General features: G+C 42.3%; 3 protein-coding genes across 3 annotated transcripts; 1 reads left to right on the forward strand and 2 right to left on the reverse strand.

Moving 5' to 3' along the window:
- The first annotated feature begins 9,797 nt into the window (after positions 1-9,797).
- On the forward strand, positions 9,798-23,821 carry CCDC43 (coiled-coil domain containing 43). The gene is made up of 5 exons (XM_008012398.3): positions 9,798-10,058; positions 15,994-16,081; positions 17,833-17,968; positions 19,590-19,648; positions 21,905-23,821. The coding sequence occupies exons 1-5, from the start codon at positions 9,849-9,851 to the stop codon at positions 22,090-22,092; spliced, it is 681 nt and encodes a 226-aa protein (XP_008010589.2). The 5' UTR covers positions 9,798-9,848; the 3' UTR covers positions 22,093-23,821.
- A 2,915-nt stretch (positions 23,822-26,736) lies between these two features.
- Positions 26,737-44,357, reverse strand: MEIOC (meiosis specific with coiled-coil domain). The gene is made up of 8 exons (XM_008012401.3): positions 44,289-44,357; positions 43,685-43,819; positions 38,314-38,468; positions 35,338-35,442; positions 32,576-34,442; positions 31,286-31,420; positions 27,600-27,780; positions 26,737-27,170 (listed from the first exon to the last, which is right to left on the reverse strand). The coding sequence occupies exons 1-8, from the start codon at positions 44,355-44,357 to the stop codon at positions 26,950-26,952; spliced, it is 2,868 nt and encodes a 955-aa protein (XP_008010592.1). The 3' UTR covers positions 26,737-26,949.
- Positions 44,358-53,699: 9,342 nt separating this feature from the next.
- Positions 53,700-53,981, reverse strand: SMCO4 (single-pass membrane protein with coiled-coil domains 4). Its single transcript, XM_008012402.3, has one exon. It carries the CDS (start codon positions 53,979-53,981, stop codon positions 53,700-53,702), a length of 282 nt encoding a protein of 93 aa, XP_008010593.1.
- Between the last annotated feature and the right edge of the window lie 17,553 nt (positions 53,982-71,534).

Here is a 71,534-nt window from a genome sequence, read left to right on the forward strand (position 1 = left end):
CAGGACATAGGCATGGGCAAAGACTTCATGTCTAAAACACCAAAAGCAACGGCAGCAAAAGCCAAAATTGACAAATGGGATCTCATTAAACTAAAGAGCTTCTGCACAGCAAAAGAAACTACCATCAGAGTGAACAGGCAACCTACAGAATGGGAGAAAATTTTTGCAATCTACTCATCTGACAAAGGGCTAATATCCAGAACCTACAAAGAACTCAAACAAATTTACAAGAAAAAAACAAACAACCCCATCAAAAAGTGGGCAAAGGATATGAACAGACATTTCTCAAAAGAAGACATGCATACAGCCAACAGACACATGAAAAAATGCTCATCATCACTGGCCATCAGAGAAATGCAAATCAAAACCACAATGAGATACCATCTCACACCAGTTAGAATGGCGATCATTAAAAAGTCAGGAAACAACAGGTGCTGGAGAGGATGTGGAGAAATAGGAACACTTTTACACTGTTGGTGGGATTGTAAACTAGTTCAACCATTATGGAAAACAGTATGGCGATTCCTCAAGGATCTAGAACTAGATGTACCATATGACCCAGCCATCCCATTACTAGGTATATACCCAAAGGATTATAAATTATGCTGCTATAAAGACACATGCACACGTATGTTTATTGCAGCACTATTCACAACAGCAAAGACTTGGAATCAACCCAAATGTCCATCAGTGACAGATTGGATTAAGAAAATGTGGCACATATACACCATGGAATACTATGCAGCCATAAAAAAGGATGAGTTTGTGTCCTTTGTAGGGACATGGATGCAGCTGGAAACCATCATTCTCAGCAAACTATACAAGAACAGAAAACCAAACACCGCATGTTCTCACTCATAGGCGGGAACTGAACAATGAGATCACTTGGACTCGGGAAGGGGAACATCACACACCGGGGCCTATCATGGGGAGGGGGGAGGGGGGAGGGATTGCATTGGGAGTTATACCTGATGTAAATGACGAGTTGATGGGTGCAGCACACCAACATGGCACAAGTATACATATGTAGCAAACCTGCACGTTGTGCACATGTACCCTACAACTTGAAGTTTAATAATAATAAATAAATTAAAAAAAAAAAAAAAAAAAAAAAAATCGCCGGGCGCGGTGGCTCAAGCCTGTAATCCCAGCACTTTGGGAGGCCGAGACGGGCGGATCACGAGGTCAGGAGATCGAGACCATCCTGGCTAACACGGTGAAACCCCGTCTCTACTAAAAATACAAAAAACTAGCCGGGCGAGGTGGCGGGCGCCTGTAGTCCCAGCTACTCCGGAGGCTGAGGCAGGAGAATGGCATAAACCCGGGAGGCGGAGCTTGCAGTGAGCTGAGATCCGGCCACTGCAGTCCAGCCCAGGCTACAGAGCAAGACTCCGTCTCAAAAAAAAAAAAAAAAATCAGCTGGGCGTGGTGGTGGGCACCTGTAATCTTAGCTACTTGAGAGGCTGAGGCAGGGAGAATCGCTTGAACCTGGGAGGCAGAAGGTGCAGTGAGGCGAGATCACACCACTGCACTCCAGCCTGGGTGACAGAGTGAGACTTTGTCTCAGGAAAAACAAACAAACAAACAAACAAAAAACCCCACAAAAACTAGCAGGGCATGGTGGCATGCAGATATAGTCCTGGCTACTAAGAAGGCTGAGGTAGGAGGATGGCTTGAGCCCAGGAGTTCAATGCTGCAGTGATCTATGATCATGCCACTGCACTCCAGCCTGGGTAACAGGGCAAGACTCTTTCTCAAAAGAAAAGAAAATAGGCTGGGCGTGGTGGCTCCCGCCTGTAATTCCAGCACTTTGGGAGGCCCAGGTGGGTGGATCATCTGAGGTCAGGAGTTTGAGACCAGCCTGACCAACATGGAGAAACCCCATCTTTATTAAAAATACAAAATTAGCCAGGCATGGTGGCATATGCCTGTAATCCCAGCTACTTGGGAGGCTGAAGCAGGAGAATCACTTGAACCCAGGAGGTGGAGGTTGCAGTGAGCCGAGATCGTGTCATTGCACTCTAGCCGGGCAACAAGCGCGAAATTCCAACTAAAAAAAAAAGAAAGGAAAAGAAAAAAATGCAATGCCTTCTGATTAGTTTAGAAAGAACAACTGATACACATCAGGGAAGTTTCCGTAGCAAAGCATCTCATATATCTCAGAAATATATACACCTACTAGGTACTCACGAAAATTAAAGAAAAAAAAAATCAGGGAAGATAGAAATGAGTCCAATTTCAATAAAAGCCTTGGTAGATGGGATTTTAAAATGACTAGTTTTATTAAGCAAAATGATGCAGATTTTAGACAAATGGAGCATAAAAAATATTCATGAAAGTAGACAGAGTACTAAAATAAACCCCTATGAGTCCATAATAGGGGTCAAGACTGCAGTCAAGACAGTCATGAGACCCAAGAATTGAAATGAAGAGAACTTAAATAGCTGTAATACACATTGTTAAACCAAAAATTTTAAAGTAATGAATACAGCCGGGCATGGTGGCTCACGCCTGTAATCCCAGCGCTTTGGGAAGCTGAGGCAGTTGAATCACCTGAGATCGGGAGTTCAAAAGCAGCCTGACAAACATGGAGAAACCCCGTCTCTACTAAAAATACAAAATTAGCCAGGCGTGGTGGTGCGTGCCTGTAATCCCAGACTCAGGAGGCTGAGGCAGGAGAATCGCTTGAACCCAGCAGGCAGAGGTTGCAGTGAGCCAAGATCATACTATTGCACTCCAGCCTGGGCAATAAGAGCAAAACTCCATCTCAATAAAAAAAAAAAAAAAAAAAAAAGAAAAGGAATGAATGCTTAACACTACTAAATGGTAAATTTAAAAATGGTTAAGATGGGGCTGGGTGCAGTCCCTTATGCCTGTAATCCCAGCACTTTTGGAGGCCGAGGTGGACAGATTGCTATATAGTTGGATGTTAAGATGGGGCCGGGTGCAGTCTCTTATGCCTGTAATTCCAGCACTTTGGGGGGCTGAGGTGGATGGATTGCTTAAGGCCAGGAGTTCGAGATCAGCCTGGTCAACATGGTGAAATCCTGTCTCTACCAAAAAAAAAAAAAAAAAGATTAAAATGCCAAATTATATATTTTACCACAATTAAAAATAACAATAAATAAAGAAGTGGGGGTAGTAATGAAACATCTTCAACTACATTATTTTTACTAAGGATTTTTGGTGTACCACAAACAATAAATATTTATATTATCTACTTTTTTTTTTTTTTTTTAGATAGAGTATTGCTCTGTGGCTCAGGCCCGGAGTGCAGTGGCTCGATCTTGGCTCACTGCAACCTCCGCCTCCCAGGTTCAAGCGATTTTTTTGCCTCAGACTCCCGAGTAGCTGGGATTACAGATGCTGACTACCGTGCCCGGCTAATTTTTGTATTTTTAGTAGAGACCCGGTTTCACCAGGTTGGCCAGGCTGGTCTTGAACCCCTGACCTCAAGTGATCCACCCACCTTGGCCTCCCAAAGTGTTGGGATTACAGGTGTGAGCCATCATGCCCGGCCTGCTTCGTTTTTTAACAGTTCTCTCCTTTTTGTAGTTCTCTTTTTGTATGTTTTATGATGGACATACTAATTTGATATAGCAGTTCACATAAATAATTCATAAATAACTACATATTAGTGCATTAGGGGTACATGCTGAAAATATTTTTACTGCTAAGAGTATGTGGCAAAAATGTCTGATGCTCACTGATCTAGAGGAACTTTCCCATGGTGGTCCCAAGGGGACCACCTAAGAAATGGGAACTGATGCACTGACTGGAAAACTAAGAACTAACCTCACCATCCATCAGCAGAGGAATGGATCAGCTGGGGCATATTAAAGCAACAGAATACTATACAGTGGTTTAAGTGGATGGATAAAAGCTACATGTATCAACATGGGTAAATATATATAATATATATTTTATATATATACACACACACATATTTTTATATATATATATATATATATATATATATATAAAATTATTATTATTTTTTTGAGACAGAGTTTAGCTCTTGTTGCCCAGGCTGGAGGGCAATGGCGTGATCTCAGTTCACTGCAACATCCACCTCCCGGGTTCAAGCGATTCTCCTCTCTCAGCCTCCCAAGTAGCTGGGATTACAGGCATGTGCCACCACACCTGGCTAATTTTGCATTTTTAGTAGAGATGGGGTTTCTCCATGTTGGTCAGGCTTGTCACCAACTCCTGACCTCAGGTGATCCACCTACTTGGCCTCCCAAAGTGCTAGGATTACAGGTGTGAGCCACCGTGCCCCGCCATATATATATATACACATTTTTTTTTTTTTTTTTTTTTTTTTTGAGACAGGGTCTTGCTCTGTCACTTAGGCTGGAGTGCAGTGGCGCAGTCTTAGCTCACTGCAACCTCTGCCTCTCAGGTTCAAGCTATTCTCCTGCCTCAGCCTCCTGAGTAGCTGGGATTACAGGTGTGCACAACAACGCCCAGTTAATTTTTGTAGTTTTAGTAGAGATGGGGTTTCACCATGTTGGTGAGGCTGGTCTCGAACTCTTGGCCTCAGTTGATCTGCCCGCCTCGGCCTCCCAAAGTGCTGGGATTACAGGCGTGAGTAACTGCGCCTGGCCCAACATGGGTAAATATTTTAAACAACCTTGAGTGAAAAAGCACATTGCAGAATGAAAAGTACAGCATGCACACCAATGTGATATATTATGGATACATCCATATGTTGTAATATGTATTATATATGTAGTAACGTGTACTATGTTTAAAAAATTCAAGAAGAAGATAAACACCAAATTCAGGAATAGTAGTTACATGTGGGGAGAGAGGGAAGAAAATGAGGTTGGAGAGAGGGCTTCAAATTTGCTTTCTTTTAAAAAAAGATACAAAGTAAATAAATATAACAGCTCAAAACCAATCTCCTTGAGTTCTCCTCCTCAGTGACAACCATCCTCATACATCCCTGGTATATCTTTCCAGAGATATTCTATGCACATACAAGGATACATATGTACATGTATTACTCTACCCTACTCTACCTTCTTTTTAAATAGTGATGGTGGCAAACATTACACATTGTTGATCTCTACTTTTTAAACAATGTATCTTGAACTTTGACACATGTCAGTGCATAAAGAGCTTTTTTTTTTTCTTTTTCATTTTTTTCTTTTTTTTTTTTTTGAGACAGAGTCTTGCTCTGTATCCCAGTCTGGAGAGCAATGGCATGATCTCGTCTCACTGCAACCTCTGCCTCCTGGATTCAAGTGATTCTCCTGCCTCAGCCTCCCAAGTAGCTGGGATTACAGGCGTTTGCCACCATGCCCAGCTAATTTTTATATTTTTAGTTGGTCAGGTTGGTCTCAAACTCTTGACCTCAGGTGATCCACCTGCTTCAGCCTCCTAAAGTGCTGGGACCACAGGCACGAGCCATTGCACCTGGCCTCTTTGTTCATTTTTTTTTTACAGCTGCCCAATACTTCTTTGTGTGGCTACCAGACTTTTTGAACCAGTCTCATATACATAAAATGTAGACTATTATTTTACTACAGAAAGCATCACTGCAACAAATATCCTTAGAAATATGTTATTCTACACAAATGTACAGTTTTATTTTTTAAAGACAGGGTTTTGTTTTGTTGTTCAGGCTAGAATGCAGTGGCATCATCATAGCTCACTGTAACTTTGAGCTCCTGGGCTCAAGTGATCCTCTTGCCTCAGCCTCCTGAGTAGGCTGGACAAAAGACACGCACCACCACATATTTTTTTTTTTTTTTTTTTTTTTTTTTTTTTTTGTAGAGCTGGGGTCTCATTATGTTGCCCATGTTAGTCTTGAACTCCTGGCCTCAAGCAATCCTCCCTTGTCAGCCTCCCAAAGTGCTGAGATTACAGGTGTAAGCCAGCGTGCCTGGCCATGATACAAAATATTAAATCAAAATTTTTTTCTTTTTTTGAGGCAGGGTCTCACTCTGTTGCCCAGGCTGGAATGCCGTGGCATTATCTCAACTCACTGCAACCTCTGTCTCCCGGATTCAAGCGATTCTCCTGCCTCAGCCTCTCAAGTAGCCGAGTAGTTGGGACTATAGGCATGCCTTACCACACCTGGCTAATGTTTATATTTTTAGTAGAGACTGGGTTTTGCCATATTGGCTAGACTGGTCTTGAACTCCTGACCTCAGGTGATCCACCTGTCTTGGCCTCCTTAAGTGCTGGGATTACAGGCATGAGTTACCACGCCCGGTTTAAACCAAAAAATTTAAAAATAATACTTAACACTGTTAAACTGTATACTTAAAAATGGTTAAGATGGCAAATTTTATATTTTACTACAAGTAAAGATAAAAATAAATAAATAACTTATGAACAAATTCCCAGAAGCAGAAATGCTGGGTCTTTTCAAACAAACAGTCCTCCAACAAGACCAGATCCATTTACTTTCTGCTCCAACATTTTCCAACGTCTTTACCCAAACACAGTTCAATACAGCATATTATCAGACTTTTTTGATCTGAAAAGCAGATGTGGTATTTCACTGCAATCTTAATTTGCGTATTTTATTTTTTGTAAGCTTTCCATTTGTCACTTGTCCATTTATATAATTTTTTCTTTTTTTTTTGAGACAGAGTTTTGCCCTTGTTGCCCAGGCTGGAGTACAATGGCGTGATCTCGGCTCACTGCAACCTCCCAGGTTCAAGCAATTCTCCTGCCTCAGCCTCCCAAGTAACTGGGATTACATGCACCCACCACAACATCAGGCTACTTTTTTTGTATTTTTTTAGTAGAGACAGGGTTTTACCAGTTGGCCAGGCTGGTCTCGAACTCCTGACCTCAGCTGATCTAAACCTCCTTGGCCTCCCAAAGTGCTGGTATTATGAGCCACCGCGCTCAGCCTTACATAATATTTTTAAAAGCATGAACTATTGTTACTTTTGTAGTAAAACAGCCATTGAGGATATTCTTAAAATTTAGGGTCTGGAGTACCTTCATTCAGTTTTTGAGAAGCTTGTTGATGCTTTCAAAAAACCTTATTGCATTATTGCTGGGCGTGGTGGCTCATGCCTGTAATCCTAGCACTTTGGGATGCCGAAGTGGGTGCATCACCTGAGGTCAGCAGTTCGAGACTAGCCTGGCCAACGTGGCAAAACCCCATCCTACTAAAAATAGAAAAAAAATTAGCCGGGTGTTGTCCAGCGTGCTTGTAATCCCAGCTACACGGGAGACTGAGGCAGGAGAATTGTTTGACCCAGGAGACAGAGGTTGTAGCGAGCCGAGATCATACCACTGCATTCCAGTCTGGGCGACAACAGTGAGACTCCGCCTCAAAACAAAAACCAAAAACACCTATTGTATTGTACCTGTATCAGTTTCCTGATTTACTATTATATCGTCTTTATGTTTGATGTTCCTATTGGGGGAAACTGGGTGAAGGTGTGCAGGACTCTATGTACCATTTTTGAAACTTCTTGTAAGGCTGTATTTCTAAAAAAAAAAATTTTGTGATGTTTTTCTGGTTTGGGGGCTCTGCACTGACCAACTATGATCCTTGAGCCACGACGGCACCCAGGTCTGTGAACTGACAAACCCCACATGCAAGACAGCTACTAGATTAGAAAGAATACCTGAGGACTTGAAAAAGAGGCAAGCCTTTGGAGGCTGACTCTGGCCTCTGACTCCATCAGTGTCACATTCTGTCTAACTCAGAGAGCACACAGAAACCACACGATTAAAATTCACACTCTGCTGTATTTCTACATTTGTATCTGTGCCATTCATTTAGTGTCCATTCATTTACATAATCCCAAAGCCACTAAGGGTAGACCTCTGCAATAAGAGGACCTCTGCAAAGTATACAAACTCCTTTCCTTCTCTTTTTGTTATCCTCTGAATATCTTCTATTTGAACCCTGTAGCTCAAGCCATACATGACTCTCTGGAGGCCCCTGAGCAAGCCTGTGTTCCCCTGCATCTGGATTTGCCCCCGTTTTCCCTCCACTCGCTTTGCATAAAGAACTCCTACCATTCTTCAAGAAAGTTCAAGCATCATCTCCATTGGGAAGCCTTCCTGGATTTCCTACCACCCTCTCCCTACCAGTTTCCAACTCCACTCCAACAGGTAAAGTTAACTCAATCTTCTAGGCATCCTACTGCAACCTCCGCTAGATAAAGCTCCATTAAAACATTTATATCACTATATTGTCATCATTTGTTTAAACATGTCTGTTCCTACTAGATTGAAGATTGACGTATGTCCCTTGAGGACATACATTTTGTGACATTCATTTTTGTGTTTTCAGTGCCAGCAACAATGCCATACTGAAGGTACCCAGTACATATTTGAGGAAGGAGTTAGCCAGGACCTTGCCAGCTTCCTCTGTACTTCAGGTAAAGCCAACCAAATTCTTGGGTAATTCATGCCAGCCCAGAGCCAGGTGTTTTGCCGTCAGCTGAGGCTCTCATACCTCTGCCAAAGAAGAGTTCTTGCTACTGATTAGGCGCCCTCTAGTTGTGTGACTCTCTCCATATCTGTCTCCTTATCTTTAGTGTTCTGTTTTGTTTTGTTGAGATAGAGTCTCACTGTCGCTCAGGCTGGAGTGCAGTGGCGCGATCTTGGCTCACTGCAACCTCCGCCTTCCAGGTTCAAGCGATTCTGAGTAGCTGGGATTACAGGCCCGCGCCACCACACCTGGCTTTCTTTCTTTCCTTTTTTTTTTTTGAGATGGAGTTTCCTCTTGTTGCCCAGGCTGGAGTCCAATGACACGATCTCGGCTCGCCACAACCTCCGACTCCTGGGTTCAAGCGATTCTCCTGCCTCAGCCTCCCAGGTTGGGATTACAGGCATGTGCCGCCACGCCTGGCTAATTTTGTATTTTTAGTAGAGAAGGGGGTTTCTCCATTTTGGTCAGGCTGGTCTGGAAGTCCCGACCTCAGGAGAGCCGCCCACCTTGGCCTTCCAAAGTGCCGGTATTACGGGAATGAGGCACCGCGCCCGGCCTTATTTTTGTATTTTTACTAGAGACGGGGTTTCACCATGTTGGCTAGGCTGGTCTCGAACTCCTGACCTCAGGTGATCCACCCGCCTCGGCCTCCCAAACTGCTGGGATTACAGGCTTGAGCCACGGCCCGGCCTGTCTCGTTATCTTTAAAATGTGGACAATAAAAGCATCTCCCCACAGGGCTGTAGGGAGGATTACAGGAGATAATGCATGAAAAGCTCTTGGCACAGTGCCTGGCAGAGGGTGGGGTAGGCTCCCAAAGAATAGTCCCTTGCATGCGTTGCATCAATGAGTGAATGGAAGAAATGACTTGAGGTTGACTGTTTATTTACTGAATGCCTACCATGGAATGAGGGAAGGTTTTCTGCAACCTTTACTTTGACGGGGAAGGGCTTGTAGGGGTGAAGGTGGTAGCCGTCGGTAGCGACGAGGGTATTCCGGGCGGTCAGGAGGTTCCTGCTAGACAACTGTGTGGGAGTGGGCGGCTAGCATCCCCTGAGTGCGCGGGGAAGGCAGCTCGGTCGGATGGAGGAAGCGCTGGAATCCACGCTGAGCTCCAGTCCTGGGTAGTTATTAGCCGCGTGACTTTGGCCAAATTACTGAACCTCTCTCAACTTCCCGAACTGTAGAATGAGTCTGTTAAGAATACTCACACGCCAAGGATCTTGTGAGATCACGCGACCGCAGGTATGCGAAGACTCGCTTCATCCAGAAAGCACAAAACTCTCAAGCCAGCCGGCACTGGCCGCCTGGGATGCGCTCTCTGCACAAACGGCCCTGGGCTCCCTCTTCAGGCATGCGCCGTGGACCTGCGGCGCGGCCCGTCAGGCAGTGCGGTAGGCGCCCCAGGGGCTGGCAGGACCCTGACCCCAAGATGGCGGCGCCCAGCGAAGTGGCCGCGGTATCCCCTGGCGAAGGCGATGGCGGAGGCGGAGGCGGCAGCTTTGGCTCCTGGCTGGACGGACGGTTGGAGGCACTGGGAGTGGACCGAGCCGTTTACGGAGCCTACATCTTGGGTGTCCTGCGGGAGGAGGAGGAAGAAGAGAAGCTGGACGCTCTTCAGGGGATCCTCTCTGCTTTCCTGGTGAGTAGCCTGGACACATTCCTACAGCCTCTGGCCAGCATCTGAGGACCTGTCAGTACTTTGCACCCACCGTCCCCTACCGGGTATCCCAGAGGCTCAGTGGTCTCACCTGGGAGAGGTATACTCCTCTGCTATCTGGGCGGCGGGGGAAGGAGGTTGCTCCCCAACCAGGTGTGGGAAGCCTGAAAGCTGCAGGTACTACAGAGAGGAAGGGCTTTCACATATTCTTGGGGACAAGGCCCTCTCCGATGCTTGTGAGTGAGCCCAGGAGGGTTCTTCCGAAGGCATTGAGATGTCATAATGGGAATGTTATCATAAATATCTGACGACCAATTATATTTCCATCCGTTTACAGTGTTCACTGGGGGTATTAAAATGCTCTTGGCAGGTCTGTGCCTATTACAAGGCAGTTCCCAGGGCCGTCCCATGACAAAAGCCTGCAGGAAGTGCCCTTTTGATTCTTATTTGGATGTAGGAGTCCGTAAAAGGTAAGCTGGTGGTAGAAGTCTTTTCATGCCCACGCAGAACTGAAGCAAACGTCGTGCTTGATCCATTACGGTATTTACAGTAATCATTGGTGGTGGGAAGGAGGGTATGAGAGAGATCAGAGCTTTAACGAAGAGAGATAAACTCAGTCGTTAGCCTATTAGAAGCAAGGTATTCAGAAATGTGTACTTTAAGCTATATTTACATAGTAAGTCACCCAGATGTCCACTTTTTCAACCTATCATTTCTGCTGCCTTCATCTTCACTTCCCACACCTCCAGCGTACACACTTATTAGACTGGTTATTACAGATTAAATTGGTTGCAGGTGCTACCTGTGGCTGTCTAACAAATTGTTTCCTTTTAAATACAAGCTTAAAAATAAAATTTACTTGAATCATCACTAAATGCTGTAGAAGCTAGAGTTGTCTCTGCATTCATGGATTAGAGGAGATCCTGGATACCTGACTGCTACTGTGAGAGCCACCTGTCTGTCCATCAAAGGCTTTATCCTCTGGCATTTATTACAATGAACAGGTTAGGAAAATGGGTTCTTTGTTATTCTCAAAATGAATTTTGAGAGGCTAGTAATAAAGAGAATCAAAATGTACTATGAGATGGGCACAGTGGCTCATGCTTGTAATCTCACCACTTTGGGAGGCTGAGGCAGGTGGATTGCTTGAGGCCAAGATTTCCAGGCCAGACTGGGCAACACAGCAAGACCCTGTCTCTACAAAAAAATTTAAAAAATTAGCCGGGTATGGTGGTGCATACCTGTAGTCCCAGCTACTCAGGAGTCTGAAGTGGGAGGATCACTTGAACCTAGGAGGTTGTGGCTGCAGTGAGCTGTGATTGTGCCACTGCACTCCAGCTTGGGTGACAGAGTAAGACCTTGTCAATTTTTTTTTCTCAAAGAAAAGAATTACTATAAATATATATAGATATAAATATACATATACATACCTCATTTTTTTTTAAAGGGTAGAAGGCAGAAAACATTTTCAAATCCAAAAGTGTTTCGTGAAAGCGGAAACAAGTGCTAGGAAAAAATCACTCACATTTGGTGGAAGCAGTTCATAGATTGGGTACATGGTTGAAACATAACACTAGTGCAGCTGTCCCAGATTCTTCTGGCAGTAACCCATTTGAGTTCCAGAGCCTCTTCTGGCAAGATTGGCTTATAAATGGGAAAACTTTAACACAGCTTGTGAGGCAGCTCGGAAGTTCACTGGAAATACAAGACAGTGGAATCAATTCTTTTTTTGGACCACAACATTACAGATTACAGGGGGAAAGAGTAGGAGGCAAGCAATTTAAGTTAGTTTTTATTTACGGCTGGGAAGTTTCTAAACACTCCATGAAGCTGTTGAAATAACTTTGATACTTCTTGGTACCAGCTTACTCCTGACCTCAAGTGATCCACCCACCTCAGTCTTCCAAAGTTCTGGAACTATAGGCGTGAGCCACCATGCCCAGCCATGCCTGGCTAATTAAAAAAAAAATTTTTTTTTTGTAGAGACAGGGTTTTGCCATGTTACCCAGGGTGGTCTTATGCTCCTGGACCCAAGAGATCCTCCTGCCTTGGCCTCCCAAAGTGCTGGGATTACAGATGTGAGCCTCTGTGCTTGACTTGGGCTAGGATTTAATATGAGAAATTAAGAAGTTTGTTAGCAATAATCTGAGGTAAAATTCAAGAACAGATCAAGAAGCTGATCAGTCCATCATTGTTTGGAGCTGTTTCTGTTGATAAAGGTAAACATTAGTTTTCCTTTTTTTTTTAAGAGACAGAATCTCACTCTGTTATAGTAATGTGATTATAACTCACTGTACCCTTGAATGACTGGACTCAAGCAATCCTCCCCCCCATCAGCCTCCCAAGTTGCTAGGACTACAGGCACCTGCCATCACATATCATGCCTGGCTCACTTTTTTTTTATGTTTTATGTTTTATTTTTTGAGACACAGTCTCACTCTGTCACCCAGGCTGGAGTGCAGTGGCAAGATCTCGGCTCACTGTAACTTCTCCTCCTGGGTTCAAGTGATTCTCAGCCTCCCGAGTAGCTGCGATTACAGGCATACGCCACCATGCCTGGCTAATTTTTGTATTTTTAGTAGAAATGGGGTTTCACCATGTTGACCAGGCTGGTCTCAAACTCCTGACCTCAAGTGATCCACCCACCTCAGTCTTCCAAAGTTCTGGGACTATAGGCGTGAGCCACCATGCCCAGCCATGCCTGGCTAATTAAAAAAAAATTTTTTTTTTTTGTAGAGACAGGGTTTTGCCGTGTTACCCAGGGTGGTCTTATGCTCCTGGACTCAAGAGATCCTCCTGCCTTGGCCTCCCAAAGTGCTGGGATTACAGATGTGAGCCTCTGTGCTTGACTTGGGCTAGGATTTAATATGAGAAATTAAGAAGTTTGTTAGCAATAATCTGAGGTAAAATTCAAGAACAGTGGCATATAGTTAGGAACAAATAAACAGTAAACAAAAGCTTTCTATCGTCCTTCTCTTCAACAGTACTTGTATTGGTTGATTGATTGATTTATCAAATTTTTATTGATGGATTACTGTATGCCAGGCACTGCCCTAAGTGCTTGGGGCACTTCAAGGAATAAAACAGATAGAAATTCCTGCCCTCATGTGGTTACATTCTAGCACAGAAAAGCATTACTAGTAAACTATATAGTATGTTACAAAGTGATAAGTGCTAGGGAAAAAGGAGTATTGTAAGTAGGATAAACTTTCCTCTTAGTGCCTTGAACATAGCGGACACCTTCTGTGTAAATAAATGAAGGAATGGATGATTGAACTACTTTGATTTGGATGAGGAGACTGAGGAAATAAACCACTTTGTCCTCTGAGAGTTCTTGTTCTCTTTTGCCTCTCTGCTGCTCCTTTTCCTGACATTCTTTTTCTTTTGGTGGGGGATTTTAAAAGAACTGTACCACTTTCTCATCCTTTTTTCTTTTTCTCTTCCTTCGCTTTTTTTGCTGGTGGGGTTTGGGGAAAACCCATGAACTATTGAAACTCTGGACCAAGTAAGTTCTGTGTGTCTAGCATATATGCTAAAAGGATGCAGGGTAGAGGAAGAAATCCTTTGTTGGGTACAAAATAAGGATATACATAATAAGTCTGTGTTCTGACTCTCCACTTTTCTTTGGGAGATGGTATATATAATGGTTAAAAACATGGGTTCAGCCAGGCGCGGTGGCTCACACCTGTAATCCCAGCACTTTGGGAGGCCAAGGTGGGCGGATCATGAGGTCAGGAGATCAAGACCATCCTGGCTAACATGGTGAAACCCTGTCTATACTGAAAATACAAAAAATTACCCGGGCATGGTGGTGGGCACCTGTAGTCCCAACTGTTCAGAAGGCTGAGGCAGGATAATGGCGTGAACTTGGGAGGCAGAGCTTGCATTGAACCAAGATTGCGCCACTGCGCTCCAGCTTGGGCAGCAGAGTGAGACTCCGTCTCAAAAAAAAAAAAAAAAAAAGAACATGGGCTCTAAGCCAAACTGCTGGGGTTCAAATTGTGTTTAATCCATTATTACTTGTAAGACCTTGGGCAAGGTAATTAACCTCTGTGCTTTGGTTTCTTCTTCTGTAAATTGAAAGTAAAACTTAATGGCATTATTTTAAGAATTTAGAGTTCTCATGTAAAGCTTTTAGAACAGTGCCTGGCACATGGTAGGTGCTTAATAAATGTGAACGCTGACAGCTTGCCCTGAGAGGCAGAACGTGAAGGTGGGGAATGCAGCCGTAATGAAGATGGAGGGAAGTGCTCGTGTTTATTAGATGCCTGCTCTTTGACAAGTAGGGTAGGCATATATATACATTTTCATTTATCCTCAGTAAAATCCTGGGAGAATGTGAAGATCACAAAGTTAAGAAACTTCCTCACAGATCCAGGATCTGAACTTAAGTATCTCTAACACTAAAGACAAGATTTTTGTTATGCCATGCTGAGGAGGGAGATTGGTTGGTACACAGAATATGTATGCTTCTCTAAAATGGACAGCGGGAAGGCTGGACAAGAGACCATTTCCTCATGTAACTCCTCTTTATTATATGTCAGCAAGCTAATGGATATGATCTAGCATGAAAGTTGATAACCTTAGGGAAGGTTCTGGATTGTATACATCAGCCAAGGAATATTTCACAGAAGAGTTTTGACTTAGGGAACAGGTTTTTGCTCCAAAAGAATTGGAGGTGGATGGGAAAAGGGAAGATTGTTGATCAAAGGGTACAAAATTGCAGTTAGACAGAAGGAATATAGTGATCTGTTACATAGAATGGTGAGTATAATAAGTAATAATCAACTGGATATGGTGGCTCAGGCCTGTAATCCCAGCACTTTGGGGGGCCAAGATGGGAGGATTGCTTGAGGTCAGGAGTTGGAGACCAGTCTGGGTAAGATAGTGAGACCCCATCTCTTAAAAAAAACAACAAACAAACACTCAATTAGCCAGGTGTGGTAGCACATGCTTGCAGTCCTAGCTACTTGAGAGGCTGAGGCACGAGGATTGCTTGAGCCCAGGAGTTTGAGGTTACAGTGAGCTGTGATTGCACCACTGCACTCCAACCTGGGTAACAGAGTGAGACCCTGTCTCTAAAAAGTAATAATAATAAATAAAAAATAATGCATTGTATACTTCAAAATTACTAAAAGAGTACATTTCAAATGTTTTCTTTCTTTTTTTTTTTGAGACGGAGTTTCACTCTGTCTCCCAGGCTGGAGTGCAGTGGCACGATCTCGGCTCACTGCAAGCTCTGCCTCCTGAGTTCAAGTTATTCTTGTGCCTCAGCCTCCTGAGTATTGTGATTACAGGCATGTGCCACCACACCCGGCTAATTTTTGTATTTTTACTAGAGATGGGGTTTCACCACGTTGGCCAGGCTGGTCTCAAACTCCCAGCTTCAAGTGATCCACCCTCCTCAGTCTCCCAAAGTGCTGAGATTACAGGTGTGAGCCACTGCACCCAGCCTTAAATGTTTTCATCACCCCAAAAATGAGAAATATGTGAGGTAATAGATCTGTTAGTTAGCTTGATTTAATTATTCTACAATGTGAACATATATTGAGACATCACAGGGTACCCTACATATATATGTAATATATACAGTTATTATTTGTCAATTAAAAATAAAATAAATAAAATATTTTAGCAGAGAATAAGGAAGGCTGCCCTGAGTTGGTATGAATCTTCCCTTGGAGCTTATCAGGATGGAGTGGCTGTTCTTGATGTAGGAGGTGTGGGTTCTGGGACACACAAGCAGGATTAATTCTGTGTCCAGAGCCTCAGAAAAGAAACATACTCTATTGTGGCTCCCAGACTCTTTCATAATTTCACAGCAAGGAGAGCTGTGCTTTCTTCATAGGCTTTTTTGAGGTTGTTATTGTTTTTGAGGGCTCCTTCAGGAAATTAATTGGTCTGCTTTTCCAACTAGGAAGAAGATTCCCTCCTTACTATCTGCAAGGAGATTGTGGAACGATGGTCAGAAACTCAGAATGTTGTCACCAAAGTGAAAAAAGAAGGTAGAGTCAGAGTTTCTATGTTTAACCTCCAGAGCATTTTCCGGCAGCCTTGACTGTATAGCTGTTAGGGACAGATATTTTCATTTTCCCCTTGGATGCTCATTTTCCCAAAGATAGTGCACACTGGCAAACACCCAGCAGCCTGTGTTGACTCTTTACTGAACACTGGCTTCCTTTTCTTTTTTTGTATTTTTCCATTTCAACTGACCACAGTTATCTTCATTGTATCTTTTCACTTTTTGTTTTTCATCTTCTTTCCACTGCTTCTTGTAGATTTGCATTGCAGGTATAGAGTCAACTATATTTTTACCACTTCCTACTTTTTTCATGTTGTCTCTTTTTTTGAGACAGAGTCTTGCTGTGTCACCCAGGCTGGAGTGCAATGGTGTAATCTCAGTTCACTGTAACTGCTGCCTCCCAGGTTCAAGCGATTCTCATGCCTCAGCCTCGTGAGTACCTGGGACTACAGGCGCATGCCACCATGCCTGGCTAAATTTTGTGTTTTTAGTAGAGATGGGGGTTTCACCATGTTGACCAGGGTGGTCTTGAACTCCTGACCTCGTGTGATCCACCCACCTCAGCCTCCCAAAGTGCTGAGATTACAGGCGTGAGCTACTGCGCCCTGCCTCATGTTGTCATTTCATAACACAAATTATGGTTGGTATTTGGCTTTATTCAGCTAAACACTTTATCCTTTAAAATGGAAAAGAAATGGGCGAATATACTCACCGCTAGGATGGTAGGTTAGCTACAGAAAACTCAAAACATAAAAGCCAAATCTGGAAAGATTCTGAACTCTGTACACTGTTGGTTCTCAGTTTGGGCTGTATATTAGAATCACTTAATGTACCTGGGTTAGGTCCCAGGCATTTGTATTTTTTAAAAGCTCCTATAGGTGATTCTAATGTGCAGCCAAGTGTGAGAACTACTATTTTACACCATTGCTTCCTTTTCTTGAGAATGGAGAACTTACTAGTTGATTTTATTTTATGGTATGGCAAAATATTCTTTTTTTTTTTTTAATTTTTTTTTTTTTTGAGACGGAGTATCGCTCTGTCGCCCAGGCTGGAGTGCAGTGGCGCAATCTCGGCTCACTGCAAGCTCCGCCTCCCGGGTTCACGCCATTCTCCTACCTCAGCCTCCCGAGTAGCTGGGACTACAGGCGCCCGCCACTGCGCCCGGCTAATTTTTTTCTATTTTTTAGTAGAGACGGGGTTTCACCATGGTCTCGATCTCCTGACCTTGTGATCCGCCCGCCTCGGCCTCCCAAAGTGCTGGGATTACAGGCGTGAGCCACCGCGCCCGGCCAAAATATTCTTAATCTAAGAATTCTACCTGGCATAATCAGAAACATAAATGGGACCAGCTTAAGTTGATTTTAGATTCCTGCTTAGGTTTTTGAGATGCCAGGGGGAGGAAGTTGAGTGTTTAGAGGCTTAGTTTTCTGTGGTTCTAATGCAGTGCTTTTCAACCTTTTTTTTTTTTTTTTTTTTTTAAGGCAGCAGAACTTCAGTATATAAAACAAGTAAAATCAGGGCTGCTCTGATTGAAGATGGATACAAAGCTTGGCCTGCATGGCCTTTCCTTTCCTTTCTCAATGGCCCTGAGCCATGTCTTTTGAACTGCGGGGCTCTAAGGAGGCAGCAGATACCAATGTCTTTAGTACAAGTGCTGCCTGTGTGGACTAGTGGTTCAGTGAGCTTGTTCTCTCTCATACATCCTTGTTCTTCCTTCCTTCCACCACCTCCCAGATGAAGTACAGGCCATTGCCACCCTAATTGAGAAGCAGGCACAAATTGTGGTAAAGCCAAGGATGGTGTCAGAAGAGGAGAAGCAGAGAAAAGCTGCCCTCCTGGCCCAGTATGCTGATGTGACAGATGAAGAGGAATATCCTTTCTGGAGTCTCGGTACCATTCCCTAAAGCTCAAGCCAGACATATTTGTGAGTTTACAGTGACCTTTAGCAAGTTGCTAATCCTCCTCTGTAGCTTAATTTTCCCCTCTAAAATGGCAGTAATCTATAGCCCTTTGTGGGTATGTGGAGTGATACTGGATTAGTTGATACTGGACTTATATTTTTCAACACACAATCAGTATATTCCTGAAAACTATGGTGTAAAACAAATAATGTCTTAATAGTTCATTTATATTGTGCTTTCAGAAAATACAATATAGCTGTAATTCTTTATATTCGTATAATACTTTTCTATACAGTGTAGTATAATCCATCTTTATGTTCTTTCCCAGTCATTAAGGGAACTGAGACACCAACAGATGAATGGGTGATCAGAGGCATTCAGAAGATTAGTGGCAAAACCAGGACTAGAACCTGGGTATTTTTGGGTGAAAGATTCTCTAAATTTAGAGCAGTTTGACTCTTTTCTTTCTTATGTGACCAGGTAGTTAAAAGTAAGGCTGAACCCCTAAAGCAATACCAGAATAAATCTGGAATTTGGGAACTGTGCAAAAAGAAAGTGTTGCCAGTAGGGGCAGGTTTAGTTCCCTGTGAATTTCATACTTATTTAGGAAATGCTTTGCTTACTGAGCCTACTTGAAGTATGTGGCATATTATGCAGCGGACATCATACCAGAAATGTCAGCTGTGTAATCACTAGTTTTAGGAAAGAATTCTTGGGCTCTTTGGAGCCAGTTTCTCTCCTTTTATTTATTTATTTATTTTTATTATTATTATTTTTTTAATCTTTTTTGAGATGGAGTCTCACTCTGTCACCTAGGCTGGAGTGCAGTGGCACAATCTTGGCTCATTGCAACCTCTACCTCCCGGGTTCAAGCTATTCTCCTACCTCAGCCTCCAGAGTAGCTGGGACTATAGGCGCGTGCCACCACACACAGCTAATTTTTCGTATTTTTAGTAGAGACAGGGTTTCACCATGTTAGCCAGGCTGGTCTCAATCTCCTGACCTCATGATCTGCCTGCCTCGCCCTCCCAAAGTGCTGGGATTACAAGCGTGAGCCACCATGCCCAGCCTCTCTTCTGAGTTTTTCTTATGAGTTTTCTTGCCAGGGTTGGCAGATCTATGGTTCTGGTGACATAATTTCTCATCTTGGGCTAGAAAAGAAATTTTAAAGCAGTAGTTCTCCTGGAGGACTTGTTAAAAAACAGATTGCTGGGTTTCACTCACAATTTAGTAGGTTTGGCATAGGTCCCAAGAATGTGTATTTCTAATACATTCCTGGGGGTTTTGTGAACCACACTTTGAGAACCACTGTTTAGAGGTCATCTGGCTTCCAGGTAATGTGGCAATCCACCCAGACCACTTAAGTTTCTTTTCAGCCTCCAAGAAAAGGACCTTATGGAAGATACATCAATCTTTCCTAAGTTGAGGTTTCCAAAAATGAATCTCCTGGGTTTATCGCCATATCCCTGAGAATGTGCTCCCTCCATTCAGTGTGCTTTTCCTACTTACCAGTCTATTGAATGTTTTCTAATGTTAGGTTGGGATGTGCCAACTGTTGTTTTCCATCTGACTTTCCTTAACATCACTTACTGAAGCAGATGAGAAGGATGATTCAGGTGCTACCACAATGAACATTGGTTCTGACAAACGTATCCTTCTGGGTCCCTCCCCATGTGTTTCTCCATAGAGTCCTCTTGAGATCAGTTTTTATTTTGCAGTCATTGCTGGCAGCTCCCTTTTACCTTCAGGAACATATGTCATGCTAGCATTGGAAGCCCCATTCCTAGGACAGTCCTAGATAGTCAGTTTAGCAAGAACTTTCCCCAGAGAAAACACGTTAACAAGTACTGTAAAGGGATTAGTTTGGAGGAAGGATTTCTAAGGGAAAATAAAAATCTGTACTTCCTGTATATAGGAATATAGCTCTGAGTTGCCCAGCATTATGGAGAAAATTAAAATAATATTGAGGTCAGGCATGATGGCTTACACCTGTAGTCCTGGCACTTTAGGAAGCCGAGATGGGTAGATCGTTTGAGCCCAGGAGTTCGAGACCAGCCTGGGCAACATGGTGAAACCCTGTCTCTACTTAAAAAAAAATACAAAACATTAGCAAGGTGTGGTGGCACGTGCCTGAGGCTGAGTTGGGAGAATCACCTGAGCCCAGGAAGTCAAGGCTGCAGTGAGCCAAGATCTTGCCACTGCACTCTGGCCTGGGATATGGGAGTGAGACTGTGTCTCAAAAAATAATAAAATAATGTTGAAATTTTCTCTTTTTCCTCAAAAACCTTATGATTTGTCAGATAATACAAACACTAAACACTTTTTTTTTCTTTTTTTTGAGACAGAGTCTTGCTCTGTTGCCCAGGCTGGAGTGCAGTGGTGCGATCTCGGCTCACTGCAGCCTCCACTTCCTGGGTTAAAGTGATTCTTCTGCCTCAGCCTCCTGAGTAGCTGGGACTACAGGTGCGCGCCACCGTGACTGGCTAATTTTTGTATTTTTAGTAGAGACGAGGTTTCGCCATGTTAGCCAGGATGTTCTTCATCTCCTTGACCTTGTGATCTGCCCGCCTCAGCCTCCCAAAGTACCGGGATTACAGGCGTGAGCCACCGTACCCGGCCCACAAACACCAAACACTTTAAGCTAAAAATATGGACATATTGAAACATTTGTGCTGATGGCTGGGCACAAGGGCTCACACTTATAATCCCAGCACTTTGGGAGGCCAAGGTGGGAGGATCACTTGAGTCCAGGAGTTCAAGACCAGCCTGGCAGCATAGTGAGACCCTGTCTCTACAAGGAAAAAGATATATATATTAAAAATTAGCCAGGCTTTGTGGTACACATCTGTACTCCTAGCTACTCAGGAGAAAACCTTATCTAGTATTAACAGGTTTTGTTTTTAAAATTTTAAGAAATAAAGGGTAAAGTTTTTAGCATTTCCCCTATTACTTACATGGTCAAAAGGAAAATCCCAATCACTTCTAGTTACAAAATGTGCCATGTTTTGGTGGTGTGGGCAATCAGATTATTATAGTTGATGACTGTTGTTAAACTCATTTTCTTTTTTTTTTGAGATGGAGTCTCACTGTGTCACCAGGTTGGAGTGCAGTGGCGTGATCTCGGCTCACTGCAACCTCCGCCTCTCAGGTTCAAGCGATTCTGCCTTAGCCTCCCGAGTAGCTGGGACTACAGATGTGTGCCACCATACCTGGCTAATTGTTTGTGTTTTTAGTAGAGACCTGTTAGCCAGGATGGTCTCGATCTCCTGACCTCATGATCTACCAGCCTCAGCCTCCCAACGTGCTGGGATTACAGGTGTGAGCCACTGCGCCCAGCCTAAACTCATTTTCTATATCTCATAAATCCAGTGTTTATGGTTATTAGAATGTGGTTTTCACTTCAACTTTAGTAGTCTAGGAACAAAAGCAAACTGATAAAGTTTAATAAGGTTAAACATCTTATTTAACTCTTTTCAGGCATTTTAACAGTGCCAAGTACATAAACATTTAGCCAGTTACATTACTACTCTGTTCACCAAAACTAGCCTTGATTCTCTAATATTCTGCCATTGAATGATAAAAGTACTTATTCTATAATGAAATTTCATTTCAATGAAATATTTTGTTTTCTTAATTTTTTGTTTCTTTGATAAAATATTTTAAAATTCATATTTAGATAAATCTGAATAACAGTTTTATTCCAAAGGACATTTCAAAACTTTTGTAATACAACTTTAGGATTTCTCTGTTAGACCAAGGATAAACATAAGGGTTTTTTTTTAAAAGACTAGGAATAGGTAAAGACCATTCAGGACTCAGCAGGTGGAGAGAGGATAAGTATAATGAAGAAAGACAGCAGATGTGATCTGTGTGATCTGTACCCTAATCCCTTAACTCACCTGTAGTTCTGTTCCGAAACACCAATGTGGAAGATGTCCTTAATGCCCGAAAACTGGAGCGAGACTCACTTCGGGATGAGTCCCAAAGGAAGAAGGAACAGGACAAGCTGCAGAGGGAGAGAGACAAACTAGCCAAGCAGGAGCGCAAGGAAAAGGAAAAGAAAAGAACACAGAGAGGGGAGCGAAAGCGATAACCTTGGCCTACTCTATTCTTCCCCTCCATGAACTTATTATCAAAGGGAGAACTGGTTGTGTATTTAAGAGAAATGAGAGTGCATTGCAAAGTAGTTTTCCAAGGCATTTCCCCTATTGTTTACATGGTCAAAAGGAAAATCACAATCACTTCTAATTACAAAATGTGCTATGTTTTGGTGGGGTGGGCAATCAGATTATTATAGTTGATAACTGTACCAAAGATCTGGAATGGGGGCCACCTTTATATTTTAATACTGAAGTCCTGTGCTCCTTTTGGCCACTTTAAAAAGTCTTCCCTCACCTTGGATAAATAGCAGGAGGATTCATAAAGCTAACAGTTTTCATCCTGAAGGAGAAGAAACATAATCAGTCCCTCCCTGAGATAAAATGTGGGCATGCACATTGCTTTGGAGGCAGTATTCAGCTGTTAAGTATTGTTTTATGGCTGAAATAGAAAGCTAATGAAGAGCCCTACCTGGATCCATATTTTATGTTAACATGGCAGCAGAACTAGGAAAATGGGAAGAAATTATTTGGCGGGTGTTCTAGATCTGATTTTTTTTTTTTTTAAGTTTCAGCCTATGGGAGGAAAAGAGGTATCTTTTAAAATAGAGATAGTTACATGTTTTCCCTCATCTAGGCTGTGTCCCTATTGGGTGCAAGGATATCATTGTTGGCTAGATTCATTTTGTATAATCATGTATCCTCTTGAGTGCTGGTAGATATTTTAATCCTGATTTTTCTCCTAAAACATGAGTATTAAGAAATTGTAATTCCTGGTTTAGAGAAACTGGAGAAATCACCCTTTTAAGGAAGAAACACTGGAAATCTCTGCTAACACCAAGATATTTAAGAGTGTACATAGTAGGTGCTCAACAAATTTATTGAATGAATGAGTGAATGGAAAAACTGGGAGAATCAAAAGTGAGCAGAAGCTCTCCATTTCTACTTCTGTCACAAACCACATTAAATTGTAAACAAGGCCCTTCTCCACTTGACTTCAGGCAGCAGATTGTCTAGAAGCTAAGGATGGCAATTTCTCTGACAAGACAAAGTAGATAGTTTATACCAGGGGTTGGCAAACTACTGCCCACGGGCCGAATTTGGCCCAGTCTGTTTTTGTATGGTGCAAACTAAAAATGATTTTTACTTTTTTTTTTTTTTTGAGACAGAGTCTTGCTCTGTTGCCCAGGCTGGAGTGCAGTGGCGCAATATCAGCTCACTGCAGGCTCCGCCTCCTGGGTTCACACCATTCTCCTGCCTCAGCCTCCCAAATAGCTGGGACTACAGGCACCCACCACCACACCCGGCTAATTTTTTTGTATTTGTAGTAGAGACGGGGTTTCACTGTGTTAGCCAGGATGGTCTCGATCTCCTGACCTCGTGATCCACCCCCGCCTTGGCCTCCCAAAGTGCTGGGATTACAGGCATGAGCCACCGCGCCTGGCCGATTTTTACATTTTTAAAGAGTTATAAAAGAAAAAATAATGTGGTCTGTAAAACCTAAAATATTTACTACCTGGCCTGTTGGAGGAAAAGTTTGCCAATCTCTGTTTTATACCATTAACTATGAAATTAACAAAAACTTTTACCTTTGTGCAGAAGGTTAAGAAAAAAAGCATGGTTAAGGAAAAGGAGATGTGTTACCTGTTTATGCACTCCTATAACCGTGGCATTGCAAAAAATAAAAATAACCACCTTTAAAAAAATAAATCTTATTTAAATTGCTGTCTTCTGACTTATTTTGATTCCTTCTACTTACCCATGGAAATGAAATATGTGTGAGTAGTTACTTAGGAATGCGATTTTTATTTTATGCTTTGTTTAGATTAGCCCTATAACTTATATTCCACTAATGGAATCTCTTCCTGGAATCCATAAATTCTCTTTCTCAATTTTCCCTTTTGTGAAGTAGGAATTAGATCAGAAAGATTAGCATGTTTTTTGGAACATCAGGAAACTGGCTTTGAAGTCCTTTGAAGTACTATTACAGTCTTAGTCCTTTATGTGGTGGTAGCGATAGGGTATGATAGAGCCTATTTTAATTTAGTAATCCTTATTTTGGGATTTTGGGTTGTTCTCACCTTGATTTTTGTCACTGAAGTAGTCAGGTTATATCCACGGTCCCCTGAAGGGTACTTGTTTCAATTTGTTAGTAGTCAGTTCTTTCTTCTGGGACTCTACTATGTATGTCACAGTTAAGTATACTCTCAAACTAATGCTTAAACAGAAAAAAGAGGATCAACTCATTAGGCTTTGAGTTTAGTTATCCACTTGACTCAGGTGCTAATAAATCCATTACATTTAAAATGTTCAGTATTGCAAAGGGCAAATTTTGTTTGTTTGTTTTTTGAGACAGATCACTCTGTCACCCAGTCTGGAGTGCAGTGGCGCCATCTTGGCTCACTGCAACCTCCACTTTGCAGGTTCAAGCGATTCTCCTGCCTCAGCCTCCCGAGTAGCTGAGACTACAGGCAAGCACCACCACACCCAGCTAATTTTTTGTATTTTTAGTAGAGATGGGGTTTCACCGTGTTAGCCAGGATGGTCTCGATCTCCTGACCTCGTGATCCACCTGCCTCAGCCTCCCAAAGTGTTGGGATTACAGGCGTGAACCACTGCGCCCCGCTGCAAAGGGCAAATTTTAAACAACCATATCTTCTATGGTAAGACTGAGTTTTAGGCCAGATTTTGGATTTCAGGCATAAATTCTCAACCCTCTAAAACTTTATAGTAGCAGATTATTCAAGTGAGAAGGACACTGATAACAACTCAAGGTAATTTTGCTTTTTCCATTAAAAAGAATGAGTACACCAAGTTCTTTTGGATTAGAAATGGCGGGAGCATCAGTTTTATCAGTTTCACTGCAAATTTTGTAAAAGTTTTGTAATGTTTTCATAGGTTGTAATTCAGAAGTACAATGTTTTCATAGGTTGTAATTCAGAAATACAAGTACATAAGAACCATCTGTTAGAGGATATGCCATTGAAAGGGACACCAACTAATTTAAAAATTATCTATTGGGTGATATGATTAACAATATTTAAAAGACTTTTGTTAAGTGTTTGGTTCTTATTAATGGACTGGTATTTCATTTCTGACCGGTATCATGTAAAAGCTTCCCTAAAATTTTTATTCTGGTTTACCTGGATTAGCATAAAGATAGAGCAAAAATTTCATCTTTGAAAGAGATCAGGTTAGCTCCATGGATATCTGGATGGCATTGATTTATAAACCAACATTATTACTTGTGTGTTAATAGTGAAATCTAAAACAGTATAAGTTCTTAAATTCATTTAACTTTCTGATATGAGTGACTCTTAAGGTTAGAAACTAATATAAATTTAGAAAAATGAAACCAAATGTTTTCAACAAAGTAATTTATTTTTTTCCTGAGACCAAATTCAGTACAGTATTTGTTTTTATAACATCCAACATGTCTTATGTTAAACTTAACCACTTTCTATGCAGTGACTGTGGTGAGATGATCTATTTTATTTGACTACCCTCAATGTAATTCATTTGGGTAGTTCTAAGGCATACCAGTGTTCAAAATGTTTCTCCCTACAGTTACTCCTGCATTCTCAATCAGTTTCTTCTGCACATCATCTAAAGAAAATTTATGTGGTATGATTACACTCTTTTTTTTTTAATACCAGAATTTCTAAAACTAAGGAAAACACTAACATTTAAAAATCAGTGTTTCTAGTCAAGGATATTTCAATTAAATTTCATCAGTACATTATAGTTTAACTCATGCTAGAAATGTTAAAACCCAAGATCTTCTGAGTCACATAATACCAACATTTCATATTAATGAATAAATTACTCAAGTTCTATACAAAGATACTAAGTGATGAGAAACAGAAAAAGCTTTCAATAGTTTTAAAAAAATACAGAAGCAAACTAATGAACACAACTACACAAAATATACACTAACCAATTGCAAGCTAAACTAGTTAGAGATTAACCTTTTAAAAAATACATTTTAGAACTTCGTGATACCCTCATAAAAGGCAGCAAACTAAGGGTATTAAAACAGTAGTCATTATTTCAGTTACTGTGTATCAAGTCTAAAAGATCCAGACAAAGGGAATGTTTTGTGATTCAATTTAAATAACTTTAAAATTGGAAACATTTAATAATTGATAATATAATTAAAAGTTAAAGAATATATACAAATGATCTGAATAGGTTTTATATTCAGTAACTTGCATGGTTTTTACACTGGCACTTTTATCATTAATTTAGGAGAATCAGATGCATTTCCCTCCATATACTTAGGCATTAAGATTTCAAATTTATAAATATGGTAGTATTTTAAATATTAAATTTTTACATGAATATTGGGTTTATCCATACTTTCCTTTGTTTCCCAGGTATTATCCAGTTTTGCAAGGAAAACACTTTTATATCACAATCAAAACTTGTCTTGGTTACTAGGCTGTAGCCATAATTGGGTTACAGTCACTTAGATTCATTATTTGGAATTATACCTAACTAAGACAGACCTAAATGAAACTTATCTCCTAGAAGAATTTCACATTTGCATTTACCTGCATGGCAGAATGGGTTTAAGCATATTTTAGCTGTTAGGAAATATTTAATTTTTAAACTTGTTATCTGACTACTCAGAACTCTTGAGTAGTCAACTGTACCTTTGAGCTTACTTAAAACTATATCGGATTCACTTCAAATAGAAGATTTTTAAATAGAAGTTAGACTTCATTAAGGTATTGGTATTAACTTTAAATCTGAAAGAAAACATACTGAAAGTTTGACAAGTTCATTAAAAAATTTTTAGCATGTCTTGATATATTTGTCAGCTTTTTATTCTTCTTTCTGCTGTCATTTCCTTAATGTTTGTTTGTTTCACCTCTCTGGTTCATTGGATTGCTACTATTTATGCTTTCATGGACTTTATCTTCACAGTTTACTGTATCTTGTAAAGCCTTTACCACATCAGCTGTACTGGCTGTTTTTGGCAAGGTCATCTGCAGTGCACACCACAGAGTAGTGCGTGTTTTCCGAGTAGCCACACACATCTCTTTAATTGCTGAAGCAAGGGCAAAAACATCTGTAAAATAAACATTCAGGATAATTTCATATTAAATGCCATTTAAATATCTGTTAAATCTTACAAAACCCAGTGCTTTTGCTACTAAATGATCAAATGTTATTTTTGTAAAAAAAGGATGGTTATTGATTGAACCAAAGTCCTGTCCTTTATCATTAAAATATTTAAAATTATTGATACTTTATTTCTGACTTGTACGATAGTGACTATACTTTGAGTAGAACACAGACTATCTTAAAACAGTTATAATAGACAAAATTAATAAAATGGAAATACTTTTGGAGTGAATAATGTGGAGATTATTTACCAATTTATTCTGTAGGTAAGTGTTAATTTTAGAAATCTAATCTTTCAACCTCAGAATCTGCCTTTATCAATACCTAAATTATTGCACTGACTTATCACAAGAATATGCATCAATATTTGTACCTCTGTCATCTTGGCATCTAGGAACTCCTTGCCTTTGCCGATTGGAAGCATTAACAATTTCATCCTTTCTACGTGACTGTACAATGTGAATAGACTCCAAGTGTCTATCAAGAGCAGTAGAGATATTGGCATGAAGAAGAGAACTCCGAAGACGTTCCATTTTGCCTAGTAAAGTCACAACCTGAGGGAAGCATTTTAAATTTTGATAAGACATGTCCTGCCCTTAAGTAAAAACAAATCTTCAGTGAAGCAGAATAGAGATGACAGCAATAATATTCATTCAATAAATCAAAGAATGCTTAGTGTCCTGACACCATGCTAGGGAAACAAAAATGGAAAGTGTTTTCTATCTACTTGTCTATGTTAATTCTAAAAATATGTGGCAGTTGATTACTGAAAAGCATCAATGAAAATGTTAAATATTCAAACATTACCATGTCATTAACAGTGCAAATACAAGATCTGTTACTGTTTTTGGCAAATAAGAGACCAGCCTGCAAACAGCATTGTTAGGAAGTATTGTAATCTAATGGAAAAAGTTTTGAGCTAAAAAGAGAAGTACTTGGTTGATTAATCCTGACCTCAATAAGTCTTTAATTTTTCTGGGCCTCCAATGTTCCCTTTTTGGAAATCAGAAATATTCAGATAGTAATACTGACTAGTGATAGCTTTAAGGAATCCATAATACAGAAAATATTGATTTAAATTTACATTAAAATAATACAAAATGACTCCTGTAACTGTCAAAACTGCTAAAGAAAATTAGGATGCTTCTCAATCCTCTGGATAATGAAACTTAAAAAAAGGCACTGATATATTAGGTCAGTAGAGGGAGTATGTTTCATATGCCTAACTTGTTTCAAATTCTAAACTTGGAAAGTGTATGGAAAGATAACTTTTTGAATAATTGCAGTTTGAAGATCAAGTAAATATAACAATTGTCTTTGGGAGTTAAATGATTTAACAATTGATATTAGAACTTGGTATTCACTGATTGGAGAATATAAGGGGAAAAGGCTTTTCAAGAAACTAATGGCACTGGAATTAATGTTTCTCTAACCTCAAACTTGTATTAAGTTTCTTTGTAATAAGTCTGTTCCGGATGTTAAATATTTTCCTCTCAACTGTGTATCAGCCAGATCCTTCAGGGGAAAACAAAACACTCAAAAAAAACCTCCAGGGAACTACTAATTATTTTTAAATAAGACAATCATTTTGAGCAAATGATAAAGAGTAAAGAAATGTGCAGATTGGGGCTGGGCACTGTAGCTCACACCTGTAATCCCAGCACTTTGGGGAGGCTGAGGCGGGCGGCTCATTTGAGATCAGGAGTTCGAGATCAGCCTGACCAACACGGTGAAACCCTGTCTCTACTAAAAATACAAAAAATTAGTCAGGTGTGGTGGTGCATGCCTGTAATCTCAGCTATTCAGGAGGCTAAGGCAGGAGAATCGCTTGAACCCAGGAGGCAGAGGTTGCAGTGAGCCAGGATCTTGTCAGAGTGAGACTCTATCTCAAAAAAAGAAAAGTTTGCATAGGATGATTTTTAATAAAGTTTAAAAAGTATTTTTTTCAAAATTCTACAAAGCTAGCAAACTAGAAAATAGTAATTTTTTAACCCTCTGTTATTGAAATAATGCTGCTAAGTATAAATAAAAAAAAATACATATTTTTTGAGATAGGGTCCCACCCTGTCCCAGGCTGGCATGCAGTGGCATCATCTCATCTCACTGCAATCTCTGCCTCCCAGGCTCAAGTGATCCTCCCACCTAAGACTCCTGAGTAGCTGGGACTATAGGCACATGCCACCATGCCCAGCTAATTTTTGTAGAGAAAATAAAATTATTATAACAGGCATAAATACATCCTTCTAAATTAATGTGAAGCATAAGCAAAGCTGGGAAAAGTATATCACTATCCACAGTATGTCATCCTTTATTTCCTAGAAATGTATTACTGAGATAAAGAAATTTTAATTTGGAACAGTTTTTTTTTTTTAATAATAAAAGACTGAAGTTTTTATTAACATCTGACGGTACCTCATGTTAGGCTCTGAATGTACCATAGATAAATTCCATTGTACAGATTTACAAATTTGACTCATGTTCTAATTCCTAAAATGGTTTTATTCAATCATAGAGGTAATCCGTTTGGCTGCATTTTTTCCCCAGGAATCTTTATCAAATTTTATTTGGAAAACTAAGTTTTTAAGAGAGGAAGGTCAAAAAAGGAAAAGTTTACCTACCCTAAGTTGCTTAGAAAATTCTGCAATTACAAAGAATAGGAATAATCATTAAATTACAAAATGACTTAACATGAGGATTCTTACAACATTTGACTTGAAATCATATCCTGCTTTGCCAAAACAAAAGTATTTTGTTGGCTGAGCATGGTGGCTCACACCTGTAATCCCAGCACTTTGGGAGGCTGAGGCGGGTGGATTGCTTGAGCTCAGGAGTTTGAGACCAACCTGGGCAACATGGCGAATCCTGTCTCTATAAAAAATACAAAAATTAGTTGTGCGTGGTAGCGTGCATCTGTAGTCCCAGCTATTTGGGGGCTTAGGCAGGAGGATCTTGTGAACCCAGAAGGTCAAGGCTACAGTGAGCGTAGATCATGCCACTGTACTCTAGCCTGGGTGACAAAGAGACCCTGCCTCAAAAAGAAAAAAAAAAAAAAGGAAAGATGATAATTCCCTGTTACCATCTTATGTAAGCACAGCTTGCTCATCAAGCTAGAAAACAAATGTGACAAAGAAATGAGACTTTCTCCATAAATAATACTCAAAATGGTTTTTGCTTTAAAAAAAAATTATTTCAGTTGAAGATTAGCTCCACTGCCAATTTGAGCTTCAAGAAGAACCATTTAAATTATGAAAATTACTTTTTAAATGATTGAGTGAGACTATTTTCCCTTTCCTATTTTTTTTTTTTTTTTGAGACAAGGTCTTGCTCTGTTGCCCAGGTTGGAATGCAATGGTGTGGTTATGGCTCACTGTAGCCCTGACCTCCCAGGCTCAAGCTATCCTCCCATCTCAGCCTCCTGAGTAGCACAAGCATGCGCCACCATGTCCAGCTAATTTTTAATTTTTAGTAGAGACAGGGTCTCCCTATGTTGCCTAGGATGGTCTCAAACTCCTGGGCTCAAGTGATTCTCCCACCTCCACTTCCCAAAGTGCTGGTATTACAGGTGTGAGCCACTGCACCCAGCCCCTTTCCTAAATATTATAGTTCTGGGAACAAACATGGAAAAAATATATTTCAGAGAGTTAGATGTAAATGTGATTTAAAAACCCTTCAAAGTTCTAAAACTTGATGAGAGTTTTATTTATTTATTTATTTATTGAGATGAAGTCTCGCTCTGTCACTCAGGTTGGAGTGCAGTGGCGTGATCTTGGCTCACTGCAACCTCCACCTCCTGAGTTTAAGTGATTCTCCTGCCTCAGCCTCCCGAGTAGCTGGGACTACAGGCACATGCCACCACTCCCAGCTAATTTTTGTATTTTTAGTAGAGACGGGGTTTCACCATAATGGCCAGGCTGGTCTTGAACCCCTGACCTCAGGTGATCTGCCCGCCTTGGCCTCCCAAAGTGCTGGGACTACAGGAGTGAGTCACCATGCCTGGCCTGAAATTTTAACAAAATTTAACAAAATATCCATCCACTGTTATCTGTTTTTACAGCTTACTCTGGCTTGTTCTTGAAGTTCATCCACAATTAAGCGATCAACTCTAGATGGGTTGGAGGTCAGCCTTGGAATTGGAGTGTTGTTAGTACTGGATACTTTTTTCCCAGGATAATTCTTGGCAAGGGCTAATTCAGTCTGTAAAAAATTACATACTTTTAAAAAATTACATACTTTTTAGAATTTTCTAAATATGATTCGACCATGAATAATAGTTTTCATAAGCCTAATAAATAGAGTATTACCACTTTAAATGAAAATTCTGTTTTGGTATCAAAAGGCAACAAATGTAAACCACAATACCACAGTATTTTTCTATCTTTTTTTTGAGAGTCTCACCCTGTTGCCCAGGCTGGAGTGCAGTGGCACAGTCTTGGCTCACTGCAACCTCCGTTTCCCGGGTTCAAGTGATTCTCCTGTCTCAGCCTCCCAAGTAGCTGGGATTACAGGTGCCTGCTACCATGCCCGGCTAATTTTTTGTATTTTTAGTAGAGAATGGGTTTCACCATGTTGGCCAGGCTGGTCTCCAACTCCTGACCTTGTGATCCGCCCGCCTTGGCCTCCCAAAGTGTTGGGATTACAGGCATGAGCCACGGCGCCCAACTATCATCTTAATACAAATAGAATACCTGAGTATATAAACACTAAAAAAATTAAAAGAAATAAACTTATAACCACTAAGGGGGTAAAAAAATCTACTTCAGGGCAAGTCAACTTAAAATAACAATAACTTTAAAATATCAAGCATTTTTCGTCTTGATTTATTTAAGCTTCCCATTGGCCAACCCCATCCATTTTTAGTTTTTAAGTAACCCACTTAATTCCTTACAGTCATGAACTTATAGCAAATCCTGGACATTATAGAATTCAGCTCAGAAATAAGGCAAGTTGGCTGGGTGCAGTGGCTCACACCTGTAATCCCAGCACTTGGGACATCAAGGTGGGGGAATTGCTTGAGGCCAGGGGTTTGAGACCACCATGGGGAACATAGTGAAACCCAATGTCTACAAAAAATTAAAATTAGCTAGGCATGGTGGCATGTGCCTGTAGCACTAGCTACTCAGGAGGCTGAGGAGGAAGGATTGCTTGAGCCCAGGAGTTTGGTTACAGTAAACTATGATTGTGCCACTGTACTCCAGCCTGGGCAACAGAGCGAGACTCTGTCTCTTTAAAACAACAACAAATAAAGCAAAAAGAAATAAGGCAAGTACTCTTAAACTACACTAAGGTAAACAGAATGAAGACAGGCAAAAGGAACATACTGTTACTCCTAAATGGTTAACTTTGTGTTACCTTTTTTCTCTCTTTTTCTAATGCTCTCCATTGTTCATAGCACTCTTCTAGACGAATATGAAGTTCACTGGCTGGTCCACTACGGCTTTTAATTGGTCTTTGAAATCCAAAAGTTGGCACGAGACCAGAAAAAGAATTATCACCATACATCATATCATTAAAATAAGGGTACAAATGGCTTAAGTCATCATAAGAAAATAAGTCATAGGAATCCAACAGTGGAACAACTGAATGGCCAAATGGGTGGGTGGATCTTAGGGGAAACCCATTTGAACCAAGTTGTTGAAAACCCTGATTATGCCTTAAGTCTCCCATCATATAATTATTAGAAAAGCATGACGCTTGTGTGCGATTCACACGGCTATTAATACTGTCTCCACCTCTCATTCTGTGGCTATTAGAATGACCCTGTGACTCCAGTAGATCTTGGTATGTATTTTGTGATAAGCCATCTAAATGCTTTGAACCTTCCTCAGGATCATAATGTCCACTCTGGGGCTTGGCTTGAAAATTATGTTTGTTTACATTTTCAATTATCCCATACTGCTGAGCTGAATAGTTATCACAAAATCCATTTGGCTGCTTTATTTTTTTATCTGTAACCAATTCAAAGAGATTTTCTTCTCCAGGCTTTGTTAGTCCTTCTATGTGATTGACAGATTGGATTCTTTCTGCACCATTGTAACTAAAATCAAAACTAGAAAATGCTGAAGGGTTTTCTTGGCAATACTTCTGAAATAAATTGCTATTTGGGGTTAAGTTTGTGGATGATAGTTGGGGGAAATCTGAAGAATGGTTAGAACCTTTTGAAGCTGCACTTAAATGACTATTTAATTTCATCAAGTTACCTTGATTTCGATAAGGAATAGGAGTGTTATTTTTTGTTTGAACATTCATCCAAGTTGGTCTGTTTAAATTGATACCTCCTGAAGATGTTGCTGAGTTTGATAATAAATTCACTGATTTAAAATACTCAGAATTTGGGGGATCAGGTTTAGCAAACTGTTGCTTTTCTGTGACATTAGCAAAATCATTAGCGGGACAAGCTGTGTGAGGTTTTAGTCCATATTCTGAGGTTAAGCCAAAATCAGCAGTGAATGCTGCTTCCTTTGCAAACTGTTTCTCTGTCAGATGTGGAGTAGTTTTTGGAAATGTGAAATTCTGCTGGTCAGGGATTGTCTCCTCCATTTTTTTCTGATTCGCTGGTTTAACCTGAAATAGCTTTGTGTAGGTATCTGCTTCTACAGTTGGTGTTTCAGGTGTGCCATTGGCTAATTTTTTGCTATCTTGGACACTAAAATTTGAACATTTATTAAGCTTAGCCTTATTAGGATGAACATATTCTGGGTATCTACAATAATCTACATTTTCATTGTATCTATTAAATTGAGAAAGAAACATCTCTGCCCTTTTTTGCTGTAATGGTGCTTCAAGACCTTTAGTACATATTCTGTCCCTTCCATAAGGGTAAATATCAACTCCTGATTCTTTCATGATGTCAGACAGACCAGTTTGTGGTGTAAAACAGTTTTTGATAAATGGATATTCTTGGAATGTTGTCTTAGCTGTATCATTTGTCTGCATATTGTGACAGTTAGAATGATCACTTCGTGAGGGGTACATCCATTGTTCTTCAAGGTCTAAACCAGTAAATCCATGATAAAGTTCATCTATTTTTTGTTGTGGTGTGAGATTACTGTTATGCAGGTATTGCTTTTCCATTGCTGACATAGATTCACCACTATAAAAAGCTTGCTGAGAGATGGCTGTATCTATTGGCCTTTTGGTTTCTGTTAAGAGGTCATGGTGATCTGCAAATCTGCTTGTGTTCATTGGCCAAACTGACTTTAAATTGGAGGAGCAGGTCCTAGAACAAATAAATATATTTAATTACAACTTAGGTTTTAAAGACTTTATTTCCTCAGTGGAAGAGGGAGAAAAGGTCTTCAAAAACATTTATCTTGCCCCATGTCACCATTCTCTAATCCCTTTCAACTCTGCTTTATAAGCTACCATTAGCTCCAGATAATTATCTATCACATGAAATGTGCTATATGTTATATAAATATGCATTTTAATGTCTTCACTGTACTTTCCCAAGAGACAATAACTAAAGTCTAATATGTGACTTCATGGTCTTAGATGATTTATCTATAGTAAGCAGAAAATAAGTTTTTCCTTTGCTTAGGTTATTATATAAAAGCATTGTTGACCACAGTTTTTTTTTTTTTTTAATGAAAAAAGATGTGTTTTGCTTAAACTCTGTGAAATTAAAATATTTTAATTGATTATATGTGTGCTACATACTTCCCTATTTATGAAATAGGATATTTGCGTAATATGGCTTCCACACTCAAATAAAACAATTAAAACATTAAAAAATGTTCTAACACATGAATAAAATCCATATGTATTTCTGCATAGTAGTAATGAGTTTTATTCTTTGGGATCTATGTATAAAAGCTCCCTTGAATTTATATTCTTTAAGCCAATCTTTAGTTCATTCATGAACTCAAGGGAAATAGCTCTGAATTATGCAAGAATAATTTTTCCATGAAAGTCCTTACACAAAACCTTAGACTGAACTTCCAATTGTATAGCAAATACTTCAGCAAAATCAAGTCTCCTTGAAACAATATTTGAATTAATATATCTACTGTCAGATGATCCACTATTTAGTAAAAATAAAAGTTAATAAACAGGGTAATCTAGTGTATATTAGTTTAAAAGCCTGTTATATACTATATAGATTATATACTAACCCTTCAGCAAAGTATGGCTGTGACTTATCTTGTTCTTCCAAAATGTTAGACACAAGTCCATATAAGTCTGTTTCACTGCCATAGTCATTTCTTTCTGTTTGAATCCTAAAAATAAATGAATTTGTGCTGAAATACAATATATTGATTACTTTTTCCAGACTTATCCTACCTTACCATTTTTATCTATAAAATATTTGGACTGAATCTATGCCATCATTTCAAATAAAGAAGAGACTAGAACTCAAGAATATTTTCTTTTCCACGTAAATATTTTATGTGGAAATGTCTTTTCCAAATAATATTTCTCCTTCATTTCAAATCCTATATCTAACTTACAGTATATGCTTACCTCTTATTTCTCCACAACACATGCTTTTCATTTTAGGTGACCAAGATATAAATCTCTCATCTATGATGTCACAGACATGATTGGTATCATAGCTGCTCCTGAAAGCAAGTCTTGTCCTATTATATATCATTCCATCAACACCTGCTCAGCTTCCTCATTTGCAGTTTGAAAACCATATGAACCTGATGCTCTATTTTTGTGACTCTATACTAAATACTGGATAAAAAAGTGAAATGTGATATGGTCATCCTAGACACCATAGCAATTTTGCAGTTGTTCCTTACATGTAACAGATTTGGGAGCCATCCTTAATCCTTGCAAAGCATGACTGGATGGAGTTCCTTATATCCCAGAAATCCACCTAGTAACTGATACTGACTAAATACAAAATGTAAAAACCACAAGCACATGGAAGATTGGTACCTTTTACCTGTTACAGTTTTGGGGTAATTTCTTCCTAGAAGTAATACAGGTTGAGTATTCCTTATCCAAAATGCTTGGGATTAGAGGTGTTTTGGATTTCAGGGTTTTTTCTTGGATTCTGGAAATATACATTATACTTCAAATATATAATGTATATTTGTATATTTGGTTGAACATCCCTGATCCAAAATCTGAAATGCTCTAATGAGTATTTGTTTTGAGCATCATGTCAGCAAAAAGTTTTGGATTTTGGATCAGTTTGGACTTTGGATTTTCAGATTGGGATGCTCAACCTGTACGTTTGTTTGTTTGTTTATTTATTTTTGAGATGGAGTGTCACTCTGTTCCCCAGGCTGCAGTGCGCAATCTCTGCTCACTGCAACCTCCGCCTCCCAGGTTCAAGTGATTCTCCTGCCTCAGCCTCCCAAGTAGCTGGGACTACAAGCACGTGCCACCACGCCTGGCTAATTTTTTTTGTATTTTCAGTAGAGACAGGGTTTCACCATGTTGGTCAAGCTGGTCTCGAACTCCTGACCTTGTGATCCGCCCACCTCGGCTTCCCAAAGTGCTGGGATTACAGGCGTGAGCCACTGCTCCCAGCCCTGTACATTGCTTTATAATAAATTGTAACTTCCTGTTTTTTCATATTTCAACATTTCATAGTGTTGGGATATTTTAGAAATATAATACCTTATATTTGCATAACACTCATATTTAATTGATCTTTATAACACTGGAAGGGTAAGCATTAGTAATCTTTTGTTATTATCTGTTGAATAAATGAATGATCATTTGAGATATTAAGAAACTTGTATTTTGCAAGGGTATATGACTTGCCAAACTATACTTGCTAAATAGTCTGCCTATAAGTCCAATACCTTTTCTACTACATGTGTTATCTCATAAAAGTTCAATATAAAAGCTTTTTTGTATAATTATGTATTAGTATATATCTAAAAAAATATTCAATGTAATGTATACCAAATTGTTAGCAGCTGTTATTGGGTGGTGGGTGAGAAGGTTAAGATAGACTTTCACTTTTCTTGATACATATTTCTGAAAAGTTTGAATTTTTTACTTGATCTTAGCCAAAAGCTGAGAAGAAATAGGCTTGAATTTTTTCAATAGCATATATCAACTTTAAAAATATTTTTGTTTTTTGTAGAATTATGTATTATATGGACTTTCTAATAAAATCATTATTTAGAGAATTTGCCAAGAATTTTAATTTTTAACACTTTTCTAATAAATACAAATAACTATTTCCTGATTAGACTAAAGATGCCTCAGCCGCTATAAATAGCTCCCATACATAATTAAAGATAGATGTCACTCCCTTAGGGCTCCTCTTTGCAATAGGCTCCCATAATATCCTAGTTATCGTCGTCATCATCATCATCATCATCATCATCATCAAGATTATAAAGGCAAGGATAATATTTGCCATGTTTAAATTCTGGTATCCCCCATAGAAAAGCATCTGATGTACAGGGGGCCCTTATTATTTGTGGAATTGAACAGAAAAATAATTTAAAATATCTTATGTTTGATAAAACCCTGTTTGTTCTGTAGTTGTGAAGGAAAAAAATGGAAAATTTAGAACTGGATGACAAAAACATCTAAAAGTTTTAACTCATTCATATAAGTCATCTTTAGAAAGAAGAACTTAAGATTTATGCACTAAATGTTCCCACTAACGAATTTTTTTAAGTAATAACCTAGCTGGGCAGAGGCTCATGCCTGTAATTCCAGCACTTTGGGAGGCCAAGGTGGGAGGATGCTTTGAGACCAGGAGTTCAAGACCAGCCTAGGCAACAAAGTGAGACCTCGTTTCTTAAAAAGAAAAGGAAACAAAAGTTTTTAAAGTTAGCTGACCACCGCGGTGCATACCTGTAGTCCCAGCTACTGTGGAGGCTGAGGCAGGAGGATGGCTTGAGCCCAGGAGTTCAAAGTTGCAGTGAGTCATGATCTCGCCACTGCCCTCCAGACTGGGTGACAGAGCGAGACCGTGTCTCAACAAAACAAAACACCATAAAAACTATACACAAATAACTGCCCAGTTTACACTTTCCTAAAAGTATGAAAAACCTAGAATACCACAACAGTAAAATACTGATGTAGGGAACAGAGAGCAAATAAACCTCAGTTCCTATGTAATTAAATTTAAAATTACCTCAATTACCCTGAGAAATGAATTAATTTACCTGTTCTTTATATTGATCTGAGAATTAGAAGGTTGTTTAATATCATCTCCGTAAGTAGACCATGGTGCACAGAAAAGTGAAGAATCTACAGAACTTGAATATTCTGTTGAAGAAAATGGAGTATAGGTCTGCCTTAGGTCTACATTGTCTTCACTCTGAAAGTTTTAAGAAATGTTTATCAGATACATCAAAACTTCATTTGTTATAGAATATTAGAAAAATAAGAAAGCAGGGGAAATAACACAGGTGTAAGAGTTGGGAGAATTACATTCAAATGTAGACTTAGTGACTTAAGCTTACTTTATTCCAGGGATTGGCAAACTTTTTCTGCAAAAGGCCAAATAGTAAATATTTTAGGCTTAGCTGGCCATTAAGGTTGCTGTCAAAACTCTTCAACTCTAATGCTGCAGCACTAAATCAACCATAGACAATAAACAAATGGGTTTGGCTGCACTGCAATAAAACTTTATTTACAAAACAGGCATTGGGCAGATCTGGCTCCTTGTTGCTGGTCCGTGGCATAAAATACTTACAATTATTATACTTTTTTGTAATTCTTTGAATAGATAAGCATTATGTGGATACTAGCAATGTTATTTTTAATAAATTATATATAAAATTCAGTCTTGGGGTCAGGCACGGTGGCTCACGCCTGTAATCCCAGCACTTTGGGAGGCCGAGGTGGGCGGATCATGAGGTCAGGAGATGAGACCATCCTGGCTAAACCCCGTCTCTAATAAAAATACAAAAAATTAGCCAGGCGTGGTGGTGGGAGCCTGTAATCCCAGCTATTCGGGAGGCTGAGGCAGGAGAATGGTGTGAACCCGGGAGGGGAAGCTTGCGGTGAGCCGAGATTGCACCACTGCACTCCAGCCTGGGCGACAGAGCAAGACTCCGTGTCAAAAATAAATAAATAAATAAAATTCAGTCTTAATGTCTCCAATCTCTGAAAAAAGTTAATGTATATTTATATAGAATTTTACACTATTCAAAGAAATTTCACATATATTATCATATTCGGTAAACCTTGTGACGTGAGTATTATCTTACTTTAAAAACAAGGAAACTGAGGCTGCAAGTCACTCAGCCAATATGTAACAAATCTAAAACCAAAATTCAAGGTCTTCTTCCTTCTAGTCCCGGGCCTTTTATACAGTATCTTTTTTGTTTGTTTGTTTTTTGGAGACAAGAGTCTCACTCTGTCACCCAGGCTGGAGTACAGTGGCGAGATCTTGGCTCACTGCAACCTCTGCCTCCCAGGTTGAAGAGATTCTCCTGCCTTAGCCTCCCAGGTAGCTGGAATTACAGGCACCTGCCACCATGTCTGGCTAATTTTTGTATTTTCAGTAGAGAGTTTTAGGATTTCACCATGTTGGCCAGGCTGCTCTTGAATCCTGACCTCAAGTGATCTGCCCGCCTTGGGCCTTCCAAAGTGTTGGGATTACAGGCGTGAGCCATTGCACGCAGCCTCGGTGAATGCTTCTATAATGAACTTGAGTAAACAAAAAGTTTGGGTGTTAAGTTTCTTTCTTTTTTTTTTTTTTAATAGAGATGGGGTCTCGCTGTGTTGCCCAGGCTGGTCTTAAACTCCTGGCCTCAAGTGATCCTCCTGCCTTGGCTTCCCAAAGTGCTGGGATTACAGGTGTGAGTCACTTTGCCAGGTCTTGGGTTTTAAGATTTTAATGATTCAAACCCTGAAGGACCGTGTAGGGAAAGTGAATTTAACAAACAAAAAAAGATTAAGCTAATTTATACATTGTTTTTTCTAGAAAATGCTTCCTTAAAGAAGACAGAAAGTATAAATTCAAAATTTTTAACTCTCCAGATAAGGAACTATTAAAACCTGAGATGCAATAACTATAAATACCCAGACATAAACACAATGAAAATAGTATTTTCTTATAAATACAGAAGAGATATAATTCTGGCCGGGCGCAGTGGCTCACACCCGTAATCCCAGCACTTTGGGAGGCCTAGGTGTGCAGATCACCTGAGGTCAGGAGTTCAACTCCTGACCAACATGGTGAAACCCCGTTTCTACAAAAATACAAAAATTAGCCGGGCGTGGTGGCAGGTGCCTGTAATCCCAGCTACTCTAGAGGCTGAGGCAGGAGAGTCACTTGAACCCGAAAGGCGGAGGTTGCAATGAGCCAAGATTGAGCCACTGTACTCTAGCCTGGGCGACAGAGAGAGACTCTGTCAAAAAAGAAAGGAAAGAAAGGAAAGAAAGGAAGAAAGAAAGAAAGAAAGAGAGAGAAAGAAGGAAGGAAGGAAGGAAGGAAGGAAGGAAGGAAAAGAAAAGAAAGAAAGAAAGAGAAAGAAAGAGAAAGAAAGAAAGAGAGAGAGAGAAAAAAAGAGAAAAAGAGAAAGAGAGAGAAAAGATATAATTCTGGCTAAAAGTATTTTCTAATTGCTTTTATTCTGTTAATATTTCTAAATTTTTGTTCCTAATAGATATGATCACTGAAAAACATTTAAACTATACAACCATGTTATACGATACCAACAAAATGTGAACATTAAGAAATACCTTCCAATCATCCATCTTAAAGAATCTCAAAATATTTTACAACCATTTGTTCAAGTTCTGGTTATGATTCTATTTAAAATCCACACATTATAATTTTTCTGTGTATAGTTTATAACTATTCTCAAGCTGAGGAAATGGAAACACAGAAGGCATTTTGCTGAGAGCTAAAACTAAAAACTACCTTCCCAGAATTTGTTGGTTAGCAGAAACTTTTACAAAGGCTTTTTATCTTTCTTTCCTAATTTTATCCCTTGAGTTCTAAAGTTATCATCATAGGCCCACTCTTACTGTGTGAAGTATCCAAAGTGACATAAATAATTGTTCATCTTTTTGAAATAGTTGCTTAAACAAAAGGAACATTTTCAGATTATGTAATGTCAAATGAGTAAACAGTATTTGAAATTAAAAATATTTGGGGAGTATTCTTTCAAGTACATTTTACATTTTAAAGCAAATTTTGAATATTACAAATAAAAATCATTTTAAAAGATTGACTTAACTTTTGTATTCTTGGGTTAAAACAACTAAAGTAATGTGATGGATTCAAACATAATTATACTTGAAATATCTGCATCCCTTTCGTTAACAGAGGTCAGGAAATATGCAAATATTTGAGTGGCATATTAACTGGATTAACTTAAAAATGTATCACTTATATCCTTAACATACTTAAAACAATGAACTGAAATTAAAGCCAAGTAAATTTTAGTCCGGATGTAAACACTGCAGAGAGCAGTGGAACTATGGTCTGGGTTCTACTTGAGCTTTGTCATTTAGGGCACAAATCAAGCTCTCTGAGGCTCAGTTTCTCAATCTGTACAGTGCCATAATAATATACAAGTTTCTTAGTGTAGATTAAATAAAATAATTTATTTCTAGATATTGTTATAATTCAAAGTACAACAATATCAACATTGATGTCCTGGTTAAATAATTTCAAATGAAAATTACTTACATTACCCAAGCTTTATTTCCTTTGATTAATAAATCTAAATGTATTGGTGAGGTAAGTGGTAGCATGTAATTTAAGACATTGTTGAAACCAGAAAATAAAGGAGTAAAGTGAAATTTTCACCTTTAAATTATCAAAAATATGTCTGTACCAACTTGCAATAAATGCCTGAAGGAAAAAAATATATTTTGATCTTACTAAATAAGTGGATTTTCTTACATTGCTGGCCTCATGTTATGCTGAGGACAAGATGGAAACAAATCAATGAAAAATCTTATTCCTTGTTTTCTTTCTTTCTTTCTTTATTTTTTTTTTGAGAGGGAGTTTTGCTCTGTCACCCAGGTTGGAGTGCAGTGGCATGATCTTGGCTCACTGCAACCTCCACCTCCCTGGTTCAAGATTCTCCTGCTTCAGTCTCCCAAGCAGCTGGGATTACAGGTGGCTGCCACCACACCCGTCTGATTTTTGTATTTTTAGTAGAGATGGGGTTTCACCATGTTGGCCAGGCTGGTCTTGAACTCCCGAACTCAGGTGATCCACCCGCCTTGGCCTCCCAAAGTGCTGGGATTACAGGCATGAGCCACCCCGCCCGGCCTTAACTTGTTTTCAAAGCAAAGTATATATTCTGAAAACATTGTATTTAAAAGATTGTAGCTGGGCGCAGTGGCTCACACCTGTAATCCCAGCACTTTGGGAGGTCAAGGCGGGAGGATCACGAGGTCAGGAGATCAAGACATACTGGCTAACACGGTGAAACCCCGTGTCTACTAAAAATACAAAAAATTAGCCGGGCGTGATGCCGGGTGCCTGTAGTCCCAGCTACTTGGGAGGCTGAGGCAGGAGAATGGCGTGAACCCTGGAGGTGGAGCTTGCAGTGAGCCAAGATCGCGCCACTGCACTCCAGCCTGGGTGACAGAGCAAGACTCCGTCCCAAAAAAGGAAAAAAAAAAAAAAAAAAAAAGATTGTTACTGGGCTGGGCGTAGTGGCCTGAAATCCTAGCACTTTGGGAGGCCGAGGCGGAAGCATGGCTGGAGCCCAGGAGTTCGAGACCAGCCCGGGGAATATGGCGAAACCCTGTCTCTAAAAACAACATAAAAATTAGCCGGGCATGATGGCAGGTGCCTGTAATCCGAGCTGCTAGGGAGGCTGAGACGGAAGAACTGCTTGAACCGGGGAGACAGAGGTTACTGTGATTCGAGATCGCGCCACTGCACTCCAGCCTGGGCAACAGAACGAGACTCCGTCTCAAAAAACAAAACAAAACGGCCGGACGCGGTGGCTCATGCTTGTAATCCCAGCACTTTGGGAGGCCAACGGGCGTGGATCACCTCAAGTCGGGAGTTCGAGACCAGCCTGACCAAAATGGAGAAACCCCGTCTCTACTAAAAATATAAAATTAGCCAGGCGTGGTGGCGCATGCCCGCAATCCCAGCTACTCCGGGAGGCTGAGGCAGGAGAATAGCTTGAGCCCGGGAGGCGAAGGTTGCGTTGAGCCGAGATCGCGCCACTGCACTCCAGTCTGGGCAACAAGAGCAAAACTCCATCTCAAAAAACAAAACAAAACAAAACAAAAAAGTGCAGCTGGGCGTGGTGGCGCGCGCCTCAGGAAGCTGAGGCACAAGAATCGCTTGAGCCTGGCTGGCGAAGGTTGCAGTGAGCCGAGATGGCGCCACTGCACTCCAGCCTGGGAGACAGAGCAAAACCCTGTCTCAAAAAAAAAAGAAAAAAGAAAAAAGAAAAGAAAAAAAAAAGGTTGTCTCCGGTTTTCTTTTCCTTAACTGTGGAGCCACTAAACCCCTATGAATCGGAGGCTCGAGTAAATTAATTTGATTGAGAACAAATTGTGTAACGGGGCGGAGTTTAACAGGGGCGGAGTCTACTCAAGGACCTGCGATTTGCAGCAATCGTAGAAGGAAGAGGAGCCAGTCAACATCACGCTGCCGAAGACATCGGTTAACCTGTTGCCGGCGTCGGCGCCGAGGTTCCAGCAGCGATTCGCACCTCCAGGGAACGCGACTTTGGGCTGCAGCGCGCGGGAACAGGAAATATCAGAAAGTGGTCACGAGGGTGACGCCGGAGCTGAAACGGCCCGACACCTGTCCCACCTAGGCCGTTCGGCTCAATTCCGAACCCTCTCAGAGGACACGAATTTGGGGGCCCGCGCTTCCAGCCTCGGGATTCTCACTCTTCCCTCGGGCCCCCTGAGTGCCACCCCGAGGGGCGCCCCTCCCCGGCCACCGCCTCAGCGCGCCCCTCCCCGGCCACCGCCTCAGCGCGACGGCTGCCTCCCGGGAATCGCGGCGACCCGGGCTCCGTCCGACCCGTCCAGTCAGCCCGCCCGCGCCCCCCGCCCGCCCGCCCCGTCCGGGCTCCCCACCGACGACCCGCCTCTGCCGCCCCGTCTGGGGACGCGTCCCCTCCTCAGCCTTTCCTCCTTGTCGCCTCTTGCAAGCCTGTACGCCCCCTGGACCCTGCCCTTCCCCATCCGTTACCTCAAGTCCTTCCTCCCTCAGGCCTGAGGGGTGAGGGCGCGGGCAGGTGTCTCCACGTCTCACCTCCATGGGGCCCCCCCAGCCTCTCCCGGACTAGGCACAGCTCCTGGGGTACGGGGGTGAAGGGGGGCGTCCAGGCCCGGCTCCCTCAGCCCGCACCCCGCCGTCTCCGCAGCCGCCTCCGCCGCCCGGGCGCTGCCTGAAGCCAGTCTACGGGTGGGGGGGGCCGGAGCGGGGAGGGAGGGGCGGGGGCAGAGGCCGTTACCTGGCCTGCCTGGGGCTCGCGACTAGGCACACGGCACAGGCGCGCCCCGCCCCGCTGTGAGGCCCGCCCCCCGCTTCGCACCCCGCCATTGGCCCGATGCCCATCCAATGGGCGACCACTCCAGGCTCCGTTAACCCCCAGAGACAAGCAGAGGAAGGGGCGGTTAGCGAACCTCGCTCTCTGAGCTTTTCCCGCTCAAAGTAAATGTGTTTGGGATTGGCCCGGACTGGCAGGCACCGGCCCGATGATTTGCTGATAGGGCAGCGGAGAGGCGGGGCGTGGCAGGTTGAAAGAGCGCAGCCCTACCGGGTGGGAGAGGTATTGGTGGCTCTTGGAAGACGTGAGAAGTCGCTCAGCAACTGGCTCATCATCCAAAACCTAGCCGTTGCGCACATTTCATTTGTCCGACATTTCATATTTGTCCCTTAGTCCCTCCCGTAGCTCCCAGAATCCTTTGGAGCTGCCCAGAGACTAATAAAACTTGTACCGGTTTGGGGAGGGCGAGGAACAACTTGTGGAGTGGGTGTTGTTAGGAGACCCCCCCTTTTGAGGGAGAGCTGCCCTGTGTCCTAAGCCCGGGCTTCCAGTCAGGGTTAAGACTGAGTGTTAATGTGACTTTTGAACAAAGTTCGCTGTGACCTTTTGTTCGTTTGTGGTGTTTGTCTGTGTAAAACAGGGTCTTGCTCTGTCGCCCAGGCTGGAGTGCAGTGGCGCTATCATAGCTCGTTGCAGCCTTGAACTCCCGGGTTCAAGCGATCCTCCCGCTTCAGCCTCACGAGTAGCTGGAGCTGCAGGCCACGCGACGCCACCATTCCTGGCTAATTTTTAAATTTTTTTTGTAAAACTGAGGGACCTGGGGGTTGGGTCCCTTTATGTTGCCCAGGCTGGTCTCAAACTCCTGGTCTCAGCCTCCCAAGTAGTTGGGGCTACAGGCACATGCCACCACTCTCAGCTAATTTTTTTTTTTTTTTTTTTTTGTGAGATGGAGTGTCACTCTGTCGCCAGGCTAGAGTGCAGTGGCACAAAGGCTCACTACAACCTCTGCCACCCGGGTTCGAGTGATTCTCCTGCCTCAGCCTCCGGAGTAGCTGGGACTACAGGCCCATGCCACCACTCCCAGCTAATTTTTGTATTTTTAGTAGAGACGGGAATTTCACCATGTTGTCCAGGATGGTCTCGATCTCTTGACCTCGTGATCTGCCCGCTTCAGCCTCCCAAAGTTCTGGGATTACAGGCGTGAGCCACCGCGCCTGGCCCCAGCTCATTTTTAAATTTTTCTGTAGAGCCGGGGTTGGAGGTGGGGATGGGTGTGGGGGCGTGGGTCTCTTTATGTTACCCAGGCTAGTCTTGAACTGAACTCTTGGCCTGAAGTGATTCTCCCCCTCGGCCTCCCAAAGTGTGAGATTACAAGTGAGAACTTACATAAAGAAGCCATTCCAGGCACCCAACGAACCATTCATATGGCAGTCAGTTTGGGGATATGACGGTCTCAGAGAAATGCTAGTTTTTGTCCCCAGACACTGCTAAAAAATGAGATAGTTGAAATATAAAAGAAGTAAACACAGCACTTTTAGGCTGTTTTTATATTTATATTCAAAACTTGAGAAATGAGCACTTAAGTGGAAGATACTGTTTTAACTCAGACACGAATGGAAGTAGGAGGATGAGTTTTATTGACCCATATTGTCCTGATAATTACTTCAGGTCTCTACTCAGCTTTGAGTTCAGAAAGCTCACCAAGACTGGGCACAGTGGCTCATACCTGTAATCCCAGCACTTTGGGAGGCCAAGGCAGGGGGATTACTTGAGCCCAGGAGTTGCCCAGCTAGGGCAGCATAAGGAGACTTCCTCTCTACGAAAAAATTAACAGTTGGGTGTGGTGGTGTGCGCGGTACTTGCACTTGGAAGGCTGAGGTGGGAGGATCGCCTGAGCTGGAGAGTTAGAGGATGCAGTGAGCCATAATTACTCCATTACACTCCAGCATGGGTGACAGAGCAAGACCCTGTTTCAAAAAAAAAAAAAAAAGGAAGAAAGAAAAGAGAAAAAGCTGCTGGGCTTATACCTGCAATCCCAGCATTTAGGGAAGCAAAGGCAGGAGGATAGATTGAGCTCAGGAGTTTGAGATTTGCCTGGGCAATATAGTGCTCCACAAAAAGGAAAACCAAAATGTGCATGCACACACACACACAAAAAGAAAAAGCTGACCAGGTAGTGTGGCTCTAACAGTTATATTTCTCTGCCTCAGCCTTAAAGTTGCTGGTGTAGGGCTCATTGCATTGAGGACTACTGGCTTTTTCCCCCTCTCCAGTACTCCCCAGAAGAGTTTTGAAAAACTATGAATCCTCTTATGTATTTTTGTAGTAAAATATATAGAAGATTTGCCATTTTTAAGTGTTCGGTTAAGTGTCATTAAGCATGTTCATAATGTTGTGTAACCATGACCGCTCTACAGTTTCAGAACTTCATTAATCACAAACAGAAACTCTGCATCCCATAAATAATTATTCTCCATGTCCCCTTCTCCCAGTTCCTGGCAACCACCATTCTACTTTCTATCTCTATGAATTTGACTACTCTAGGTACCTCATGTAAGTGGAATCATACAGTATTTATCCTTTTGTGCCTGGCTTATTTTACTAAGCAGAATGTCATCAAGTTTCCTTCATGCTATAGCATATACCTGAATGTCATTCCTTTTTATGGCTGACTAAGGTTCCATTGTATGGATATACCACATTTTGTTCAAGTATTCATCTATTTATGGACACATGGGTGGTTTCCATCTTTTTTTTTTTTGAGTCAGAGTCTTGCTGTGTGCTACAGACTGGAGTGCAGGCACAATCTTGGCTCACTGCAACCTCCCCCTCATTGGAGGAATCATTCAAACGATTATCCTGCCTTAGCTTCCCCAGGAGCTGGAATTACAGGCATGCACCACCAAACCTGGCTAATTTTTTTTTTTTTTTTTTGAGACACAGTCTTGCTCTGTTGCATAGGCTGGAGTGCAGTGGCGTGATCTCAGCTCACTGCAACCTCTGCCTCCTGGGTTCAAGTGATTCTCCTGTCTCAGACTCCTGAATAGATGGGATTACAGGCATGGACCACCATGCCCAGCTAATTTTTGTATTTTTAGTAGAGACAGGGTTTTGCCATGTTGGCCAGGCTGGCCTCGAACTCCTGACCTCTGGAGATCCACCTGCCTCGGTCTCCCAAAGTGCTGGGATTACAGGGGTGAGCCACCGTGACCAGCCTAATTTTTGTATTTTTAATAGAGACAGGATCTCGCCATGTTGGCCAGGGTGGTCTTGACCTCTTGACCTCAAGTGATCTGCCTGCCGTGACCTCTCAAAGTGATTACAGGCATGAGTCACTGCGCTTGGCCCTCAACTTTTCACGATTGTGAGTAGTACTACTAGGAACATTGGTGTACAAGTATTTGATTCATTTTTTTTCCAATTCTTTTGGGTATATACCTAAGAGTGGTATTGTTGGGACATATGGTAGTTGTATTCGATGTCTTGAGTAATTCCAAAATGTTTTACACTGTGGCTGCACCATTTTACATTCTCACCAACAATGCATGAGAGTTCCCATTTCTCCACATCCTCACCAATACTTGTTATTTTCTTTTCCCCTCCCTCCCTCCCTCCCTCCCTTTCTCCCTTCCTTCCTTCCTTCCTTCCTTCCTTCCTTCCTTCCTTCCTTCCTTCCTTCCTTCCTTCCCTCCTTCCCTCCCTCCCTCTCTTCTTTCTCCCTTCCTTCCTTCCTTCCTTCCTTCCTTCCTTCCTTCCTTCCTTCCTTCCTTCCTTCCTTCCTTCCTCTCTCTCTCTCTCTCTCTCTCTCTCTCTCTCTCTCTTTCTTTCTTTCTTTCTTTCTTTCTTTTTCTTTCTGACACAGAGTCTCCCTCTGTCACCCAGGCTGGAGTAGAGTGACACGATCTTGGCTCATTGCAACATCCACCTCTCGGGTTCAAGGAATTTTCGTGCCTCAGCCTCCCGAGTAGCTGGGATTACAGGCACACACAACCACGCCTGGCTAATTTTTTGTATTTTTAGTAGAGACAGGGTTTTGACATGTTACCCAGGCTGGTCTCGAACTCCTGAGCTTAGGCAATCCAGCTGCCTTGGCCTCCCAAAGTGTTAGGATTACAGGCGTGAGCCACTGCACCCAGCCTATTTTGGTGCATTCTCAGCTCACTGCAACCTCCGTCTCTCGGGTTCAAGTGATTCTCCTGCCTCAGCCTTCTGAGTAGCTGGGATTACAGGCACACACCACCATGCCCGGCTAATTTTTCTATTTTTAGTAGAGACAGGGTTTCACCATGTTGGCCAGGCTGGTCTTGAACTCCTGACCTCGTGATCCGCCTGCCTCGGCTTCCCAAGTAAAAAACTTTTTTTTCCACTTACTATTTTGGGGATATTTAAGTGAATCTGAAATTACTATTGGATTTTTTTTTTTTTTTTTCTTTTGAGACAGAGTTTTGCTCTTGCTGCCCAGGCTGGAGTGCAATGGTGCAATCTTGGCTCGCAGCAACCTCCACCTCCCGGGTGCAAGTGATTCTCCTGCCTCAGCCTCCCAAGTAGCTAAGATTACAGGCGCCCGCCACCACGCCCGGCTAATTTTTTGTATTCTTAGTAGAGACGGGGTTTCATCATCTTGGCCAGGCTGGTCTAGAACTCCTGACCTCGTGATCCACTCGCCTTAGCCTCCCAAAGTGCTGGGATTATAGGCGTGAGTCACCATGCCCGGCCTATTGGGTTTTTAAAGAAAGATATTTAAGAACATTCTTTGCTAGAACTGAAGACAATTTAAACTGATTCCATTCAAAAAAACTTAGTGCAGAATGCAGACTTTCTCTTCCAAGTATATGTAAAAGTTAACTTCTTTTTTTTCCACCTGTGGAAGACAATGTACAATATAGTACTCTTCAGATACACTAATGAGGCCCTTTTTATACTTTAACAGGGATGTAAACATTTCCTTTTGTACCATAAATAAATTATGGGTTTCATTAAAAAAAGCCTATCCCCAAGAAATGTTCTGAGTGTTAATATAAGATTTCATTATTCTCGTAAGTAAACCTTTGAGTTCAAATAAAGTTTTGTGGGTTTTCTTTTTTTGAAAATTGAAGGTATATATAGGGGCTCAACCTAAATGCCAGGGAATTAACCCTCCATAGGAAGCAATCATATAATTCTAAGTCAGTAGATAATTGAATCGATGCAGGATTTTTAAGTATTCTCTCAACTATATTAAATGAATTGTTTTTCCAGTTTTCTAGTGGTCCAAAAACTTAAATAGGCTGCAAATCTGCTGTGATTCAAACCGTGCAATTCCTCACAGGCATCTCTGACTTGAGGAACTAAGTTCCTGTAATTATATGTCCTGAAATTAACTGGGTTGCCAGATAGGTTTTCTCAACCTTTAATAGCTCGTTGGAAGCCTTACAGAATGCTCTTTATTAGAAATATTTGGAACTACTTCCCCCTTTTTGGATGCTCAAATTAGTGTTTTTCTACTTCTCTGGCATAATTTGTATAGCTGCTTCCTTTGTAGAAAGTAAGCTTATGTTCTGCTTTTCCCCTTTTGGTTGGCTGGGGTGCTAGGTCACTCTTATCTGTGCTCTAGGAAACTTTTAGGTTTCTACTTAGCTTACGATGACACCCTGAAAGAGTTAGGGTCTGCTGCTGTTTGGGTTAGGGGGTAGATACTTGAATTCACTGGTCTTTTTTTGGTTCACTGCAGCCTTGACCTCCAGCACTCAAGGGATCCTTCCACTTCAGCCTCTAGAATAGCTGCGACTAATAGGTGAGCACTATGCTCACTAATTTTGTGTATGTATTGTAGAGACAAGGTCTTACTGTGTTCCCAGGCTGCTCTCGGACTCCTGGACTCAAGGGATCCTCCTTCTTCAGCCTCCCAAAGTGCTAGGATAACAGGCATGAGCCACCACGCCCGGCCAAATGGATTGTTTTTTATCACAGATGCTGCAATATGAATATGCATCTTCCTGCTATCCCTTCAAAAGTGAGAATTAATATTGTTTTCTTTTCTTTCTTTCTTTCTTTTCTTTTCTTTTTTTTTTTTTTTTGAGATGGAGTCTCTCTGTCGCCCAGGCTGGAGTGCAGTGGCGCAATCTTGGCCCACCACAACCTCCGCCTCCCAGGTTCAAGCAATTCTCCTGCCTCAGCCTCCTGAGTAGCTGGGATTAAGGGTATGCACCACCACCCCCAGCTAATTTTGTATTTTTAGTAGAGATGGGGTTTCTCCGTGTTAGTCAAGCTGGTCTCGAACTTCTGACCTCAGGTGATCTTCCTGTATCGGCCTCCCTAAGTTCTGGGATTACAAGTGTGAGCCACTGCGCCCAGCCCAAAAAAGACTTTATTTTTCAGAGTAGTTTTAGGTTCACGGCAAAACTGAGAAGGAAGTACAGAGAGGTCCCATATACAGATTTCCTGCCCCTTCACAGATGCATCCTTCCCCAGTATCAACATCCTGCACTAGAATGGTACATATGTTATCATCAATGAACCTACACTGACATATCATTATCAATCAAAGTCCATAGTTTACATTAGGATCCACTCTTGGTGGTGTACTTTCTGTAGGTTTGGAAAAGTATATAGCAACATGTATCCACCATTTTGGTATCATACAGAATAGTTTCACTACCCTAAAAATCCTCTATGCTCCGCCTATTCATTCCTCCCTCCCCCCAACCCCTGGCAACCACCGAATTTTTTTTTTTTTTTTTTTTAACTTCTCCATAGTTTTGCCTTTTACAGACTGTCATAGAATTGGAATCATACCGTATGTAGACTTTTCATATTGGCTTCTTTCACTTAGCAATATGCATTTAGGGTTCCTCCATGTATTTTCATGGCTTGATAGCTCATTTCTTTTTAGCACTGAATAATACTTCATTGGATGTACCACAGTTTTATCTACTCACCTACTGAAGGACATCTTTCAGTTTTGGCAATTATGACTAAAACTGCTATAAACACCAGTGTGCAAGTTTTTGGGTGGATATAGTTTACAACTCATTTGGGTAAATACCCAAGAGCACAATTGCTGGATCATATGGTAAGGGTATATTTAATTTTGTAAGAAACTGCCAAATTATCTTCCAAAGTGGCTATACTATTTTGCATTCCTACCAGCAATCAATGACACTTCCTGTTGTTCCACATCCTTGCCAGTATTTGGAATTGTCAGTATTTTGGATTTCAGCCATTCTTTTTTTTTTTTTTTTTTTGAGATGGAATCTCTCTGTGTTGCCCCAGCTCTAGTGCAGTGGCACGATCTCAGCTCACTGCAACCTCCACCTCCTGGGTTCAAGCGATTCTCCTGCCTCAACCTCCCGAGTGGCTGGGATTACAGGCACGTATCACCACGCCCAACTAATTTTTTTTGTATTTTTAGTAAGAGACAGAGTTTCACCATGTTGGCCAGGGTAGTTTCAAACTCCTGACCTCAGGTGATCTGCCCACCTCAGCCTCCCAAAGTGCTGGGATTATAGGCGTGAGCTGCCATGCCTGGTCTAGCCATTCTAATAGACGTGTAGTGGTATCTCATTGTTTAGTTTTTTTGTTTTTGTTTTTTTTTGTTTTTTTTTTTTGCAGGGTCTTGCTCTGTCACCTAGCTGTAGTGCAGTGGTATGATCACGGCTCACTGGAGTCTCGACTTCCTGGGGTCAAGCGATTCTCCCACCTCAACCTTTGAAGTAACTGGGACTAGTCACCATCATGCTTTGTTGATTTTTAAGTTTTTTTTTTGTAGAAATAGGGTTTCCCTGTGTTGCCCAGTTTGGTCTCAAACTCCTGGGCTCAAATGATCCTCCCACCTTGGCCTTCCAAGGTACTGGGATTACAGGCATGTACCACCACACCCATCCAATTTTTGTATTTTTAGTAGAGACGGAGTTTTCACCATGTTGGCCAGGCTGGTCTCAAACTCCTGACCTCAAATGATCCGTCCGCCTCGGCCTCCCAAAGTGCTGGGATTACAGGCATGAGCCACTGCGCCTGGCTTTCTTTTCTTTTTTTTTTTTTCAAACCACTTTCTTTTACATATCCCTGGCTCCTAATTGCTTCTCTACTTTTTCTTACTGCTCCAGCTTCTAGATAAGTGGTTCTCAAGGTGTGGTCCTTCAACCAACAGCATCATCACCACCTAGGAACTTGTTAGAAATGGAAGTTCTTGCACCCTGCCAAAACCAGAAACTCTGGGGATGGGTCCCAGCAATCTTTATTTTAACAGCCCTCCAAGCAATTCTGATGCAAACTTAAGTTTGAAAACATTGTTATATTAAAAGTAATGGCAAAAATCGCAATTACTTTTGCACCAACCTAAGAGCTCTGCACTATTCAATATGGTAGCCTCTAACTATTGAATTTGTTTAATGCTATTATCTCCTTTATTCAAAAATAAATATTTCACTTTGATTCAACATATTTCAAATCACATTAAGCACAGAGAAGAAATACATTCCCTTTGGAGATTGTGAACACATGTTGGAAAGAGGCATGATCCAAACAATGGGGATGAGGTAAGTGCAGATTCCAGCTGCTTCCTGACCCAGAAGTTCCGCCCCTCTTCAGGTGGAGCTACTTATCAATTTTTAGGCGAGAAAAAGACACACACACACACAGACACACTGCTTTGAAGTCTGAAAGGCACATGAGTGGACCATAAGGTATATGGCACATTCACTGATGAAACATCCCCTATTCCCTCCCAAGAAAAGCAGAGACACTTTAATCAAGTCAAAGGCCAGAGAAGGGCCCGGTGCAGTGGCTCATGCCTGTATCCCAGCACTTTGGGAGGCTGAGGTGGGTGGATCCCGAGGTCAGGAGTTCGAGACCAGCCTGACCCATATGGTGAAACTCCATTTCTACTAAAAATACGAAACTCAGCTAGGCGTGGTGGCACGTGCCTGTAATCCCAGCTACTCAGGAGGTTGAGGCAGGAGAATCGCTTGAATCCAGAAGGTAGAGGTTGCAGTGAGCCGAGATTGCACCATTGCACTCCTGGGTGATAGAGCAAGACTGGGTGATAGTCTGGGTGATAGAGCGAGACTCCGTCTCAAAAAAGAAGAAGAAGAAAAAAAAAACAGAGAAGACAGGATGCTCCTGCTTATAGCTCAGCAGCATGAACATCTCTGAATATGAAAGCCATATTTCATTTGCTTCCACCTCCTGTGCCTCCTCTCCCTGCCAAACGGGTCTGCGGATGGCCGCGGTGCTCCCTTGTTGATGGTGGGGCGTGTGGCCATGTACACAAACACCACGATCAGGAGCACGACCGTGGCCAGCGTGGGCAGTGCCACCGTGGTGATCTGCTGCCGGGCCTCCTGCATGGCTTGCTTCTGCTCCTTCTTGTCTTTCCATGTCTCCTTCCTGGGCTTCCCTTTGAGGTGCTGCATCTTTCCTAGAAGATGCTGGGAGGGCGTGTCCAGAGGGATTCCAGGAAGGGCCACAATCCCCTTGTCAAGGCTGGAACCTCCTTTGATTCAATAATTTCGGCAAACTGATTTCCAGTACAGGTGACTTATTTGTTGTAACAGATCATGTCTTCAACATGCAACACTCTCAGATGATGCAGCTGGGCAAATGGATAACATCTTTACTGATCTTCAGCAGTCTGTAACTATTGAATTCTTATGTTTAGAATGAACTGAGATGGGCTATAAGTGTACGATACATCCTGGATTTCAAAGGCTTATTATGAAAACAGAGAAAGTAAAATATCTCACTGGTAATTTACATATTGATAGCATGAAAGTTATATTTTCATATACTGAGTTAAATAAAATATTAATTTTACCTTTTTAAAAGTTTTTACATGAGATTACTAGAAAATTTTAAATTACATATATGGCTCTCATTATATTTTTCTTTTTTTTTTTTCTTTCTTTCTTTTTATTTTTTTAGAGATGGGTCTTACTATGTTGCCTAGGCTACATCTAACTCCCGGGCTGAAGCACATCCTCCCACCTCAGCCTTGCAAGTAACTGGGACTGCAGGCATGTTCCACTGTGCCTGGCTTCAGCTCTTATACTTCACGCCATTCTCCCGCCTCAGCCTCCCGAGTAGCTAGGACTACAGGCACCCACCATCACGCCTGGCTAATTTTGTTTTTGTATTTTTAGTAAAGACAGGGTTTCACTGTGTTAGCCAGGATGGTCTCTATTTCTTGACCTTGTGATCTGCCCACCTCAGCCTCCCAAAGAGCTAGGATTACAGGCGTGAGCCACCGTGCCCGGTCTTTTTTTTTTTTTTTTTTTTTTTTTGAGACAGAGTCTCACTCTGTCACCCAGACTGGAGTGCAGTGGCCTGATCTCAGCTCACTGCAAGCTCCACATCCCAGGTTCACGCCATTCTCCTGCCTGAGCCTCCTGAGTAGCTGGGAATACAGGCGTCCGCCACCACACCTGCCTAATTTTTTTGTATTTTCAGTACAGACAGGGTTTCACTGTGTTAGTCAGGATGGTCTCGATCTCCTGACCTCGTGATCCACCCGCCTCGGCCTCCCAAAGTGCTGGGATTACAGGCATGAGCCACCGTGCCCGGCCTTCTTTTCTTTTTTAAGAGACAGAGTCTCACTCTGTTACCCAGGCTGGAGTGTAATAGTGGATGTAATAGCTCACTACATCCTTGAACTACTGAGATCAAGCAATCCTCTTCCAGCCTCATTCTCCCCAGTAGCTAGGACTACAGGTGCATACCACCATGCCCAGCTGATTTTTAATTTTTTTTTTTTGTAGAGATGATCTCTTGCCATGTTACCCAGGCTGTTCTTAAACTCCAGGGCTCAGGAGCTCCTCTCACTTTGGCCTCCCAAAATGCTGGGATTACAGGTGTGAACCACTGTACCCAACAGCTCTCATATTTCTAATGGACAGCATTGTTCTAGACCACAGGTCTGCAAACTACAGCCTGTGGGCCAAATCTGGCCTACCACCTGTTTTTGTACAGCCCATGAGCTAAGAATAGCTTTAATTTTTTAAGTGGTTGAAAATAATTTTTAAAAAGAATGATGTCCTGTGACATGTAAAAATTATATGAAATTCAAGTTTCATTGTTTATCAGTAAAGTTTTATTGGAACACAGGCACATTCAGTTGTTTGTTTATCATCTATGACTGCTTTTGCTTTACAGTGACAGAACTGAGTAGCTGTGATAAGGATGTGCAGTTTGAAAGTCTAAATATTTACTATCTGGCTCTTTATGGCAAATGTGTGCTGATCCCCGTTCTAGACCATCAGTTTTCATATGTTCCCTGGAAGAGGATCCTGCTTTTAACTTACTCCTATTTTTTTGTTTTCAATCTTTGCTTAGCTTTTAGGCCTAATTCCTTGATATGCCACTGCCTAAATCTCAGTGGTATTTTGGGGTTGCAAGAGCTGACCTATGCATTCTCTAGACTACAAAGAAGTCAGCCAAAAATGTTCTTGCCTTCCAAGAGCTGCACAGGAACCAGTGGATCTAGCAAGAGGGAACAGAGCGACGTTCAATAGCTTCTTTCTCCAAAGGTAGGGACTTCCTTCTCAGAGGACAAGCAAATCCAGGATTGATACTACATCAGACTGAGAGGGGAGCCTATGATTTAGGGCTGGCCAGTTTCTTTCACAGCTCAATGATACCTCTTTTTTTTTGGATGCAGAGTCTCGCACTGTTGCCCAAGCTGGAGTGCAGTTGCATGATCTTGGCTCACTGCAACCTTTGGCTCCCAGGTTCAGGCAATTCTCATGCCTCAGCCTCCCGAGTAACTGGGATTACAGGCATGCACTACCATACCCGGCTAATTTTTGTACTTTTAGTAGAGATGGGATTTCACTATGTTGGCCAGGCTGGTCTCGAACTCCTGGCCTCAAGTGATCCACCTGCCTCGGCCTCCCAAAGTGCTGCGATTACACAGGTGTGAGCCACTACGCCCGGCCAGCAACACCTCTGGAATTAAATCTTCTCTCTCTTCCTCTCTCCCTCTCTCTCTCTCTCTCGCTCTCACTTATGCTCACTCTCAGTCAGTGTAGTTGGCTTCTGCATGGTCTGTTCCTGCCAGATATTTCGTGGAACTCACTATGACATTTTTTTCCACTCCAATGAAGCAGACATCTGGATCCTTTAGTGAGCCTCTTGATCCCAGTGTGCAACCAAAGCCTTGTTGGCTCCGTGAATCTTTATGTTCTCATGTTACAGGATTCCCAAGGAAGAGGAGTAAGGCTATGGTTTCAGAATGTTAATTGATAACAGTTCTTGGCAACAGTGCTCTTCCTGGCTTTTCCTCCATAACCTGCTTCTTCCACCCACAATAATAACATATATTCTTAATAGATTGGTACCAGTCTGGAGTTCTCTGTCATTCCCTCTCTCTTACACACACACATGTCCTTCATTCCTTTTTTCCTTGCTCTACTGATTATATTTAGGACTGTTTAACTTAATTCCTCCCTCCCTCCCTCCCTCCCTCTCCCTCCCTCCCTCTCTTCCTTCCTTCCTTCCTTCCCTCCCTCCCTTCTTTCCTTCTTTCTTTCAGACAGGGTCTCATTCTGTCACCCAGGCTAGAGTGCACTGGCATGATCTTGGCTCACTGCAACCCTTGCCTCCTGGGCTCAAGTGGTCCTCCCACCACCTCAACCTCCTGAGTAGCTGGGACCACAAGTATGCACCACCACATCTGGCTAATTTTTTATATTTTGTATAGAGATAGGGTTTCACCATGTTGCCCAGTCTGGTCTTGAACTCCTGGAGGCAAGTGACCTGCCCATCTCGGCCTCCCAAAGTGCTGGGATTGCAGGTGTGAGTCACCACACCCGGCCAAGACTGTTTAATTTTCTAATATTCGTTTCTAAGTAAATTCCCTGACCATTATAATGATGTTATCCTGGTTATTGACAGAATATTAATGGTTAAAATGTAAACTGTCAAAGTTAGGGAGGGATCTTATATCTCTCTTCATTAAAGAACTCTTTCCTTTAGACAATTGCCTTTAGATTTTATAGTAGAGTTGAATTTAGGCATGGGGTGGGGAAAAGCAGGAACCCTATAACATAGGAAAATCCTAAAAACCCTGGAGTTTCTCTATGTAGCTTATCCTACACTTTGGGCACCATGAGGGAAATCTGTTGAGGGCTTCTAGCTGATTCTAGAATGTATGTTTCCTGCAAGGATTGCCTCCTGAGAAAGAGATGTCAATAAGATCACAATTATTTTGTTTTTAATCCTTAGTCTGTAGTAAGGCCGCATAGTCTTCTCATAATGTTGGAAAGTAAGCTGGGGGATCAGGAGGCCTACTATTTTATCCAGTATCCTACTACTCTTATCCAGATGATCTCCATATTTCTGGCCTTTACCTTCTCTGGGTCTCACTTTCCTTCCTTTCTTTCTTTCTTTCTTTCTTTCTTTCTTTCTTTCTTTCTTTCTTTCTTTCTTTCTTTCTTTCTTTCTTTCTTTCTTTCTTTCTTTCTTTCTTTCTTTCTTTCTCTCTTTCTTTCTCTCTCTCTCTCTCTCTCTCTCTCTCTCTCTCTCTCTCCCTCCCTCCCTCCCTCCCTCCCTCCCTCCCTCCCTCCCTTCCTTCCTTCCTTCCTTCCTTCCTTTCCTTTCTTTCCTTTCTTTCCTTTCTTTCTTTCTTTCTAAAATTGAGAGGGGTCTTGTTCTGTCACCTAGGCTGGAGTACAGCAGTATGATTATAGTTCACTGCAGCCTTGAACTCCTGAGCTCAAGGGATCCTCCTGCTTCAGCCTCCCAATGTATTGGGATTACAGGCATGAGCCACTGCACTGGGCCTGGTCTCACTCTTCTCATCTGTAAATTAAAGGGTCCGATTAGTCAGCTTTTAAAGTTCCTTCCAGCTTCAAATTGTTGTGATTCTGCATCCCTATCGATAGCCTAGAGACAATAATCTCTATCATTCTCATTCGAAGATTGAGTAATGCTAATGAAATGCCAAAAATAAAAACTTGTTGAGTTCCTTAGAAGAAAGATAGATTATTGAACTCCCACTTATTCAGAATGAGCAAGAAATGAGATATTTCAATTAATTCCATGTGTTGGTTAATGGAAATTGTTATGTACTACATATGGTTAACAAATATTTAGATAATTAAATATTATCTAAATATTTAGATATTTATATAATTAAATATTATCTAAATATTTAGATATTTATTCTAAAATACACAATAGAATTATAATAACTATAGTATAATTTTTGATTCAGTCTGTTACAGGGCCCTCACAACAGAATTCTGAACTCATAATCATTGTATGGCACTGCAGCTACAGATAAGATTGAGCTAAGTTAACAATATATAATTGTAGGCTGGTGCAGAGGTTCACGCCTGTAATCCCAGCACTTTTGGAGGCCAAGGCAGGCAGATCACTTGAGGTTGGGAGTTCAAGACCAGCTTGGCCAACATGGTGAAACCTCAGCTCTACTAAAAATACAAAAATTAGCTAGGTGTGGTGGCACATGTCTATAATCTCAGCTACTGGGGAGGCTGAGGCACAAGAATCGCTTGAACCCAGGGGATGGAGGTTGCAGTGAGCTGAGATCATGCCACTTCACTCCAGCCTGGGCAAGAGCATGAAACTCTGTATAAAATATATATATATATATATATATATATATATATATAATTATACTTGTTTCTTGAAAGTTTTGTTTATCTATAATTTTTCCTTCTTTTAAAATTGGAATATATAAAAATTCAAGTTTTTTTTTTCTCTTCTTTTTTGAAATGGAGTCTTGCTCTGTCATCCAGGCTGGAGTGCAGTGGCACGATCTGGGCTCACTGCAACCTCCACCTCCCAGGTTTAAGTCATTCTTTTGCCTCAGCCTCCCAAGTAGATGGGACTACAGGCACCTGCCACCATGCCTGGCTAATTTTCTTTGTATTTTTAGTAAAGACGGGGTTTTGCCATGTTGGCCAGACTGGTTTCGAACTCCTGACGTCAGGTGATCCGCCTGCCTTGGCCTCTCAAAGTGCTGGGATTATAGGCATCAGCCACTGCGCCCAGCGAGAAAAATTCAAGTTATTAGAAACACAGAATTACAGAATTTTAGATCTGGAAGGGCCCTTGAGTATCATTTGGCCCAACTCTCAAATGTACAGATGAGAATCCCAAGGCTCAGAGAAGTCCAAATCACAGAGCTAGTGGTGCCATGGATGGTTCTAGAATTCATGTTTCCTGCAAGAGTTGCCTCCTGGAGAAAGGGATGTTAATAAAATATGATTACTTTGTGTTTAATTCTCAGTCTGTAGTAAGTCCTCATAATCTTCTAATTTACTCATGTAATCACCATTATAATCATTTACAATTGAGACAATTTCCTATCACTCAAAACAATGTTGCCATCTTTTGAAAAAATCAGTAAAATAAGGGGCAGAGAGGGATATAGTAAAACTGTTTTTTTTAAAGAGATAAAATGTAAGTTTTTGATACCAACATTTTAAAGCTATGTAGGCAGGGCGAGGTAGCTCATGTCTATAATTACAACACTTTGGGAGGCTGAGGTAAGAGGATCACTTAAGCCCAGGAATTCAAGACCAGCCTGGGCAACATAGTGAAACCCTATCTCTACAAAAATTTAGCTGGGCATGGTGGCGTATGTCTGTAGTCCCAGATACTCTGGAGGCTGAGGTGGGAGGATCACTTGAACTTGCCTGGAGGTTGAGGCTGCAGTGCACCTCTATCACAACATTGCTCTCCATCTTGGGTGACACAGTGAGACCCTGTCTCTTAAAAAAAAAAAAAAAAAGGCAGCAAATATCTTATTTGTAATAATTTTCTTTTTTTACATAGGTGTTTGGCATCACATATGTCAGACTCCCTAACTAAGTTAGGCATTTACCCATAAATTTAGGAACAATTGTCCTGAGTTTGCTCCAATTTCTTTGGTAGGAAGGAGAATGTTATATTAATATATTAATGCTTAACATATATTAATGCTTTTTCTCACTCTCCTTTGCTCTTTCTCTTTTTTATATATATATAATTTTTTTTGGAGGTGGGAGGTTTTGAGACAGGGTCTCAATCTGTCACCCAGGCTGGAGTACAGTGGCACATTCTCAGCTCACTGCAGCCTCAACCTCTGGGGCCCAAGCCATCCTCCTACCTAAACTTCTCAAGTAACTGGGACCACAGGTGTGCGCCACCACACCCGACTAATTTTTGTATATTTTGGAGAGACAGGGTCTTGCCATGTTGCCCAGGCTGGTCTCAAACTCCTGGGCTCAAGCACTCCTCTTGCCTTGGCTTCTCAAAGTGCTGGGGTTACAGGTGTGACCCATCCTGCCCAGCCTCTCTCTTTCTTTATATACCTAGGGTTTTATACCTAGCACATTCGAGGACTCAAGGACAATAAAAGTGGCTCTTCAACGTACAAATGCTGGGGACCTTTTAAATAAGACATAAGTTTGTGACTATACCCATACAAATTTCGGAAATCAAACACATTTTAGAAATTGTGTTCTGTGCCAATCACCTTGTTTTGATCTGCCACAATCATATATATATAGTCATTAACAATATGGTTAGCTTCAACCATCAGTTGAATAATTTTATCTAAATTAGTGGATCTCACACTTCAGCCTACCTCAGAATTACCTAGAGCAGGGGTCCCCAACCCCTGGGCCATGAACCAGTCTGGTTCAGGTCTGTGGCCTGTTAGGAACTGGGCTGCCCAGCAGGAGGTGAGCGGCAGGCGAGCCAATATTACTGCCTGAGCTTTGCCTCCTGTCAGATCAGTAGTGGCATTGGAATCTCATGGGAGTGCGAACCCTATTGTGAACTGTGCATGCGAGGGATCTAAGTTGGCACTCCTTGTGAGATCTAACTAATGATCTGGAGTGAACAGTTTCACCCCGAAACCATCCCCCGCCCACTGTCTGTGGAAAAATTGTCTTCCAGGAAACTGGTCCCTGGTGCCAAAAAGATTGGGGACGACTGACCTAGAGCATTTGTTAGAAAACAGAGTGGCCCAAATCCCAGAGTCTCAGATTCAATAGATCTGGGGTGGGGCCCCAGAATTTGTGTTTCTGAGGTGATGGTGATGTTCCTGGCCTAGAGGACTTTGAGAAGTTCTGTTTTAGCCAGGTGCCGTGGCTCATGCCTATAATCCCAGAACTTTGAGAGGCCTTTTGAGGTGGACTGCTTGAGTCCAGGAGTTTGAGACCAGCCTAAGCAATATGGCCAAACCCCATCTCTACAAAAGACACAACCATTAGCTCGGTGTGGTGGCCCACGCCTGTAGTCTCAGCTGCTGGGAGGCTGAGGCGGGAGTATCGGTTGAGCCTAGGATGTCCAGGCTGCAGTAAGCTGAGATGGTGCTACTGCACTTCAGCCTAGGTGACAAAGTGAGACCCTGTCTCAAAATAAATAAATAAATAAATAAATAAATAAATAAATAAATAAATAAAAATAATGATCTCTTGAACTGAAAATCAAAAGTTATTTGGTATTATGTAGAGTAGGCCAAGACAACAGTATCAAAGTGTTTCACTTTTACGTCGTGAGACCCCTTCTCTATCAAAAAAAAGGTGAACTTTTTTTTATACCGACGAGGTCTCACCACTCTGTCACACAGGCTGGAGTGCAGTGTCACGATCATAGCTCACTGCAGCCTCAAATTCCTGGGTTCAAGCGATCCTCTCACCTCAGCCTCCTGTGGTTTCCACTTTTTAATGAGTTGTGTTAGTATTTTATTGACATACCTATTTACTTTTGTCAATTGAGTGAATTCCACCAATTATGGAGCTGTTTTTGTGTTGTACAGATAAAACCTCCAAATAAACAGGTAGCTGGATGGGACTGGCCCATTCAGTCCCATCCAGCTACAGTTAGATGCAGTTTTGTCTGGTTAGTCGTGTGGTCGTTGCACTGTTCTAATTTAAGAAAAAGGAGGACTCCATCTGATTAGCCTGGTGGAAAGCTATATTCTGTATTGGTTAGAGCTCCTAAATGATCTCCAAAGGGCATTAAGGGGATTGTGGGGATATGGTTTGCAGGTCAGCCCACTAGCTATTAAGATCAAACCACGCCTGGAGAGTTCAACTGTTTCTGTTTACTCAGTACTCCCAGGCTCACACTTCCCCTGCCGTCTTGGTTATTATTTTTGTTGTTTGAGCTTTCAATTTGGCTTTAGGAAAATGTCAAACATTTGGTGGGTGAGTTGCATGGGTCATGACTTTGACCCAGTGCACTATTAGAAAACATTTTCAGGAATTTCTCACGCTGGGAGTGGTGCTGAAAAACTAAAATTATATGTGTATATATGTGTATGTGTGTGTATATATATATATAAATAAAATTATGAGCATATAAAAACTATATATATATATAGTTTTTTAACTTTAATTTCCACTTCTTTCTTAAGTATGGTTTTTACATTTTACAGAGAAAGCACTGCTCGTTGTAGAAAGGTTAAGTAATACACTATGGGTTAAAGAAAAAGAAAAAAATCTCCTAGAAATTGCACCATACTGTTAAAGAAGAGCCTTCAGTCACACACACACAGAGAAACACTGAGGCATAATTTTAACTACCACATGGTAGTGGCAAATATCTCCATGAGATGGTGCTCAAAGATTAGTTTTAGTTTCTGTCCTGACCATTATGAAATTACGATTCAAAAGTTATGTAGGTGAGTTCGTGCCCTTTACTGTTCACACACATCTTTGTGTGTGTTTTATTGTATTTAGGGTGATTATAAAATTTCACCCCTTTGGGGCTTTTGATCATTACATTGTTTCTTTGGAAAATGTTATAAAAGAGATGAGGAAGACATTGTAATGTGTACCCAATTTTCACCAGACAATATTTTATGGAAATCTTTCCAAGTCAGAATATACATGTATGTGATATTTATAATCCTTTTAAAGTCTTTCCTTATTTGAATATTTTGTAATTTATAATTAATCCTCAAATTAATTCTTTTATTTGATTATAAAATTAATACATGCTTGCTGTAAAATATTTTAAGATAGTACACAAATGTACAAAGTAAAATTTAAGTTTCTTCCCCCATCTTCCCCACCCCCTTCCAGAAGTATCCACTGTTAATAGTTTGGAATTATTCCTCCAGACCTTTTTTAGCTTTGATAAAAACAAAAGTAATATATAGTTGGATATTTATTCATTTTATTTTTATTTTTATTTTTGAGATGGAGTCTCGCTCTGTCACCAGGCTGGAGTGCAGTGGCACGATCTCAGCTCACGGCAACCTCGGCCTCCTGGGTTCAAGCTATTCTCCTGCCTCAGCCTTCAGAGTACTGGGACTATAGGCGTGCACCACCACACCCAGCTAATTTCTGTATTTTTAGTAGAGACAGGGTTTCACCATGTTGGCCAGACTGGTCTCAAATTCTTGGCCTCAGGTGATCCGCCCACCTCAGCCTCCCAAAGTGATGGGATTACAGGTGTGAGACACTGTGTCCAGCCTTGAACAATCTTGCAAACCTGCTACTTTTTTTTCTTTTCCCCTGCCCACTCATCCATAGCATCTGGCACTGGCTTTGTACCATCACATGCCCATCAAATTATTGTTGATTGATTGTTTTCAAAATTTCCATATTAGACCCTCAGCAGCATGTCAGGAGACTGTCTGGGGCATAATTTAAGTGGGAGTTGAGTTAAGAAATTCAACACACAGTATCTTAACTTTCAGATAATATGAAACTACTGGTTGCCATTTATTTAAGTGCCTATTAATTGTCATACCCTACAAATAGTTTTATTTAATTCTTGTAACAATCTCATGCAGCGGAAGCTTACTGATGATATTCACAGAGGTTAAGTGACTTGCCTAAAGTCTCTGGGCTTAATTGTCAGAGCCAAGCTTTGAACTCAGTTTTGTCTGACTACACGGCACTTTCTACCATGCTATATTGCCATATATTTTCTCCATCAAAGCCCACCCATCACATCATCCAGGTTTGTTTTTACTTCATTGTCATAGTCATGTTTGCCTGGAGGGAGCACCCAAGCCCTCCTGCTGAGGTACGTGATGGAGATACTCAGGAAGCACCACAGAATCATTGCTTCTCTCACAGGTGACCTTATTTCCTGCCCTGGCCAAGCTATCAGGGATCAAGTTAATTCCTCGCTTTACTATGCTCTAGATAGTAAACTGTACTGGGCCAGCGCGGTGACTCATGCCTGTAATCTCAGCACTTTGAAAGGCCAAGTAAGGAGCATCCCTTGAGTCCAGCAGTTCAAGACCAGCCTGGAAACACAGGGAGACCCTGTCTCTACAAAAAATAACAAAAAAATTAACTGGGCATTAGGCATGCATCTGTGGTCCCAGCTACTCAAGAGGCTGAGATGGGAGGATCGTTTGAGCCTGGTTACTTGAGCCGGAGAAGTCGAGGCTGCAGTGAGCTGTGACTGCCCCACTGCAGTATGGCCTGGGCAACAGAGGGAGACCCTGTCTCAAAAAAAAAAAAAAAAAAAAAGTGTGCTGGATGGAGTCTCATACTGTCTGGCCCAAGTGTTATAACTGTCGCCTTAGCTAGAGTTGGAGCAAGAATATGGGATTGAAGCCAGGCTCAGCCTCCACTGTAAGGATGGGAGACATTATTTTTCTAAGGAAGAGAATCCCAGTGAGCGCCTGGAGCTCCTTCTCTTCCCAGTCTGCCCATACTTGGCCTCTTCCTATTTCTTGTCTTCTAAAAATGTATGAAATTCAGGGATATCAGAGACTGCTATTTGGAGAAATTAAGTTTAAATGCAGAAACATATGGATCAGCTTTCCCTCAGAAGAGACTTGCATTTTAAAACTGAAAGGAAAATATATGGGACCAAGACCAGATGGGATTTTAAGTATAGAAGAAGGGTTGGATTGTTTCAGCAAATCCTAATCAGTTGGGCACACCCAGCTCAAGCTCCCCTTCACAGCTGCAGAAAGACAGGTCACCTCTGGGATGGTACGGTCCTGGATGTATGTTCTCAGAGGACAGACGCCCTGCATGTGGACTTAGAAGGCATGAATTCACGATGAAGCAATGTCACTTAGTAGCTCTTATGGCCTTGCCACCGGACATTTGGCCCTTGTACATTTTCTTATCTGGCCAGGCGTGGTGGCTTACGCCTGTAATTCAGCACTTTGGGGAGCTGAGGTGGTGAGATTGCTTGAGCTCAGGAGTTTGAGACCAGCCTAGGCAACATGGCGAGACCCCTTCTTTACAAAAAATACAAAAATTAATGGGATATGGTGGTGTGCACCTGCAGTCCCAGCTACTCAGGAGGCTGAGGTGGGAGGATGGCTTGAGCCTGGGGGGCAGAGGTTGCAGTGAGCTGAGATCACACCACTGCACTCCAGCCTGGGAAACATAACAAGACTCTGTCTCAAAAAAATTTTTTTTCTTATCTGCTTTAAAAAAGGGGGAGGAGTTTATAATAACATCTTTCCTACCTGCTTGTATGGCTTTTGTGACATCATGGTTACAGTTTGCCAAAAACTATTAAACCATTATCGTAATTTAGCTGCATAATAAAGACTTTGAGGAGGGTAATAAGTGATGAGAATGACCACATTAGGGCAAATAGGTTGACAATTTATAAAATGGCTTTAAGACTTTTCCTTCAAGGGGATGTTAGTGTAAGCACTAACACCAATAACTGGTTTTTGTTAGGTGATCCTTATCAGCCCAGCCTCCTAGGTCACAGTCATTCAGTCAATAGTGTCACTTTTAGATGACTTGTGTGCAGGAACCCAGCCCCTGGTGCTACATATGAGTATGTTTGGGAGTTGGGTAGTGGTGGGGATATGGAGCACTGAGACGATACGCAAGAAAACTAAATGCTAGAAGGATGCTTAGGAATAATTATGTCCAGTTTCCTCCTTTTCCAGATTAGAAAAGTGTTAGCTACGCACGGTGGCTCATGCCTGTAATCCCAGTGCTTTGGGAAGCTGGGAGGGGAGGATGGCTTGAGGTCAGGAGTTTGAGACCAGCCTGGGCAACATGGAGAAAGCCCTGTCTCTACCAAAACAACACTTTTTTTTTTTTTGACAGGGTCTCACTCCATTGCCCAGGTTGAAATGCAGTGGCATGATCACCGCTCACTGCAGCCTGGACTTCCTGTGCTCATATGTTCTCCCACCTCAGCCTCCGGATGTAGCTGAGACTACAGACGTGTGCCATGGCCAAATAATTTTTTCTGTATTTTTTGTAGAGATGGGGTTTCACCACATTGCCCAGGCTGGCCTCAAACTCCTAACCTCAAGTGATCCTCCTGTCACGGCCTCCCAAAGTGCTAGCGAAATGGGAAAAGTTCCCTTGTCCCCCTTGCAGGGCATGCAATGGGTGTGTGGCTCGCTTCTTCAGTGCATCGCTGCTCAAACCTCTAGCGGAGGCATGCAGACAGTCAGGCTGTGGGGCTCCGGCCCCACCAGTGTCTAGGGGTGAATGCTTACAGCTCCTGAAGCCCCAGTGGGCACGTGTTACAGGGTGCTCTTTCAGTTTTGCTCTTTCAGCTTTGCTGTCGATAGGTGGCTTGTCTTACCAGCTCAATTAGACCCTCTTCCTTGGTGCAAGGACAGAGAACAGAGGGCTTTCTGTATCCCGGGGTTCTTGCCTTGGTGTACCAGAATCGGATCACATGTGGGCTTGGAGTATGACTGCAAGGTTTTATTGAGTGGAAGTTGCTCTCAGAAGACGGGGCAGCCAGAAAGTAAATGGATCTCGCCTAGGAATCAGGCCACTCGGTGGCCCGGGCTCTTCTCTGACTGCGCCAGCCAAACCCCGTGTTGTTCTGCCTGGTCAGTGGCCTGCCAGCATGCCAGTGCCTATTGGTGTGTCCCTCTCAATGCCTAACTGCTTGTGTGTTGCCTCTGCTGACGTGCTCCTCTTCAGCATCCAGCGGCTTGGCTTTGCCTTGCTGGGGATCCCGGGTTTTTATAGGCACAGGACGGGGTCATGGCAGGCCAGGGTGGTCTTGGGAAACGCAACATTTGGGCAGGAAAACAAAAGTGCCTGTCCTCACCTAGGTCCATGGGCGTGTAGCACTGGCCAGGGACCATGCCCTCCTGTACCCAGCACTTCCCTTCCCCCTTTGCGTATCATTTAAAGGAACTACACTCTTCCCTTCCCAGCACTTTTGTATCAGTTTCAACAGAAGAGAATGATTTCCTAGGTTCTCAGTTTTTCTGCCTGACTCAGGGTGCCAGTCCAGTGTCTAAAGGCTCCTTGGGGTGGTGGTGGCCAGTATTTTTCTTCCTCTTTCTCCTCTGATTGGGACAGAAATGTCTTACTCGCCTGAGTGAGCAGGGCACACACGCAGGCGGGCTCTCTCTTTGCCCACTTTGAAGCCGACTAATTAGGGCCTGGGTTGTCACAGCTGGCTTCCCCTGCGCCTCCCCTACCCCTGCCCCTGCCGCTGCCCCTGCCTCCCAGCCTGAGAGCTCCTCCCCTGCTGCCTTGTCTTCCACGGCCCGACTCGTGGCTCCGCCAAGCCATCCGGCAAGGCCCTGGGATCTGAGGCCTGGAAGGGCCAAGGCGAAAGCAACCGAGAAGGGACAAGATGAGGTGTGGGACATGGAGCGAGCCCACAGGCCACGGGGTTGCTAGAGGACTGCCTCTTCCTGGAACCCCTCATTCATAAGGAAGCCTGGAAGAGAGCCGGCCTGCGCTAGGGGCTGAGCCGTGGGCCCTTTGTTTGAAAGCCAAAGCTTTCCAAAGGCTCCAGCCTCCCAGCCTGGCCCTTATAATTAGCCCAATCAGAGTGTTTATGTCGGGGCCTAGTGCGGAACTCAGGGCCCCATGATTTCATTCCAAACCTGGGGGGAGGAGAGGGGAGTGAGAGGGACTTGTGTGGGGACAAAGAAAACCGAGGGATGGGTAACAAAGTTGGTGAGAGAAGAGGAGGCCGTCCTGGAGCAGGAGGACAATCAGCCTCCGTTTGGCCATCATCACACAGGTCAGGAATCCACCTAGAGGAGCTGGTGCCCCAGCATCCTGACCTGGGCCCTGCCTGCCTGCCTTCTGGGCAGGCTCTGTGGGTGGGTGGGCTTGTGCCAATCGGAAATGGCTCGGATATAATTAACCCAACTAATCACCAGCCTCAGCCCTGTGGGAGGGGAGGGTACAGCCCAGAGCCACGGCCCCCCAGGAAGCTCCCACCTCCCCATGCTCCCTCCTCTGACTGGGGCCTAGGGTGTTCCAGGCTCTGCAGCTGCTTTGGATGGTAGAGTCAGAGGGCGAGCAGGGAAGCGGTGTAGGAAGAGACATGTTGCTTATTCTTATCTCTGGCCTCAAGGGGGATGTGACAGGAGGGAGTGTGCCTGAGTGCCTGAGCTGGCAAGGTTGGGTTGGGGGGTGGGGGTGACTGAAGGAATTGTGGGGGAAGGCTTGGGGAGAGAATCCCAGCCATGGCTCCCAGGTGGCTCTGGCTGTGTCCCACACTCAATTAGCATTTCCCTCCTGTCTAGCCCTCCCGGGGAACTCTCCGGGGTGGGATACAGCTTGTAGGGAATTCTGTGTATTGGGTTTAGTGTCCTGGGTGGGGCAGGTGGAGTGTGGGGTCTGATTTCATATCTCCCTTTCGCACAGTCCTGTGAGGCCTCCAAGGGGCATCCCAACACCCTTCCTCCCTCAGCAAGTAAAGCTTTCCAGGGTCTGGACCTGGCTCGTCTCTCCAGTTTCACTTCCCTGCACTTCTGGGCTCCAGCCTTGAGACTCTCACCTTCTCAGACCAAACATACCAGTGGCCTGAATGCTCTTCCCTTCCTCTGGTCTGAACATTAACTACCAGTAGCCTCAGAACTTGCCTCAGGTCAAGTGGCCCCTCTGCAGTCAGCCACACCCCTGTCCAACCCTCTGACACCCTCTGTCCCTAGCATCGTGTTCTCACTTGCCAGAGCACATCACATTCTTTTTAGTTATTTGTTGCCTTTCTCGAGTGTGACCTCCTTAAGGAAAGTCTGTGTTTGGTGTGTCTTTTATCTCTGTATATCAGAACCTAGCAAGATGCCTGGCGCATATGGGTGCCCAAGATCATAGGCTCAGGAGCCAGGCTACCAGAGCTTGAATTCTGCCTCAGCCATTGCTAGCTGTTGACCTTGAGCAAGTTCATTCACCTCTCTGTATTATGTGTAAATGAGGATAGTAATTAATTGTGCCTACCATGTAACTAGTGTGAGGATTAAACAAACTAAATAAAGTGTTTAAAACAATGTTCAGTACATAGTAAACACCCAGTAAAGGCTTGCTGGGCTTATTCATTCATGTGTTGGCTCAGTGGATGTGTCTTTAGTACTTACCATGAGTTAGGCACTTGCTAAGCTCAAAAGAGATACAAATGCAGTCCCTGCCACATGCAACTTCCTATCATTGAATGAATACATGGATAAGTATTTGCTGTGGTACTTGTAGGTTTGTTATATGTTTTGTTAAACAAGCACATATAAATGTTTGAGAATGTGTCCAGCTCAAATATAGAATCATCATGTATCTATTTGGATGGCATGAAACAAGCAATGAAGTGGGGGTAATCCCTTATAAACCTGACAGATGGGCCAGATGCAGTGGCTCATGCCTGTAATCCCAGCACTTTGGGAGGCCAAGATGGGCGGATCACGAGGTCAAGAGATTGAGACCATCCTGACCAACATGGTGAAACTTTGTCTCTACTAAAAATACAAAAATTATCTGGGTATGGTGGTGTGCACCTGTAGTCCAAGCTACTCTGGAGGCTGAGGCAGGAGAACCGTTTGAACCTGGGAGGCGGAGGTTGCAGTGAGCCGAGATCACGCCACTGCACTCCAACCTGGCGACAGAGCAAGACTCCGTCTCAAAAACAAACCAAAAAACCAATCTGACAGACCTGACAGGTGTAATGGCATTTGGAGCCTGTGGAAAAGCTTGTCCGGGGCAGAGGATCTTGGAAACCTCCTGCCCAATCTTCACTGTTAATGAGAATGTCAAAAAAAGTTTTTTTCTACAAAACAGAATAATTACTCTCATGGAAATATACAATAATCATGTCAAAATTTTTATTTAACTCATTAATTAGTGAAGGAACCAGTAAGATGTTACAGTCAGTTCAAAGGGCAATCCAAAGAGCAGAGACATATTTAGGCCATCAAGAGTGATGAAATAGGCTGGGCGTTTTGGCTCATGCCTGTAATTCCAGCACTTTAGGAGGCCAAGGCAGGTGGATCACTTGGATCAGTTCAAGACCAGCCCGGCCAACATGGCAAAACACTGTCTCTACTAAAAATACAAAAATTAGCCAGGCATGGGGGTGCATGCCTGTAATCCCAGCTACTCGAGGGTCAGAGGCATGAGAATCACTTGAGCCTGGGAGGCGGAGGTTACAGTGAGCCAAGTTCGTACCATTGCACTCCAGCCTGGGTGAAAGGAGTGAGACTCTGTCTCAAAACAAAGAAAAACAAAGAGTGATGAAGTAGCAACCTGGGCAACATAGTGAGACCCTGTCTCTACCAAAAATTTTAAAAATTAGTCAGGCATGGTGGTATGCACCTGTAGCCCCAGCTATTCAGGAGATTGAGGTTACAGTGAGCTAACATCATGCCACTGCACTCCAGCCTGGGTGACAGAGCAAGACCCTGTCTTACAACAAAACAAACCAAACAAAAAGAATGATTAAGTCAGCAGGGCACAGTGGCTCACATCTGTAATCCCAGCACTTTCACAGACCAAGGTAGGAGGATCACTTGAGCCCAGGAGTTCAAGACCAGCCTGGGCAACATAGTGAGATCCAAAAAATAATCTACAAAAAATTTAATCTACAAAAAATAATTCAAAAAAATTAGCCAAGGATGGTGGTACACGCCTGTAGTCCCAGCTACTCAGAAGGCTGAGGCAGGAGAATCACTTGAGCACAGGAAGTTGAGGATGCAGTGAGCCATGATCACACCACTGTACTCCAGCCTGGGCAACAGAGCAAGACCCTGTCTCAAAAAAAAAATAAAAAGGATGAAGTAAATCTGCTTAATAGATGCCAAATTGGTCAAT

The sequence above is a fragment of the Chlorocebus sabaeus genome, chromosome 16, assembly GCF_047675955.1.
Source record: "Chlorocebus sabaeus isolate Y175 chromosome 16, mChlSab1.0.hap1, whole genome shotgun sequence".
Taxonomy (NCBI): Eukaryota; Metazoa; Chordata; class Mammalia; order Primates; family Cercopithecidae; genus Chlorocebus; species Chlorocebus sabaeus.

Bases quoted from the DNA above. Each gene is read 5' to 3' on its own strand.
- CCDC43 (XM_008012398.3), top strand. From the start codon at position 9,849: ATGGCGGCGCCCAGCGAAGTGGCCGCGGTATCCCCTGGCGAAGGCGAT. The intron at 17,969-19,589 runs ATATCCTTTCTG...AACATCACTTAC, and splicing joins GATGTGACAGATGAAGAGGA to TGAAGCAGATGAGAAGGATG. The intron at 19,649-21,904 runs GTATCCTTCTGG...ACTCACCTGTAG, and splicing joins GAACATTGGTTCTGACAAAC to TTCTGTTCCGAAACACCAAT.
- SMCO4 (XM_008012402.3), bottom strand. From the start codon at position 53,981: ATGCAGCACCTCAAAGGGAAGCCCAGGAAGGAGACATGGAAAGACAAG.
- MEIOC (XM_008012401.3), bottom strand. From the start codon at position 44,357: ATGGAGGTGAGACGTGGAGACACCTGCCCGCGCCCTCACCCCTCAGGC. The intron at 35,443-38,313 runs GTAAATTAATTC...ATTTATTTTTAG, and splicing joins CAGATCAATATAAAGAACAG to GATTCAAACAGAAAGAAATG. The intron at 27,171-27,599 runs GTACAAATATTG...TTTATTTTACAG, and splicing joins TAGATGCCAAGATGACAGAG to ATGTTTTTGCCCTTGCTTCA.